This window comes from Peromyscus leucopus, chromosome 8b, assembly GCF_004664715.2.
Source record: "Peromyscus leucopus breed LL Stock chromosome 8b, UCI_PerLeu_2.1, whole genome shotgun sequence".
Classification (NCBI taxonomy): domain Eukaryota; kingdom Metazoa; phylum Chordata; class Mammalia; order Rodentia; family Cricetidae; genus Peromyscus; species Peromyscus leucopus.
This window is the reverse complement of record NC_051086.1, coordinates 43,483,817-43,544,764: the sequence shown is the minus strand read 5'-3', so window position 1 is coordinate 43,544,764 and position 60,948 is coordinate 43,483,817. Positions and strand designations below refer to the sequence as shown.

The 60,948-nt window shown below is 47.1% G+C and overlaps 2 protein-coding genes across 6 annotated transcripts; one reads left to right on the top strand and one right to left on the bottom strand.

Annotated features, from left to right (window-relative positions):
* The first annotated feature begins 2,324 nt into the window (after window positions 1-2,324).
* On the top strand, window positions 2,325-17,006 carry Tmem11 (transmembrane protein 11). Of its 2 annotated transcripts, XM_028857483.1 has the most exons (3): window positions 2,325-2,645; window positions 5,296-5,585; window positions 16,112-17,006. In XM_028857483.1, exons 2-3 carry the CDS (start codon window positions 5,572-5,574, stop codon window positions 16,626-16,628), a joined length of 531 nt encoding a protein of 176 aa, XP_028713316.1. In that variant the 5' UTR covers window positions 2,325-2,645; window positions 5,296-5,571; the 3' UTR covers window positions 16,629-17,006. The 2 variants fall into 2 exon arrangements, with proteins under 2 accessions (XP_028713316.1, XP_028713315.1); XM_028857482.1 differs by lacking the exon at window positions 5,296-5,585.
* A 5,767-nt stretch (window positions 17,007-22,773) lies between these two features.
* Window positions 22,774-52,529, bottom strand: Dhrs7b (dehydrogenase/reductase 7B). Of its 4 annotated transcripts, XM_028857480.2 has the most exons (8): window positions 50,830-50,914; window positions 47,391-47,557; window positions 39,169-39,347; window positions 34,505-34,614; window positions 28,768-28,984; window positions 28,232-28,324; window positions 25,076-25,228; window positions 22,774-23,195 (listed from the first exon to the last, which is right to left on the bottom strand). In XM_028857480.2, exons 3-8 carry the CDS (start codon window positions 39,338-39,340, stop codon window positions 22,990-22,992), a joined length of 951 nt encoding a protein of 316 aa, XP_028713313.1. In that variant the 5' UTR covers window positions 39,341-39,347; window positions 47,391-47,557; window positions 50,830-50,914; the 3' UTR covers window positions 22,774-22,989. The 4 variants fall into 4 exon arrangements, with proteins under 4 accessions (XP_028713313.1, XP_028713310.1, XP_028713312.1 ...); XM_028857477.1 differs by lacking the exons at window positions 47,391-47,557; window positions 50,830-50,914 and adding an exon at window positions 52,426-52,529; XM_028857479.2 differs by lacking the exon at window positions 47,391-47,557 and having other exon boundaries at window positions 50,830-50,915.
* Window positions 52,530-60,948: the final 8,419 nt, after the last annotated feature.

The window sequence follows — 60,948 nt, the reverse complement described above, 5'->3', positions numbered from 1 at the left end:
TGTGGGCATGTCTGTGGGGTATTATCTTAACTAACTAAGATGGGAAGAACTACCCACTACTGGGGGCAAGAGATCCTGGACTATACACAAGCAGAGAAAGAACAGAGAGAAAGAATACTATTCTCTGCTCTGTGGATGTAGTGTGAAAAGTATTCTCAAGCTCCTGCTGCTATGGCTTCCCTGCTGTGATGGACTGTGTCTTAGTTACTGTTCTGTTGTTGTGAAGAGACACCATGTCCAAGGCAACTTAGAAAGCATTTAATTAGGGGCTTGTTTACACTTTCAGAGGGTGAGTCTATGTCCGTCACGGTGGCGAGCATGACAGCTAGCAAGCAGGCATGTGCTGGAGCAGTAGCTGAGATCCTACATGTTGAGATAACAACTACCAGGCAGCGAAAGAGAGAGACAGCGCCTGGCCTGGGCTTTGGAAATCTCAAAGCCTACCCCCAGTGACTCACCTCCTACAATAAGGCCACACCTCCTGATTCTTCCTAAACAGTACAACTGGGAATCAAACATTCAAATATATGAGCCTTTGGGACCATTCTCATTAAAACCACCGCAGACTATATATAACCTGAAGTGTGAGCCAAATAAACCCTCTTCTTCTTTAAGTGGCTTGTGTCAGGGTATTTTTATCACAGCAACGGGAAATAAAACCAAGACAGGGACATGAATCCCCAGGGGGATCCACCACTTCTCAGACTTGGTACTGGGACACTAGAACCTCACAGGCATCCCAGAAAAGGCGGACCCTCCTGGCCAGCTGCCGCCCAGTTTAAATGTGAGCTTAGAAGCCCCTGGTCAATGCATATTTTTTTTTTTTTGGGCTCTTGTTACAGTAGGGCAGAGAAGAGGGTCCAGGCTTCCCTAGGCCGTGAGTATAGAACACCATAGGTACAAAAACACAGAAAAGTGAAGGATGATGGAAAAGGGAGCATGCCCTTGCCCTATTATCAGGGTTCCTCGAGAGGTGAGTTTTCCCACCACTTTAAAATGCTTCTGGGAAAGTGAAAGAATAGTGTAAATAAGGAAGGGAGAAACGGGGGAAAAAAGAAAGAGCAGAGACTTTATCTCCTGGATGCGTCACAGAGGGCCACCTGCTTAGGTTTCTAGGTTCTTGTGTCTAGGACAAATTGTATCAGAGATACATAGTTAACAAGAGAGTCAACTTATTAAAAAATTTACAAAGACATTCAGGAGGTTGGGAGTAGGCTAGTGATCTGGAAAAAAACGCATAAACTCAAGTCCTTAGCCATGATTCTCATGAACCTTTATAGGCCATTTCCTTATCACTTGGCCTTCTCTAGGCCAAGTTTTTCTCCCGAGTGCTGTTTTTTGTGAGTAGCCCAGGCAGGGGAGGGTTTCCAGGCTCTATCAGCTGGCTTTTTTTTTCTTTTTTTGGTTTTTCGAGACAGGGTTTCTCTGTGTAGCTGTGCGCCTTTCCTGGCTCTAACTCTGTAGACCAGGCTGGCCTTGAACTCACAAAGATCCGCCTGCCTCTGCCTCCGGAGTGCTGCGCCACCACCGCCTGGCTCACCTGGCTTTTTCATACCTTTCTTTTTTTCTTTTTCTAACGTGTCTGGGTGCTTTGCCCGTGTTAGTGCACCACATGTGTGCAGTGCTCACGAGGCCAGAAGAGGGCCCCAGAAGTTACTGGAGTAGCTGACTATGGTTGGCCGCCATGTGCCAGGAATTGATCCTGAGTCCCCTCAAGAGCAGACAGTGCCCTTAGCCACTGAACCATCTCTGCAGGCCCTCATACCTCATTCTTCTCTGTCTGTCTGTCTGTCTCTCTCTCTCCACATCCCTAATCTTCGGCCACACTGGCACTGTGCTAGAGCCTGGCACTTGGAGGCAGGGGTGCAGCACTCAATTTGAAAACCAGGAACTTACTCGAAACCACACAGATCCAAGCCAGGTTTGGAAGCACCAAAACTGGCTGGAGGAACAGGCCTTTGGGGTCACGCGCATCTACAGACCCTCGAACATCTCTGAATTCGCCAGCCTGGCAAGTTCTGGTTAGGAGAGGTGGGGGGGGGGGTGGACACTGCGGAAGCCGGGGTAACCTTCAAACTGGGGGCGCACGAGTTCTCGTCTGCGGGTGAGAAGAGAGACATGGGGCGGTTAAGCTGCTCAAGCCCCGTCGTGACGTGTGAGGCAGGGGAAAGGCAGGCCCCCCAGCGGCCGAGGCCACAGCGAAGGGCGAGAGGGCCGAGCGAGGCCAAGGGTTGGGCCTCTCCGGCCGTGAGGGCGGGGTCGCCGCGCGAAGCGCTCTGGGAGTGGTAGGCGCTTTCTTTCCGCTCTCCTTCAGCCACTCGCTCTGGGCGCCCAAGGACGTCCAGGCGGGGGGCGCAGCAATCCGCACACTGCGACTGGGAGACTCTTACCCCAGGCGGAGCCCACCTTTCGCCCTCTTGCGCGCGGCAGTTTGCAGCAGCCTTCCGGCATGCGGCATTGTGGGCGTTGTAGTCCGCTCGCCGCCTCCCTCTTGCGGACCAAGCGGCTCGCCGGACTACGTTTCCCTTCGGCCCGCGCGCGCCCCGAGCCGCGTCGGCGCCAGCCCCCGACGAGCCGAGAGTCTCCAAGATGGCCGCGTGGGGAAGGAGGCGTCTGGGTCCGGGCGGCGGTAGCTCCCGAGAGAGGTGAGTTGGGCTCGCGACTGCGGGAGGCCGCCGACCTTCGAGTCGGCGAGGCCTCTGTGCCACGCGTGGCTCCGGGTCAGGTGCCTGCCGCGCGCGGAGCCCCGTCCGCGGGGCCCTGGTGTGGGAGGAGCGGGCCGGCGCGACGGCCGGGGAGCACGGGGAGCTCGACCAGAAGGGGTGGCGGCCCGGCACTAGGCGGTCCGTGAGCCGGGGCGAGCGCCTGCGAGGGCCGCCAAGCTCTTCCCCGGAGCGGCGTGCGAGCTCCGGGCCGCTGGCTGGAGCACGTGGCTGCCCGGGCCTGGGCGCCCGACGTGGCGTGGATGGATGGGCTCCTGGAAGAGGAGGAGGGCAGAGGTTCGCCGGGCGGTGTGCTTTATAGGGGCGTTTGCTGAGGGCAGCAGCGTGCTGGGCGCGCCTCCAAGGGCCTGTGCTTGGATGCCTTCTGGGCGGGCAATTATCGCCGCTCTTGGAGGGTTCTCTGCAAGCGCTTCTGCCCTGAGTCCTTTAAAGTGACCTTTTCTACTGAATGCGTTTGGGGGGCGCCAGGCGTTTTGTTTCTTCCCATGATTTCCCGAAGGAGAGAGTAGTTGGCATGTTTCATGTTGAACTTGTAGATTTTTCATTCTGGGAAGTGTTTTTAACTAATAGGTTACTAGAAACTGTTTCGGCCACTAGAAGTTTGGGGAGGAGGGTGTATATCGGTGGAACTACTAGATTAAACTGCCTGGTCCGTTTTGTAAAGGCCTCTGCGTTTCACTGTGGATGTCAGTAGAAAAGAAAGTTTGGCTTTTTTTTTTTTCTTTTCTTTTCCAGTGAGTACTGTCAAACATAAAAGTCCTGTCTCAGCTAATCTGCATTGTTCTTTTTTGACGGATGCATCCTATGTTCCTTGCTTTTGCCTACAGAGAGCTTTCCCACCCCACACGATTCTTCTTGCTTGGCAGTAACAGCCTTAGTTTTATTCTTGAGTTCCGTTATGCAAAATAATCTATTCCACATTTACTGTTCCATGGGAAAGCAGTGGCAAAGAGTGGTTTTCCTAACTTTTCACTTAATTTTTTAGATAAGAACATCAGAAGAGGTTATTTTGTTGTTTTCCATGTCCTAAAACCTTAAAGAAGGCTTTCGGGATCTTTAATTTCAGCCCCTTAGTAACAGGAAGGAACCTTCCTAGAAGACAAAGATACTTTTACTACTTGTTTTGTTTGTTTTTAGAGTCAAGGTCTCACTGTGTAGCTCTGGCTGTTCTGGAACTCACTCTGTAGACCAGGCTGGCCTCGAACTCGTCTGCCTCTGCCTCCCAAGTGCTGGGATTAAAGGTGTGTGCCACCACAGCCTACTATACTCTTACCCCTGGATACAGACTGAAAGGGTCAAACTTGGATGCTTCAAGCATGGGCTTTGCTAGCCTACCTAAGAAAATAGATACAGAGAACTATTTTTCCTTTGTCTTGAAACAAATATTAATTAAAAAAATTTGTCAGCCAGCCACCCATAGTAGGAGTCCAGTCCTTGGTTGAGCTTCAACAGCTTTTAAGGGAATTTAAATCAAATACAGACAGATTTCACAGTAAAACTAGATAGTAGTTGACACTCTTCAGAGCAGCTTCTGTTTGGTTCCTCACCTGGCAACTTGACTAATTGAGGTCATCTGCATGGGTCTTGTAGGTGTTCAGGTTGTGACCTTTGGTCAGAAACTGCAGGTTCTGCCCATGCATGAGGTGTTGTGTGTCTCCCAGGAATGGTGCATCAGATTTTATGACTTGAGAGTTGCCATCTGCCCTCCTTCTAGATATGTGTAATGGACTGGAGGCTACCCCTCTGTTTGCGTTTGTGGGAAGGCCCTTGCCAAAGGACTCCTTTAGGATCCCATCTCCTTAAGGCCCTCCCACTCAGCGCAGTGTATGGAAACATAACCCCCCCTGGCTAGCAGGCTGACTTCTGGGCACACCTCCATTCCTGCTCACTGGCCTGACTGGGTGGAGCAGTCCAGAATAATTGTATGCTCAGCACCATAGATTGTGAGGACTGAGTGTATTATTGGCTCTCATGACACAAGTAAGCTGTTTATGGCTCCTAAGTGACTTTGTTCCATGTCACATTTGGACTGACTCAAATTTCAGCTTCATGCGAAGAGTACTTCAGAGTTGCTCACACCTTGCTGCCTGCCCTATGCTGAAACTGAAGGAGATGCTGTGTGGTTTGTGGCAAGGGCTGGAGTGGGATTGCTTTGAACAGACATCCTCTTTGCCAGTGGCTGCATACTCTGGAGCATATGTTGTTTTTAATGCTTTGCTTGATGCTGATTGTCAGCTTAGTTTGCAGTGGTTCTTGCTTTGCCTGCTTCTTGCATCCAGAAACACAGGCTAGTACTAGAGCTAGTATTGTAGCAGTTTAGTAGCTGCTAGCTGCGTGTGACGATTACATTGAAGTTAAAATTAAATACAATGAGAAGTTTAGCTCTTGGATCACAGACCATGTTTCGGGTGCCCAGTACTCACTTTGGGCCATTGGCTAAGCATAGAGAGAGCTTTTCAACATCATTGCAGTAGCCTGGGACAGTGCTGATCTAGATTGAAATTGGAGGGGGAAAGGAGCAAACTGAGAGCTGCTTATGTGTTGATTTTTCTCTCCACTCCATTAAATCCAGGGAAACAACAGTATTTGTAATGAAGAACATCAAACTCTGAGCTGTAACCTGAATTCTTGTCCAAAGTTGAGCATACTGACAGCGAGCACAGCAAACAGATTGCCGTTTGTCCTGCTGGCCTCTTTGAGGCACACTTACCCATCTAGGAAAGCAGAGCAGGGATCTGTATTCTGCCACCTGTGTGCCAGCCTGGACCAGCTCTCAAACAGCCCTGCCTATCCTTTCTTGGGCTACTTGGTGCTACTCTCAGGGCCCCTGAGCATCCCTGAGATCTCCATGATTGTTGGAATGTGAGTATAGCCCTGTACTCTGAATTCCTTTTTTTGATGACCTTGTGAAGATATTTGATCTGTGTCTGGTGATACAGGATGGCCTGGGGTATTCTAGTTTCCTTCCCCTGTCTGTGCAATTGTCAGGCAGCCAGTTATGGGGTTCCTCCACATCCTTTCCTGCCACCTCTTCTTGGAAGACTGTCATACTTGTGAATACAGGGACATGAGATCCCAGTGGCCAGTGTAGGGTTAGTGCCTGCTCCATTTGAACAGCCACGTGGACAGGCTGGTTTACATTTCTGGGGTGATAGACCCCCCCCTTTCTGTTCTGATGCTTCCCTTTTAGAGCTGGGGACTCCAGAGATTTGAGGCATTTAATATTTCAAGAGGTTCTCATGCTGGCTCAGGTATGTGGTAGTTTTCCTCCTCGTCTGGATGAGGTGAGCAGGCCAGGGACGTACACCAAAGTTTCTGGATCTATAGCCACTCTGTGAGGGTGGGGCTTTGCCTGTTGGCTAGTGAGAGACGACAGCACCCTTGGCTGAGCCACATGTTCTGCTCACAGATCTGAATGTGTAAGTCCATTCTGACATGGTCCTGCCTTTGCTATGTATTCTGCTTTCCTCAAGCAGTCTAGGTTCCATTTGCTTTGATTTCTGCGACAGTGGTCCAGTTCTGCAGGTTCTGAATTTCAGTGGACCCCACTGAAAGGTAGGGTTGATAGTGTCCAGGGATGGGGGAAGGCTAAGGCTGCTCTGCCTAGTTTGTGTTGGCCGTGGCTTGCTTCTTGAGTGTGGGAAGGAAGAGCTGTGGGTGGGATGGGAAGTGTGGTTCACGAGCCAGCATACACAGACAGGGAACCTTCTTGTTGCCTCTGTGTTTGGGTCCTGGTGCCGACAGCAACTTTAATGGGCACAGAGTTCCTGGGGAAAGGCAGTAACTACTGACTTCTCCCCACAGTTCTTCAGATGAAGGCTATCCATCTCTGCTGATCATTGGGGTTACCACTAGTTGCCTGTGTCTGTCAGCACTTGAAATGTTATTGTGCCAGAAGGGTTGAGGTTTTTACTTTATCGAGTAGTTAATTTACATTTAAACAGCCACAGATGTTTTGCTGCTGTCCTCTTTGATTTTTGCACCCAGCCAGGTCCTCACACTCCTACAGTGCTTTGAGAGACCAGGGAAACTGGCTCAGGTAGCAAAGTAGTTTGCCCTTGGACTTAACAAATGAAAGTAAATTTGAGGAGGGGCAACAGAAAGGGAGGGTAGGGGAAGTGGGGCAGGTGGAGGGGCAGGAAATAACTCACATAATACATATTTGTAAGAACACAAGATTTGTGGGCGTTTGTTCTTGGGTTTGTTTAGTTGGTTGGTTTGGTTTTTCAAGGCAGGGTTTTTCTGTGTATTCCTGGCCATCCTGGAATTCATTCTGTAGACCAGTCTGGCCACTGGAGTGCTGGGATCAAAGGTGTGCACCACCACCACTGGGCAAGATTTGGTTAGTAGTGTGTTTGAGTGGGTGCCTGCAGTGTCCAGAAGAGACCATTGGATCTCCTGGAGCTAGAATTGCAAATGGTTGTGAGCCACCTCATGTGGGTGTTGGGAACTGGTGTTCTCAGGAAGGGCAGTACTATTGTGGCGATTAAGGGTCTCCTAGCTGTGTGGCCTCATCCTACAGTCCTGCTGAGAAGAGGGTAATTCTATTCCTTGTTTCATTCAAGCAAGTTCTGTACTATTTGCCGGGGAGAGGGTCTCCAGACCCAGAAGAAGGAAATCTCACAGTGTGCTTCCTAGGGCCCAGATTCCCAGGCAGGGTTCGGATGGGAACTCACATCTAAGTTAGCAGCTGTTTGTTTGTTTTCTGCTTGCCCCCCCCCCCTGCGTGCGCTTGTTTGTTGTTGTTATTGTTTTAAAGAAAACAAGTGAGGATGTCTTCGTCAAGGCATCCCTATCTAACTTTGCCTGAATGCAACAGGTTCCTAAGAATGTTTGTACTGAGAGACAAGAAGAGGGAAGCTTGTGACATTTAAGGTATCTGGGGCCTACAAATGTAGTTGTCAGTGGTCAGGTTGCTTTTTTGTTTTGCTTTTTTGGAGACAGGGTCCCTCTAGGTAGACCGGGCTACTTTTTGCTCTATGAGAACATGGTCACTTGTGTAGCTTCTTGTGATAGGAAGTATTATACTCTACCTCCACCCCCACCCCCACCGCCCGGTCCAGGAAACCCACTTCTGGCTAACCAAACATGACTTCCTGGGAATGAAAGAAAGCAGAAAGATCAAACAGTTGACCCTATGTGGCAGACAACAGGGAGACCTAGACTAGGCTGTTTGAAAGGGCACCTGACACTTTGCTCCTATAAGAGGTTGTGTCTGTGGTCTGGTGACTGGAAAGCTTTTCTGCCTCAGCAGTGGGGACACACATGCCAAGTGGAGAGATGGCTCAACATTTATAAGCACCAGCGGCTCTTCCAGAGGACCTGGGTTTAATTCCGAGCATTCATGGTCTCTGTCCTCCTTGGCACTGCACACAGGATGCACAGACATGCATGCAGGCAACACACACACACACACACACACACACACACACACGCATTCCTATATGTGTATTTAAAAAAAAAATCGGTCTTGAAGAAATGGCTCAGTGGTTAAGAGTGAGTAATATGATGGTTATTTATGATGGCACATACCCTTCATCCCAGCATTTGGAAGGAAGACAGAGGCAGGCAGATCTCTAAGTTCTGGGCCAACTGCTGTTACGTAGTGAGACCAGGTCTGAAAACAAAAAGGCAGCTTGATCCCTGGCTCTACTTTACATTTTCAGGCCCCTGATATCTTAATTGTCACAATAGTTTTTCTCTTCCTGTCCCTCATTGCAAACATTCTTGGGAACCTATTTCGTTCAGGCAGAGCTACATAGGGATGCTTTGATGGAAATATCTTCAGGTGTTTAAAAAAAGAAACAAGCACCAGTTGCTAGCCTAGATGTGAGTTTCCACTTGAACCCTGCCTGAGGGTCTGGGGCCTAGGAAGTGGACCATCAGAGTGAGTTCTGGGTCTAGAGAGATACCTTCCCACTCCACCCCCGCGATACAGAATTGTTGTCCTCTCCTCTGCAGGACTATAGGATGAGGCCATTACAATATAGCTAGAAGACCCTTCCTGCTCACAGAAACTGTTGGCCTGGGAGCTTGCTCCTGCAACTTCTCTTTAGGCACAGAACAGGTGCCAGAGTGGGAGGTGAGCCACTTCCTACATGCCTTAGCAGTGGGAGCCCCACTAGTATCTGGTCTCTGTGGTAAGGGGTACATACAGATTGTTGAATTTGGAGGTTTTTTGTTTTTGTTTTTTGAGACAGGGTTTCTCTGTGTAACAGCCCTGACTGTCCTGGAACTCACTCTGTAGACCAGGCTGGCCTTGAACTCACAGTCACAGAGATCCACCTGCCTCTGTCTCCCAAGTGCTGGGATTAAAAGTGAGTGCCCCCACCACCGACTTTGTTTTTGTTTTGAGACAGGGTAACCAGTATAAATAACCAGGCTTGCATTGAACTTGTGTAGCAAAGCATAACATGTAGGCTTCTGATCTTTGCAAGCACTCTCTCCACCAACCACAGTCCCAGCTTTATTTTATTCTCCTGGGAAAGGAGTCTTGCTGTACATCCCAGGCTGGCTTGGAACTCATAGTCTTTTGTTTGTTTGTTTGTTTAGTTTTGAGGCAGGGTTTTCCGGTTGCCTCTGCCTCCTGAGTGCTGGGATTAAAGTCATCGGCCACCACCGCCTGGCTCAGTCTTGCATTAGCCTTCTAGGTAATTGGTGCTACAATTATGTCCCACTGTGCCCAGTTGAGATTTTTCTTTTTCTTTTTCTTTTCTTTTCTTTTTATGAGACAGGATTTCTCGTTGAAATAGTCCTGGCTATCTTGTCTTGGAACTCACTCTGTAGACCAGGCTGCCTCAAACTCACAGAGACTGACAGAGATCCGCCTGCCCCTGCCTCCCAAAAGTGCTAGGATTAAAGGCGTGCACCACTACCACCCAGCGAGATTTTTCTTTTAAGAAAATTTTTTTTTCTCTTATAAAAGAAGCATAGGGCTGGGGAGGGAGCTCGGGTGGGTGAGAGTGCTTGTGCTGCAGGCATGAAGACCTGCGTCCAGACCCTCAGCACTCACCTGAAAGGAGGCTGGGCACGGCTCTGGGCCTGTTAGCCAGCCAGCCGAATGTTAGCAATGGGTCTGGGGTCTCAGGGAAATGACCATATAATGCAAACAAAAAGTTTACTTCTGCAGAAGGCTGTCCAGCTGCCTATGGAGCCAGCTATAGAGGCAAGCACACCCAGCAGAGCTTCGCATTCTTATGGCATCTGCTAATATAAACGTGGCACTGTTGCTAAGGGAAGTACAGTTTTTGAGACTAGGAGGTACAATTTTGAGCGCATACTTTGATCTTAGTCGAATGTTGGGTTATGGGCCTGTCCTGAGACCATAGCTCAAGAACTAGGAAGGCAGGCCCCAGTGGATGGGGAAGAACAAAACTGAAGGAACCCTGGACAAAGGAGATGCTGGTTTCAGCTGATGTTGAAACTTTGTTTCCTTTACTCCTTTGACAGAAAAGATTGCACATTTTACTGACAGTCCCACAAGTGCCCTGTCTCAAGGCAGTAAGGTGGTCAGGAATACAGGAAAACACCTGACATCCTGCTCTGGCACTTCGTACACATGCTTGTTTTGAAATTCTATTTTAAAATTTCTTTTACATTTATTTGTGTGCAGTCATGCCACAGTGTGCATGTGGAGGTCAGAAGACAACTTGTTGGGAGTTGGTTCTCTTTCCTCAAACATGGAGGTCCTGGGGACCAGACTCATCTTTAGGCATCTTGGAAAAAAAAACAAAAAGCAAACCTTGATCCATGGAGCCATCTCACAGACTTCTTGTTTTGTTTTTATTTTATATATTTATTTATCATCCCCCCCAGCTGAGGACCCCAACCCCGTTTTTATTTGTTTGTTTTGTTGTTTTTCCCAGACAGGGAAACCTAGCTGTTGTGGAACTCACTCTGTAGACCAGGCTGGCCTGGGACTCATCTGACTCTGCCTCTCAAGTGCTGGGATTAAAGGGGTGTGTCACCACCTCCTGGCTTCTTGTTTTGTTTTTAAAAGAGAAAGTCTTAGTGAACATAACATGTAAAGGTCAACTATTAGATGTCACAGGAAGAAAGTGGCTGTTCATCTTTGGTACACAGAGCCTTTGATACATGTAACATAGTTCTCCTGGGTTTTTAAAAATTATATTAAATATGTACTTTTAAGGATTACAGTAAATATCATTGGTACATGATGCCTCTTAAAAGCATAATGCTTTTAAGAAAGAAGCCCATCACAAAGCCCCATGTAGTGTGTGGCTCTGTTTATCTGGAATAATCAGAACTGGCAAATCCACAGAGTCAAGAAGCAGATTGGTAGCTGCTAACAACTGAGAAGGATCAAGGGAAAGAAAAGTGTCCTAAGGGGTACAGAGTGTCTAGGGTGATGAAAGTGTCCTAAGATTGTGGCATTGATGCTGTGCCACCTAAAATTCAGAGCTGTATGGTCTGTGCATTCTCCCTTGATAAGGCTTTTTCCCTTGTGTTGTGTGCAACATGGTCTCATAGTCTAGACTCATTTTCTGTGTAGCAGAGCTGTCCTTTAAACTCATGATTGATCCTTCTACCGCTGTCTTCCATGTGCAGGAATCGTGGGAATGCATCACCATATTTAACATGATAAAATGTTATTAAAAGGTGAGCACGGTGCCTGGGCTACAGGCGTGTACCACCAAACGATAGCAGGCTGACAGTAGTTTTTGCTAGACTGATAATTTAACCATTGATTTGTATTTTTTCAAAATAATTTATTTGTATTTTAGGTACACTGGTGTTTTCCCTGCATGCATGTTTGTGTGCTGGATTCCCCAAAACTGGAGTTACAGTTGTGAGCTGCCATGTGGGTACTGAGAATTGAACCCAGGTCCCCTGGAAGAGCAGGCAGTGCTCTCAACCACTGAACCATCTCTCCAGCCCCCTAGTGACTACGATTTAAAAGAAACAGGGCTAGTAAGGCTCATTGGGTAAGGACCTGAGTTCAACCTGGGACTCCGTTGGTGAGAGGAAAAAGCCAACTCCAACTTATAGTCCCCTGATCTTCACATGTACTCTGGCATGTATATGTTCTTTTAAGTTGAAGGGGGGGGGGGAGGCGGTGGTGGCGCACGCCTTTGATCCCAGCACTCCAGAGGCAGAGCCAGGCGGATCTCTATGAGTTCGAGGCCAGCCTGGTTTACAGAGCAAGATCCAGGATAGGCACCAAAATGACAAAGAGAAACCCTGCCTCAGGGGAAAAAAAAAGGCTGGACAGCTGGTTTGGTTGTTAAGAGCACTGGCTGCTCTTCCAGAGAACCCTGGTTCTATTCTCAGCACCCATATTGCAGCTCACAATTGTCTGTAACTTCAAGATTTGACACCTTCACACAGATACACATATACATGCATGCAAAACACCAATGCACATAAAATAAAATTTTTTTTGAAGGAATTGAAAATGGGGCAGGGCATAGAGAGATGGCTCAGCGGCTAAAAAGTATAAAAAGTATTTGCCTGGTGAGAGATCTTTCCCTTGAACTCACATAGGGTAGGAAAGAGCTGACGTCTGCAAATTGTCCTGTGACTTCCATGCATGCACACATACAAACAAGTATTGGCCAGGCTTGATGGTGTATACCTTTAATCCCAGCACTCAGTGCTCTGTAGACCAGGCTGGCCTCGAACTCAGAGGTAGGTGGATCTCCAAGTTCAAGGCCAGCCTGGTCTATATAGCAAGTTCCAGAACAATTAGGGTTATGGAGTGAGACCTTGTCTCAAAAAGAAGAAAAACAAAAATGTTAAGGGGGAAAAATTTTTTTTTAAAAAGAAAACATCATTTAAGTGAAATGGCCAAGCTACCAAAGGACAAATAATGTGATTCTATGAATGTGTAATTACCTAGAATAGTTGAATTCAATATGTTGAAAATAGAATAGGGGGGACAAGGGGGTGTTCAGTGGGTTTGACTTTGGATTTACACCTTACGGAGATAGTTGTATAGTGGTGTAACTATTTTAACAAGGTGCTAAATTTTGTTATGTATATTTTATCACAGATAATAATAAAACTTGTGCTTCAGCCAAGCAGGCCTGGTGGCCCACATCTTTAATCCCAGGACTCAGGAGGCAGAGGCAGCCCAGCACCCAGGACTCGGGAGGCAGAGGCAGGCCAATCCCTGTGAGTTCAAGACTAGCCAGGGATACCATGTTTGCAAAAAAAAAAAAAAAAACTTGTACTTACCACTTAACTTTGTAAATGAAAAGCTACCCTTGCCTTACCCCACACAGTTCCCTCTGGCAGAGACCATCTTGCTTATGAAGCCTCATTTCCTTACTCTTCCTAGTTGACAATGGAAGACAGGCTTGAATGGCAGACCTTATTAGTTCTGTACCTAAGTGAAGCATGAGAGGATCTGCTGCTTGCATCACCATTACAGGATGCCAAGCCATCCACTGCCTAGGTAGTGGGCAGCCCACTTTAGTTCTTTCTCGATTAACAGGCAGGTTCTGCTCTCACCAGCTCTTGAAAGGGTGTTTTTAGACTTTGGGAAGATTGACATTTGAGATTTGGCCTTGGGTATGGGTGAGAGGGATTGCAGAGCCCTCTGCACAGCTTGCCAGACATTCTCAGGGCGTCTGTATCCCAGAGAGGGCAAGGTATGGACTTACAGCTGCCTTTTGGCTGCAATGGCAGCATTGCCAAGTCACTCTGGCTGACTATCTCCCTCCTTACCCAAAGCTGGTTAACCTGGGTTGCCACCTGTTCCACCGAAGGCTCAGGATAGAGTGACCCCTCACCCAGTGTTAGCTAAGTGCATAGAGAGGTTGGACCAAGTGTGGGATCACAGGTCATTTAGTGAGGGGGGCTCCCTTTCCTTCCCTGGGCCACTCAGTTCCCTCTATTGATTTATCTAATGATAAATAGCCCTATTCTCAGGCGTCTTTGTCTCCTGGATATGCAGGTGCTTTTATGAAAAACAGGTAGATAACTAAAATAACACCCTCCTGGGGTTGGGTAGATGGTTCTGTGCATAAAATGCTTACTCTGCTTGCAGGAGGGGCACCTGAATGAAATGTGTCAGCCTGTAACCCCAGTGCTCGGGGAGGGAAGAGACAAGTGGATCCCTGGAGCTCTCACTGGCCTGCCAGTCTAGCCAGTTGGCAAACTCCAGGGTCAGTGAGAGACCCTGCTTTAAAAAAAAAAAAAAAGTGGAGCTGGTGGTGGTGCATGCCTTTAATCCTAGCACTTAAGGCAGAAGCTGGCTGATCTCTGAGTTCCAGGACTACACAGAGATACCTTATCTCAACAAAAACAAACCACACCTGCTATGGCATGCAGGACTCCTTCCTTCCTTTTTTTTTTTTTTTTTTTTTTTTGAGACAGGGTTTCTCTATGTAGCTTTGCGCCTTTCCTGGAACTCACTCTGTAGACCAGGCTGGCCTCGAACTCACAGAGATCCACCTGCTCTGCCTCCCGAGTGCTGGGATTAAAGGCGTGTGCCACCACTGCCGGCTGACTCCCTCCTTCCTACCAGTGCATAACAAAGTAGGGTGCTGGCATCTTGTGTGATCCCATGCACTTCAACGTCGGGGACTTGAGCTTCATGGATGTTTGGTTTGAGTGTTACCATTTTCTTTCTGGAAATACACTTTTCTAAAGACTCTAGCATCCCAAAGGAGACTCGGTATAATTTTCTTAACTGGCTGTCGCCGTAGAGTTGATGTGTCTGGTACCCATGGGTGTGTAGGTACTGCCTACCTGTGAACTTGAGAGACTCCTTGTGTGGTATCCTGCTTCCTCTGTTGTTGGCTTGCTTTGCTTGTTTCATGCTGTATAGTTGGGCCAAGTCCAGAGTGGGTGGGAAGGGCTTTGGTGAGCACATCTACAGGACCAGCTCGGGGTATATGAGGGTTGGGTGGGCACACCTATGTTATGTCTATAGCTGCTGCAAGCTGTGATGTTCATGAAACTGCCTGCAGTGAGGACCTGTGAGAGCCATGACCCACTGACTCAGAGCTCTTCCCTGCCTCTGTCTGCTTCATGTCACCCCATATTATGGAGTACTGGCCTCCCATTTCCAGACATGTCTGTAATCATGAACATGCCTATTCATCTGTCTTGACAAATAGAGGTAGACTCAGCATGGCCTGGGTAGATTGGCGTGCAGGAGGTGCTGGGGACTGGCCAGGCAGAAATCAGAAGTGTCATCTGCCTAGTGATGAATTTTTAAGACAAGCAGTCTGTCGGAGGTGCTGGACGTGCCTTACTGAGATAAACTGTTTGCTCTGTGTTCAAGATGGCCACAGCATTGTAAGGGCGCTGCAATCCCAACTTGAACCTACATTTGCCTTGAGTGTCCCACAGGGGAGAGGGCTTGCCTTACACACAGTCTCTGCATAGGTAGGTGCCCTGTGTCCACTTTGGAAGTGGGCAGGACTGTGATGATTTGGAAGTAGCTCTGCCTAGAGTCTCAGTTTCACAGATGGACGTGTAAATTGGCACTTTGGCTTTTTGTGTCTCAGGTCTTTGAGCTGGGATGACCCCTTCCTCAAGCTCTTACTTATTGGCTAAAGTGTCTGAAAATAAGTGTGCCCTGTTGTGAACAAACTGCAGGTGTCCTGCTCACCTTCCTCCCTTTGGAATGAACTCTAGATGGGGAAATTCCACAGAAGACCTTAATGGGGGGGGGGGATCTTCAGCTTCCTGGGAGGTTGCAGCAGCCTGAAACATGGCATGCCAGTGGACAGGCTGCTTTGGCCATGCCCCATGCTGTGGCTTCTTCTTATTTTTGTGGTGTTAGGGGTGAGCCCAGGGGCCCTGTGCAGGCTAGGCAAGCTCTGCCTCTGAGCCGTCTCTGTTCCCCATGCTGAGGCTTCTAGTCCCACCCCAGGGAATAGTATTCTCCCTGGTGCACAGCTGACTTGGGGCATGTGATTTAATTAAGCCTCACCTGAGCCCAGTTTAATTACACTCACTGTTTTGGGGTAAAGCATTTGCATTGCCTGAATCCAAGCTCCAAGCCAGTGCCTTTTTATTAAGGGGTGCTGGTCTGAGTATGGGGTGTTCTTCCCCTCCTCCACCCCCATGCCTTGTATTGGGAGTACAGTCTGATTTTGGGGGAGTGGCTCTGGCTGTCTGGGACTCACTGTGTTGACCAGACTGGCCTGAGCTCACAGACCTGAGATCTGCCTGCCTCTGCCTCCTAAGTATTGGGGTCAAAAGTGTGGGCCACCATGCTGGGCCACCTTTGTGGCCTTTTTGTTTCACCATTTCTTTCGGGGGGGGGATTGTTGTCTTGTGTGTTGGGTTCTGAAGCAAATGAACCTGAAAGTGGGCTATCCTTGAGGGTGAGGCAAACACTTGTCCAAACCCCACACATCCAGATGAGCCAGGCTGTTCAACCTAACCTTGTCTTTTTCCCTCCACTAAAGGGTTAGCCTGTCAGCCACAGACTGCTACATAGTGCATGAGATCTACAGTGGGGAGAACGCCCAGGACCAGTTTGAGTATGAGCTGGAGCAGGCGCTGGAAGCCCAGTACAAGTACATTGTGATAGAGCCCACCCGAATTGGCGATGAGACAGCACGCTGGATCACTGTGGGCAACTGCCTGCACAAGACGGCCGTGTTGGCTGGCACTGCCTGCCTCTTCACCCCATTGGCACTGCCCCTGGATTACTCCCACTACGTCTCCCTGCCCGCTGGTGTGCTGAGCCTGGCCTGCTGTACCCTCTATGGGATCTCCTGGCAGTTTGACCCATGCTGCAAGTACCAGGTGGAGTATGATGCCTATAAACTGTCGCGCCTGCCTCTGCACACGCTCACCTCCTCCACACCAGTGGTGCTGGTTCGGAAGGACGACCTGCACAGAAAGAGATTGCACAACACAATAGCACTGGCTGCCCTGGTGTACTGTGTAAAGAAGGTTTATGAGCTCTACGCCGTATGACTGCAGGAGAGTGGGACATGAGCAGAACCACAGGGCCCACAGGACTCAGATCCCTACAGCAACACCTTGGGTTTTCTCCATGAGGCAACAGCACCTGGGAAAGTGTTTGGTTTAATACTTGTTATTTTTCAACAAAAATAACAGATCATGGGTATGCCAGGGGTTTATTCAGCTCATTACACTAAGATGTCTATTTCCATAACCCAGGTGTGGGTCCCAGGCTGTGGAAGTCTGACTGGGCAATGGAATATGGATGGAGCCAACGCTACTTACTGAGGGGTGTGAACTTGCTGTGGGGATGTCTTAAGTATATTGTTTAACTATACCATTCAGAAGCCAACCGGAAGCTATTGACCATTAAAATTATGAGAATTTCAACTTGTTCTCTCTGTCTATGCCTGTGTCTGCAGCTGCTGCTGTTTGTGGGCCAGGCAAGTGCTGCAGACACACCCTGCTGCAGCAGAGTGGCACTAGAGCTGACATCCTGCCAAAAGAATGCACAACACAATAGGACTAGCTACCCTAGCTTCTGGACTGCTAGTCTAGCCTCGTCATGGCCCTGTTGGCTGTTATGTGCCAGACACAGTAGGATAAGGTGGCTTTGGTCTCCCTTTAGTTCACCTGAGGACATCAAACCCAGAAGCCCTTCTCCAAAGACTGACTCAGGACAGCGGAGAAACAAGTCTCTGCTGTTCCTGTGTAGCCCCGAGCTCAACCCAGTGCCCCAGGCTGTGGGAGGTGCCTCCGCCTTGCGAAAGTGAGTCTTACTTTTCTGAGACAGTCTTTCTTGCTGTCCTAGAACTTGCTGTGTAGAGCAGCTGGGCTTGGAACTCAGAGATCCTTTGTCTGCCTCCTGAGTGCTGGGATTAAAGGCATGTGCCACTGTGCCCAGCTTTGTGTCTTCGTCCCCCCTCCCCCAAGGCTTTGAATAAGTGGAAGATGATCCCCTGCACAAAGGCTGGGTCATTGTACTCCTGAGGTCTTCAGTAGATGGCCAAGCTAGCTTCTCCAGCATCAGGAAGGGGTCCTAACCTGGATGTAAGGGAAGCAAGGTTTTAGAGAACTCCCAGGGGCTATTGGGACATTTGTGATAGAAGAGATCCAGAGTTTGGGCAAGATTTTAAAAACCCCATAAAAGTCTAAGAAACTTTGACTTAATTCTAAGTACTGTAAAAATACTAATGGCTGAGTTTGATTGCTCAGTGGTAAGATGATGTTAGCTATGCAAACAGTATTGTTATGTGGCAGTGTGGTGGGGTCAAGGGATGAACAAGCAATCCCAGATGAACAGGTCTCTGCAGGGTGAATTAGTACCTATGAGAGCCCTCGAGTGGCTGAAGGCTGGCTGTGAGCCTGATGGGCAAGCACGGCATGGGAGGGGTTTTTGTAACAGGCAGTCACCTGGTCTGGCTGCGTTCTTTCTACACATCAGATTACATGGGGGGGGGGCACTATGGGCTGGGGACCTCATTTCAGCTGAGCAGATGCCCTTGCCCAAAATAGAAACCAGGTACAAACAGCTCCTTCCTATTTCCCAAGTTGCACTGAACAAAGTGACTCTTGTTGAGTGGACTAACCCAGATTCTGAAATGCCATCTTGGTTTGGTCCCTAGCCAGCAGGGTAGGGGTGTGGGTATGCTGGGCTCCTGAGAGGGACAGCCTGTGAACCTCACATTCTGTTGATAGCCACAATGCTCTCACAATAGCTCTCTCAGTTGAGAAGAAAGCAAGCCACATGGCCTGGACTCTCCTGTTGGAAACCCATCTGATAGGGTTGTGTGTGGCCCTTTTAAGGCATAGGTCATGAAATGAATTTAACAAACCAATCTAGTCTTAACTGCCCACCTACTTATCCACTTTGAGGAGTAAAGAGCTCTATGAAGGGGCAGTTAACAGGAAACACGGACCAGCAGATCCTAAGGAAGCTCCTTCCACGTGTGGCTCACCCCAGCTCACCTCGTAACATCTGGTTCAGTGACTGTGCCCTTGAGCACGTGGGGCATGAACTTTTACCCTGTCACTTACCCTGTAGGGTGGGCTGCATCTGGATCAAGAAGCACTAGTGGCCAGACACCACAAGGTTTAAAGAGCAAGACGGAGACTGAACTTGGACCACCTAGCTACCCGAAGGAATTTTAGGATGGGGGAGCACCCCTACAGACAACAGAAAGTCAGGACAGCTGCGGCACTACAACCTCAGTGGCAGCTGCCCACATTCAGGCCCTGGGCTGAAACTGTCAGAATAGAGTCCATTCAAGAGAGCAGGAGTTGGAGGCTGGGGCTGGGCCTTCCAAGCATGGAGTTTCTGAGCAGGTAGAAGAGGGCGCTCAGGTTGGCTAGACTAGCTATGCATTACAGAACCAACTGTGCTGGTGGTTCTCTTGTCCTCAGCCCTAGGGCTAAGTCATCACCTGGCATGGGGAGCAAAGGGCGTGGCTACAGTGTCCATGAATATGCAGGTTACTTGAATCCCTGGTGCCCTCGCTTGTGAGGCTTAGTGGCTCCAAGCTGCCTACCACAGTATCTCCCAAACCAGCCTCCTCAGCAGTTTGAAGTTCTGTACTGTGATGACTGAGTATGCTGCTGTAACACAAATTCTAATAGATCTTTTAATAAAAACCTGGATCCGGATATTGGGGTAAATGCTGAAAGATCCAAGACAAAGGAACAAGCCACTGCCACATCTCACCTCGATAACTCCCCAGTCTTCTGTTTGAAATCCTGAGTCCTCACCCAAAAAGGCTCCTAATAAAATTTGCCTGAAGATCAGAGAGACAAAAGGAACAAGCCATTGCCACATCTTACTCTAGGACTCTTCAGCCTGAAAAGCCTTTAGTTCCTGCTCCTCACACCTTATATACCCAGCCATATCACTTCCTTCTAAGTGCTGGGATTAAAGGCCTAGGTGCTTCCCAAACAAAGGCATGAGATCTCAAGTGCTGGGATTAATTTAAAGGCATGTGATTCCCAAGTATTGGGATTAAAGGTGTGTGCCACCACTGCCTGGCTCTGTTTCTCTGTTTTATCAATCTCATGTAATCCAGGGTGGCTTTGAACTCAGAGATCCAGACAGATCTCTGCCTCCCAAGTGCTAGGATTAAAGGTGTATGTCACCACTGCCTGGCCTCTATGTTTAATCTAGTAGCTTGTTCTGTTCTCTGATTTTCAAGCACATTTTATTAGGGTACACAATATATCACCACATGCTGCTGCTATGGCTTAACACTATTTAATGAAGAGGAAAGAATGGTAGTTAGATGTGACCCTTCTCAAAGTGCCAGCCAACAAGTGTCAGAGAAAGTGTTCCCATGTCCGAGGAGAGGAGTGTCCTTGCTGCTGTTCACTAGGAAGGTGCTGGGTGCTTTGTAGAGTGATAGCACCTGGGACTAGGCTGCAGCCCCAGTACAGTTGCTGGCACTCATTCCTCCCCAGCACTAGGAGGTGCTCCTTTTTCCTTCCTAGCAGGAGGGCAGATGACATCTGTGGACGGTAGAAGGCCACCCACGACCTGTACCCACATTTCACCTACAGTTCTTGGGCCATTCAGGACAAGAAGTGAGCCAGGGTAAATAAGCCACAGGTCTGATCACCCACTCACCTTCCTTCTCCCAGGTAATTTGAAAGCCTCCCAACACTGACCCTAGGCTATCCATAGCCATTTTTAATCACCTATCAGGGTCAAGAGAGAAGCATAAGGCAGGCACTGGGGAGGTGGCTCAGTGGTTAAGGGTACTGGCTGCTCTTCAGAGCATCCAGATTCCATTCTCAGCAACCACAATGGCAGCTTAAAACCTGGCAGTAACTCCAGTCCCAGAAAATATGTACTCACTGGCCTCCACGGGCAGCAAGCATTGCATATGGAACGTAGACATACATGCAGACAAAACACCCGTACGGCTCAACAGTAAGAGAAGGAAATCAAACACAAATAGGAAAGGGGAAAGGTATTTGCAAATTATGACTCTAAAGACTCCACCAGAAAAATAGAACTGAGAAGCATCCTCATTATGAGAGGTTAATGACCTCTACAAAAAGAAAACATTCAAGAAACTGGTCGGGCGGTGGTGGTGCACACCTTTAATCCCAGCACTCGGGAGGCAGAGGCAGGTGGATCTCTTGAGTTGGAGGCCAGCCTGGTCTACAAGGTGAGTTCCAGAACTGTTACACACACAGTCTGTCTTGGAAAAACCAAAAAGAAAAACTGAAGACACTAGAAGATGAAAAGACCTCCATTCTTATGAGCTGGAAGAATTAATATTATGAAAATGGCTGTTTGGGGTTGCGGATGTAGCTCAGTTTATAAGTGACTGCCTAGCATGCATGAGGCCCTAAGTCAGATCTTCACCACTGTATAAATTGGCATGGAGACACATGCGTGGAAATCCAGCACTTGAGAGGGAGGGACAGGATCAGGAGTTGAAGGTCATCCTTGGCCATAGAGTATGAGGCCAGACTGAGACAGATACAGTCTGGGAGAGAAGGAAGGAAACTGGCTACCATACCAAATGGTATCTACAGATTCAATGCAATTGCACCAAAATTCAAAAGCATTCCTAAAAATATTCAAAGCTAGAAAAACCAACCTTGGAATCACAAATACCCCAGCTAACCAAAGTAATCTTAAGCAAAAAGAATAAATATGGGAAGTTAGCACCATAAATGACTTCATGTTATATTACAGAGTCATAGAAACAAAAAGAGCATGGTATTGATTGGCACTGAACACAGAGATTAATGGCACAAAATAAAAGACACAGATAAAAACTCACACTGCTAGAGCCACCTTTTTTTTTTTTTTTTTTTTTTTTTTTTTTTTTTTTAAACAAAGATGCCAAAAATGCTTACAAATGGTGCTGTGTGGCCTGGGCGTCCCCATGGTCAAGAAGGAAACTAGATATTTACCTCACCCTGCACAAGTCAATTCCAAATAGAGCAATGTAAGATGTGAAACTTAAACTGTTAAGAAAAAGAAGGGGGAAATCAGGAAAGGAAAATAAAACAGCAAATGCACTGGCTGTTGGTAGTACACACTTGTAATCCCAGCACTCAGGAGACAGGCAGGTAGGTCTCTGAGTTCAAAGCCAACCTGGTCTACAGAGTGAGTTCTACACAGTGAAACCTTGTCTTGAAAAACCAAGAAAAAAGAAAATAGCAAATGTTGGCCTGGATGTAGACAAAAGGGAACCCTTATACACTGCCAATAAGAATCTAAACTACTGACTGTGACCTCTAGAGAAATCAGTGTGGAAGTTTCTCATAACACTATACATTGATCTGCCACCCCTTGATGTTCACCCAAAGGATGGAAGTCAGACCGTCCGAGACACTAGTTCATCAGCATGCACTGCAGTGCTGTTCACAACAGCTAAGCTATGCAACCAGCTTAGGTGTCCACCATCAGACATGAAACAGGTAAGGAAAACGTCACATACACTGGGCTTTCTTCAGCCATAAAGAATGAAGTTTGGTACATTTGTAGAAAATGAATGCAACAGGAGACAATACTGTGAATTAACCAGTCTCAGAAGACAAGTATCATATCGCATGTTTTCTCTTGTTTGTGGTTCCTAAATTTCATAGTCACTTAAAATGATACATATTAAAATAGAAGCAAAGGGGATGGAATGGAAGGAGGCTGATGGGTGAGAATGGGGGTGAGAAAAGAGCAGACAGGGAGAAGGGTGTGTGTGCTTAACGCACAACATAGATCTGTTAAATAATTTTAAAAGGCAGTTCAGCAGGCCCAGAACTAAATGAAAAGGACGGCTTTATATGGGAGATTTACTTTGATTTGAGGAAATTTCCAATGGTACTCCTATGGTTTCAGCTGTCAGTTTCTGTAACAGGAAAAATTTCTTCCTAAACTTGGAAAATGAAGTTGACCTGCTCAGTGAACCCATCATGCCTTTTTAATAAGTCAGAGGTCGCCGGACGGTGGTGGTGCACGCCTTTAATCCCAGCACTCTGGAGGCAGAAGCAGGCTGACCTCTGACTTCAAGGCCAGCTAGGACTACACAGAGAAACACTGTCTCAAAAAAAGACTTGGGGCTGGTGCTATCAGGACACCTAGTCCCCAAACCTCCACTTCCAGAGACTGGCAGGTCTAGGACTCAGAGGATGTGGTTCTACTGAGAACTCTGACCACTGTTCGTTCAGTTGTTTATTTTACACCTTTAGAGTCCCAGCCCAACTCCATATTTTACTTCTTAAGGGCTAACCCACCCCAAGGAAACAGAAGCGCTCTGTCCACCTTAAACAGGATATGCCCTCAGCCATGGATCCCTTGCAGAGCAATCCCAGCCCCGAAAGGTGTGGTACTCAGTCTGACCAGGCCGATCCAGGCCAGCAGCGCTGACCGATATCAGGAGTTCTTGGATTTTCGTTCTTTGCTGGCCCTAGAGGCCATGATTCTGAAGAAAATCCCAGGAGCCAGAGTTCTGAGATAGACAGCCATGAATGGCAGTAAGTCGGTCAAGATCACATCCTTTTTCTTCTTCCCTACAGCAGCAAGGACATCCTGGGCCACCTCTGCGGGGCTTCTGCCCTGGGCTGTGTTCTTGTCTAGAGCTACAGGAAAGAAAAGAAAAAGAACATGAGGATAAGTGAGCAGTCATGAGGCCAGCTTCCCAGAGCTCCTTCCGGAAGTAGATGGTTACACTGAGAAAATGAGGAACTGTTTTATGGTTCAAAGCAGGTAAATGGGGATAAAGAGATACAGACAGGATGACAGACTGGGGATACCAGTTAGAGTGTGGAACCAACTAACGAGTGAGTGTGCCTGCTCATCTGTCTGTGACAGATGTCCAAAGCCAGCACAGGTAGGTCTCAGAGTGGACCCCACCCCACATCTCAAGATTGCCAGGGCTGGAGAGATGGCTCAGAGGTTAAGAGCACTGGTTGCTCTTCCAGAGGTCCTGAGTTCAATTTCCAACAACCACATGGTGGCTCACAGCCATCTGTAATAGGATCTGATTCCCTCTTCTGGCATGCATGAAGACAAAACACACATACATAAAAATACATAAATAAGCCAGGCAGTGGTGGCCATGCCTTTAATCCCAGCACTCAGGAGGCAGAGGCAGGCCAGCCTGGTCTACAGAGCAAGTTCCAGGACAGGCTCCAAAGCCACAAAGAGAAACCCTGTCTCAAAAACAAAAACAAACAAACAAACAAAAAAACCCACATTAAATAAATAAATCTTAGAGAGGTTGTCAGGCTTGGTGGCAGGTGTCACCCATGAGCCATTTCACTGGCCTGAGAGTCTTCTTGGCCTTAGATATTTACATATGGGCAACAACCAGTGACTAGGTCATGGTTCCCAAGGCTGTCAGCAGAAGATGGTAGAGACCATCTTAACCCCATCCATGTGCACTCTGTGCACTGAGCTGGGAGTAAACAGCTGTCCCAGTTCCCAGTGGCATGCAAAAGCTGGACGAGGAGCAGCTGGGACAGTTTAGGAGGGTGTAGGGTAACAGCATCTGATGTTCCCTCTCTGCTGGTGACTCATCCATCTTGCTAACAGCAGAACCAGACGCAGACTCAGAAGAGACCATTAGCACACACACCACTCAGAAGCCGAGCTCCCATGGGGATCTGTCCTCACTGTGTTGACCACAGGAGAATGGGAAATTGAGAACCGTTTGAACTGAATTTTCTAGAATAAACAGTTTGGCAGTGGTCTGGCTCCTACCACTGTGGCTTTCTGTGAAGAGACTTGGTGTGGCAAGGCAGCTACCCGGTCAGATGGGTGCAAGACCTGCAGGACCTGAGCAGCAGCAGCAGCAGCAGCAGCAGCACAGAACACAACGCATCCTGGGGGCAGGGCTTAGTGTTAGACAGCAGGTCTGCTCCAAGCTGAGGCAGGTAGGGCTGGCTCTGATAGTCCCAGCACTCATGGACCAGCCGACCCAAGATGGGTGTTCCTATACCTATAAGCAGGAGTCAGGCCGCTCAGCCCACGGGCAGCACCTGCATGTCAGCTCAGCGCTGCTTCGGGCTGAGTAGGTTGGAGGCCGATACTGCTGCACCCCATCTAGCCTCACCTGAACACTCTCCCTGAAACCAGCCATTTCTCCAACACCCTGGGCAGGAACCAGTCATACCAAGTGCCCCCTTCCACTGACCCTGCCCCTACCCCCACATCCCCATTAGCCCTGAGTTCAATTTACTTAGTCCTAATTATAATATTCCTTGGGCCTTGGGATCTGCAGATAAGTTAGTGGGAAGTTTGGTGAGGGATTTTCTGTCCCAGTTCTCTACCTATGGGGGATCTTGTTCTAAAAGCTGAATTTGTGATAAGGCCAAAGGGGTGTCAGTGGGGAAATGCCATGTACACAGCAGTCCACATCTGCAACCAACACTCAGGCTCAGGAATCGCTTAGGCAGCAGAGTGCTGCATTACAGTCAATCTGTAGCTTTTAGTGATGAAGGAGAGAAACCCGACCTACCTCCGTATCTGGAGCCATCGGCAGTGACAGCATTTACAGAGAGGTTGGTATAGATATAGCCAGGGCTTATCACAGTCACTTCAATGTTATCCTGCTTCATCTCAGCACGCAAACAGTCAAAGAATGCCTGGGTTGCATGCTTGGAGGCCGAATCTGTACGTGTAGACAAAGGCAGAAAGGGTGCTGGTGTGGGTGGGTTCACCATTTAAGATTAGAGCACTAGAGCAGTGTCGTGTCGTGGTTCTGACAAGTGCACTTTGTCCTTGTTCTTAGAAGATACTGAGGTCATAGGAATAAAGCAATGCCGTGCCTTCAGCGTCCTCAAATGGTTGAGAAAAGAAATGATATACATGGTGTGTGTGTGTATATGTGAGTGCACATACACACACATACACACACACACACACACACACACACCCCTATACATACATTCAGCCCTGCCAAGTGAGTCTGTCTAGTTCTGTCAGGGGAAGGGGTCCCCCAATGACAGAACTGGACCCCACAGGAGTCTTCACAAGTTGTCTCTAGTCCTTGTCCCCGTTGAACATGGCCTCAGAGAGCCTCCCTCATGCAAGGCTGTGCAGATTCAAACTCTGACTGCTTCCATAAGGAGGAAGCTAAGCCTGTTCTGCCTATGAGACAGGCCCCTGTGTTCCCCAGCAGCAGCTCCTCAGTCATGATCAGGGGCATGGAGACCCTGCTGAGGCCCCTGGGGAACAAGCCAGCGCCTCCACAGTAAACCCGTCCCCTCTAGTTTGGAGTCCTAATGTTTTATTTAGTACTTGTCAAAAGGGACTCCCATCACTAAACATACAGGAAGGCAAAGCAAGGGGGCCAGGGCAGGCACCCGGAAGCAGCAGGGCTAGTGAGGAGATGCTGGCCTGGATGAGTGGCAGCCCAAGGGATGAGGAGAGCAGCCATTCTGGGACTTGGGAGCAGAAGTCCATACTGACAGCTGGGTCACTCCAGAAGCCCCAGGCCATGGGCTCTCAGCTGTGCACAGCAAGTCCACGATGCTGTCAGTGAAAGCTGGCCCCTCCTCGGGGCACACACAGTGCCACTCCCCAATGTGTGTGCTGTGCTGTGAGGCGGCTCAGTGTCTAACAGCACGAGGGGATAGGCCATTTCTCCCACTCCACTGCTAAGAAGGCTGCTCACCATGGGTTAACTCCACCTCCCTAGGAAGCTGGCCAGACTCAGTCGGGCTAACCATCTAGTATCCAGACCACCGTGCAAGCCTGCTGCAGTCAGTGGGCCATTAAAGAACAAAGCCGGCAGGAATAAGTCAAGTGCAATGTGGCACGCAGTAATTCATGACGTACTCTGTAAAGCCTCTACTCCAGTTTAACCTCTATTAGCACTGTGGCTTAGTTGCTTCATCAATCCTGATGACGGCGTTTTGGTTTTGTTTTTCTGCAGAATCATCTGAGCAGCCTTAGGTAACTGTCCAGTGCTGTCAGGATTAAAACAAGGATGAGACCGGAGAGAGATGCCCATGGAGCATCAGGCTGCACTACTGTTGAGTGACAAAGCACAGCTCACTGCACCTTTGAGCCAGCGCTGGGAGGCGTGCAGATGGCTGCGGTGGCGGTGGAAAGCTTAGGGTCTGAAGTTAAGTGAAGGTCCCAGGGCACACGTGGAGAGCCAAAGGGCAGAAATGAGGTCCAGGCCTGGGGGAAAGGAACTGCTTCTGTGAAATGGTCAGCTGCCCTTTACTGACCTGAGTGGTGTCACCGTCCCTCCATGTGGAACAGCCCAGCTCCTCCTTGGCTGGGCTGACCAGATTGCACTGGTCCTTGGAGGCAGATGGGCAAAGGCTTCCAAGTCAGCGCTTCCGTTTCAGAGAAAAAGATAACTAAGGAGTTTGTGATACTCCCTTTCAAATCTTTTTTTTTTTTTCCTCCCCGAGACAGGGTGTCTCTGTGTAGCCTTGGCTGTCCTGTAGACCAGGCTGGCCTCGAACTCACAGAGATCCGCCTGCCTCTGCCTCCCGAGTGCTGGGATTGAAGGTGCCACCATTGCTGGCATATCTTTCAAATCTTTTTAACCCCCTCCGCGGACTAGAAGCTACACTCTGTGTGTCTGTTTGCATGTGTTAACAGGAGGCCAGACAAACAAAGGACATCTGAGATCGTAGCCGCTCTCTTAGGTAGAAGTGGGCAAGTGAATAGAAGCCAACTGGGTATTTTTAAGGTTTGGGTGTACCTGATGTTTCTACTTCTTCAGGCTTATCTTAATCTACAGATATCAATATTCAAGGATATTCTGTCACAGATCACTACTAAAGGTCAAAGTTTGAAGTGAGGATAGGGGATTCTCCAGTGCCTATGAAGATGGCTGCCAGGCAGTGGTGCCGCATGCCTTTAATCCCAGCACTTAGGAGGCAGAGCCAGGCGGATCTCTGTGAGTTGGAGGCCAGCCTGGTCTACAGAGTGAGATCCAGGACAGGCACCAAAACTACACAGAGAAACCCTGTCTCGAAAAAAAAACTAAAAAAAGATGAAGAAAATGGCTAAGTTAATTATGTCATAGCCATTTACTGAATTATATCTAATTAAAAGAACCTATATGCTTATCTAGTGGACTGAACAAGTCAGAAACACTATGTAAAATGTGATCCCATTTTGGATGTTTGATTATATGTAGGAAAAAAACCGGAGCCATATGCCCTGAAGTGCTGAAAGGATTTCAGTCCAGGGCCACTGCAGGTCCTTCCTCATAACAGCCTTCTACACTGAGCTGTCTCCATTTGCAAGTAAAGATGAGCACATAGAGAGAGGAACACCTGCCCAAGGTCACCTAGAGGATAGGGAATAAGCTAGGATTTAAACTAAAGTACATGATTGCTTAAAACATTCTGATCATTGCTGGGCATGGTAGTGAACACCTTTAGCCCTAACACTTGGGAGGCAGAGGCAGGCAGATCTCTGAGTTCAAGGATAGCCTGATCTACATAGTGAGTTCCAAGATATCCAAGGCTAAGTAGAAAGACTATGTCTCATAAAACAAAACAAAAACCCAGAAAGACTATTCTGATGAAGTTACTAATGTATCTGTAGGGTATTTCTAGAGTATATGAATCTAGCTAGTGACACATCATTTTTTATAGTCAGAAAAAAAATAAAATGCTCTGGAAAAGGAAGGTAAAGTACTTACATGCTGATCGAAAAGGAATGCTGATCTTGCCCTGGATGCTGCTGATGGCGACGATGTGGCCTCGCTTCCTCTTGACCATGGAGGGTAGGAGCGCTGAAGGGACAGGGTGGAAAATTAGACAGCGTCTCCTAGTCACTGTACCTGGTGATGCTGGAGGAGATACTACAGTTTTCCATAGAGAACCGCAGGAGAGAGAGAGAGAGAACAGAACACACAAACAGCACAGCCCTTGTCCTACTGGGAGCTTGACCTCTGAGCTGAAGTCTGTGTCTACACATCAAAATATTGCCTTCGGTGGGATGCATGGAGCAGAAACGCAAAAACTGCATCAGTGAGACCAACACTGATGTGAGGGTGCAAAACAGATACAATGCAGATATAAACCCAGAAGAAGCAAAACACCCAGACTCTAATGACCACACCCACTGCAAGGGGCAAAATGGACAGGAACAGACAGTGTCTCACTAAAAAGAAACCAAGATTAACTGGCATGCTAATGTCTGTGCTCATACCTCCTACCCTAAGATGCCACCTACCTTTCGTTAGAGCAACAGGGCCAAAATAGTTGATCTCCATCACCCTCCTGTCCACGTCCACTATGGTATCACTGATGGCACCACGGTAGCTGACCCCAGCGTTATTGATGAGGATGTCCACATAGCCAAAGCACTGTAGGATCTCAGCTGCTCCTGCGGCAACAGCACCAGGATCTGCGAGGTCGAAGGTCACTGTGTAAGGTTTGTGTGTCTGTCCCTGGCCAAATGAAAAAAAGACAAAATGCACCTCATGAGTGACCTCCACGTTCCTACTTTTCAGAGTTTGGGACTGACCCACTCAGCACAAATGCAATAGGTTGTGGCAACCCTCTTCCAAAGATGCAGCCTGTGAAGTTCCTGTCTGTGGTGTTCACATCTGTCTGGGCGAATTTCTCCTAGATTGAAGCTGACTGCTATACCCCACAAGATGTGACCACAGGCCCTTCTTACTTTCATCAGCCAAACTGCTGACCCACAGGTCAGGATCATGTATGGTGTGAACACACTTGTATGGTGTGTATATTACCACATGAGTTATTAACAATAGCTGCCTTGATTCCACTCAACAGTCATCCAGGCACAGGTGCCGTCCACCCCAGGTGGTTACTTCTACTCATCTGTTTACGAAATGTTGTTCATGCATTCCCGGCAGGCCTGGCACTGGGACACAGCAGAAGGGAGGCCAGGCACGGCTCCTGACCCGGACAGGAGAGGAGGAATTAACCTCCATAATCATAAAAACTGCTGCAAAGTACCAGGTGCTCGAGGAACGGGCCCAGCAGGGTTCTGCGGCACGGCTCAGTGAGAGGAGGGAGGCAGAGGGGACGGCAGGATGGGAGGCTCTGGGACCCCATCTCCATCTGGAAACGAAACCCTGTGGAGTGACTTGCAGTTCCTGGTTACCTGAACGTATCGTCCAAGGGAGTGCTCTGCTGGCAAACCGCAGCTGCCACCAAAACCTGGCAGGCAGCAGTGCAAAGGGCGGACCACACTTCTGGTGTAACCGGGGGGACCCAGGGTGGGCGAGAAGGAACTTAGTGGCCACATATTGCTGACCTACTGCTCGTGCCTGAGGTGGGCATGGAGGGAGGCTGTTGAAACAGCCACCACTGAATACAGCTGCCAGCGGACTGCTTTGGAACATCAAAATTAATCTCTAAAAAGAATCCCCAGGAGGATGAGATACTAGATTTAATAACAAAGACATTAAAACAACTATCTCTACAATGCTGAAAGGATGAAGGAAGGCAATGGCAACAACAGGAAATAGATGAATAAAAAAAAGTGAGTATTTCAATAAAAGGGAATATTACAAAAAGAAATTCTAGCCAGGCGGATGGTAGCGTACATCTTTGATCCCAGCACTCGGGAGGCAGAATCAGGTAGATCTCTGAGTTGGAGACCAGCCTGGTCTACACAGAGTGAGTCCCAGGACAGCCAGGGCAACACAGAGAAACCCTGTCTTGAAAAACAAAACAACAAAAAGCAAACAAACTCAAATCCTAGAGCTTGAGTACAGTAGGTGACGCGGTGGTAAAGACACCAGAGTTTAAAAGCAGGTGAAGAAAGAGAAGAAATCTGTGAACCCAAAACATAATCATTTAAATTAACAAATCTAAAAAAGAAAAGGAAAAGCAAAGATAGAGCCTAAGAAAAATGTCAAGCAAGCCAACATAGGAAATGTGGAGTCTGAGTATTTAAATATGAAACGCCCAACCAAAGATAAGAATCAGCGCCATCTAAGAGGTTCCACACCAACTAGATGACCTGGTGACCCACAGTGCAACAAATTATAATCCAATGGTGTCTTGAGAACAGAAGCAACTCCTCACATAAAGGCCCTCCATAAGAATACCAGCCCATGTTTCACCAGAAGCCTTGAGGGCTAAAGAAGCAGGTTGATATATTCAAAGTTGTAAGAAAACATCAGCATATAGCCTAACAGCTCTTCAAGGTGAAGGAGAGATGAAGGCATTCCCAGGTCTATTAGATCTGTCCTGCAGGAATGTTCAAGGGAGTTGGTCCCTTAGGGCTGAAATGATAAGTCAGCCACCGAGAAAGGCTCAAATATAGTTGAGTAGACTGGAGAGTAGAGTGCTTGAAGCCCTGGGTTCAATCGCCAACAACATGTACACTGGCTGTACTGGTACCTGCTCAGTGAGACCTGACTGAAAAACAAAACAAGCGAGATTAAAAAAGAAAGAAAGGTCTCTAGCCACGTAATGCACGGAGAATTCTAACACCTAGTGTTACTAGAATTTGGATGTATAACTGTCTTGTGCTTTCTACACAATTAAAACAAGTGAATTTTAAAAGATCATCAATCCATTACTAGGCAAACTACAGAAGGATGTAATATGTGACATAAATGGCAGGAAACAGAGACATGGACAGGACCAGTTGTGTGTGCTCCTGAAGTTAGCAGGCAAAAATGTTAGTGTCACAACTTTAGGATGTCAAGTGTAATCTCCAACGAGGAACCTGCCTGACTCCATTTTGAAGACGGGCCATTATGCTGTACTGTTAAAAATAAGTTTGAGTTGAGTGGTGGTGGCCACACCTTTAACCCCGGCACTGAGGAGGTAGAGCCAGGCGGATCTCTTGAGTTCAAGGCTAGCCTGGTCTACAGAAAGAGTCCCAGGACAGCCAGGGCTACACAGAGAAACCCTGCCTGCCCTGCCCCCCAAAAAAACAGAAAAAGGAAAAAATTTAATAATTAATTTTACACAGTGAAACCCTGTCTCAAAAAAACAAACAAAAGTTTCAATTTACTCTAAGAGCTGAGTTGCTGTTTTGAAGGCTGTCTTCCGGAGCCTGTCTTGCCCCAACCCATGACCTTGACTCGTTTTTTGTTTTGTTTTGTTTTTTTTGAGAACACTTTGACCCTCCTTAATCCTCTCTAATCACATAGCGACCACATGGTGTTTCCTGAGATCTTCCTGTACTTAGTCCCCCACTGTCTCTCTTCTGTAAACCTGTTTTGCAACTACCAGTGAGTTTACTCCTTAAAAGGGGCCTAAGAAATGGACTCAGGCTGTTCTCTTTAACCCCACTTAGAGGCAGTCACTGGACAGCTCTTAGGTGCGCCTCAATAAAATCAAGCTTGCTTCAAACTTGGCTCAAAATTGTGGTAGTGGTCTTATTCTCACCCAATGGGATTAGCACCCTGACCACAAAGGAAATAGGCATGTAAGGAAATGAGATGGGAATCAATATTCTACCATCAAAAAAGAAAATCAGAGCCAGGCGGAGGCGGACCACGCCTTTAATCCCAGTGCTCGGGAGGCAGAGCCAGGTGGATCTCTGTGAGTTTGAAGCCAGCCTGGGCTACAGAGCGAGATCCAGGACAAACTCCAAAGCTACAGAGAAACCCTGTCTCGAACAACCAAAAAAACAAACTGTCAGTTTTCCAACAAAGATGATTAAAGAGAAACGAGGGGTTAAAATTAAAAGCTAGGAAGCATATAGACAATGGAATAGCAAATAGCAAAAGGTCCTTCCCGGTCAGAAAATACTTTAAATGTAATAGAGTGCCCCACGGTGTTGGCCCAGCCTTTAATGTTGTATTTTAAAAGTGGTGGGAATGGGCTGGAGAGATGGCTCAGAGGTTAAGAGCATTGACTCTTCTTAGGACTGAGTATGAAGGACTCTTCTTCCTAGTTCAATTCCCAGCAACCACATGGTGGCTCACAACCATTTATAATGAGATCTGGCGCCCTCTTCTGGAATGCAGGCATACATGCAGACAGAACATGTACATATAATAATAAATTAAAAAAAAAAAAAGTGGCGAGGAGTCACACCATACAACAGGCCCACATGGGAGGTTTATTGAGGGGAGGGGAGAGAAAGGGACAGAGAAGGGGCAGAGACTGGTCCCTGGGGACTAGAGCGCAGGAAGAGAAAGAGACAGGAGGTGTACAAGGTCCGCCTTTTATAAGGAAACATAGTGAATGCACACAGCAGTGCTCTTAGTGACTACAGCTCAGGACATATCCTGTCAGGATCCTAAGGGCAGGCCACGACAGATGCCTCAATGCTAACATTTAATCCCAGCACTCAGGAGGCAGAGGCAAGTAGATCTGTGAGTTTTCGGCCAGCCTGGTCTACCAAGTGAGTTCCAGAACAGCCAAGGCTACACAGAGAAACCCTGTCTCAAAAAACTAAAACAAAACAAAAAAAGTAATGAGAATAAACTCTCTAATCAAAAGATAGAGGCTGACAAAATGTATTTTTTAAATACATAATTTGTTTTTATGCTCACTGGCATTTTGCCTGAGTTTATGTCTGTGTGAGGATGTCAGAAGCCTTGTAAGCTGTCATTTGGGTCCTGGGAATTGAACCTGGGTCCTCTGGAAGAGCAGCCAGTGCTCTTAACCATCTTTCCAACCCCCAATAAAATGAATTTTTTAAAAACAATCCAACTATATGTTACATATGAAAGGCTCACTTGAGATCTAGACATAAAGATGCCTCATGCAAACAGCAACCAAGAGGGAGATACAGTAACTACACTACCATTAGATAAAATAGACTTTAAATGTCAAAGAAACAGTACAAGGATGTTATATATTAGAAGTTTATTATAAGAAAATATAAAATCATAAACATTTATGTAATAACATATTCTATCAGGCTTAGTGGTACTTTAATCCCAGCATTTTGGAGACAGAAGTAGGCAGATCTCTGTGAGTTCAAAGCCATCCTGTCCTACAGAGTGAGTTCCAGGACAGCTAGGGCTACAAAGAGAGACCCTGTCTCAAAAAGCAAAAAAAAAAATTAATTAATTAATTAATTAAATTAAAAAGAGAGAAAGAGAAAATTACAGAATGAAATTGGACCTTTTCCTAATACTATATATAAAGTTAACTCAAACAGGGCTGAAGATATGAAAATTAGTAATATAAATGTTGTAAGACAATTTTTTAAAGAGTTATTTATTTATTTGTTTATTATGTATTGTGTTCTGCCTGCATGTATGCTGTCACTCAAGAAGAGGGCACCAGATCTCATTACAGATGGCTGTGAGCCACCATGTGGTTGCTGGGAATTGAACTCAGGACCTCTGGAAGAGCAACCAGTGTTCTTAACCTCTGATCCATCTCTCCAGCTAGTAAGACTTTGTTTTGTTTTTCTTTTTTGTTTTTTCGAGACAGAGTTTCTCTGTGTAGCTTTGGAGCCTGTCCTGGAACTCACTCTGTAGCCCAGTGTGGCCTCGAACTCACAGAGATCCGCCTGCCTCCCAAGTGCTGGGATTAAAGGCGTGCACCACCACCACCACCACCACCACCACCACCACCACCACCATCACCACCACCACCACCACCTGGCTTGTTTTGTTTTTCAAGACAGGGTTTCTCTGTATAGCCTTGGCTATCCTGGAACTCACTCTGTAGACCAGGCTTGAACTCACAGAGATCCGCCTGCCTCTGCCTCCCCAGCACTGGAATTAAAATGTGCGCCACCACAGCCCAGCTGGTAAGACAATTAAAAAAAAAATCTCCTGCCAACACCAGATGAGTATGAAGACTTCCCTAGCTGTTAGCCTAGGCAGTGGTGGCTGTGGCTGATGGCCGTGTTAATGTGGATGGTTCTCAAACTGCTTGGAGCCTGCTGCCTTCCAGTAGAGTGTGATCACATGGATGGATGGATGCCTTGTAGCTCAGCAGTCCTAGAGTAGGCTACTGTGGCCTAGGACAGTTCTTCCGTCCCCACAGAACCCTTGCTGTAGGCTCACCTGGGAGGTAGAGGAACCAGCAAGTTCCCTGGTGAGCTCTTCAAGCGCTTCCACATTTCGACCACAGAGCACCAGCTTGGCCCCCGCAGCATGGAAGACTCTGGCACATTCTAAGGGACAAGAAAAGAACTCTGACAGCTATAATTATCCAGTGCCATTTTTCTTCCAAGCAGATCAGTTCAAAGTCACCAGCCCTGCACAGTGCCTGCTTCTCACATCCTTCCACGTATATGTAGACCGGTGTGGAGCTGGGAGGTAAGGTCAGTGCAGGGTTCCCATCCAGAGGTATGAATGACACACATTTATGAGGCAGAGAAAGGCCAGGAAGGTGGACAGGTCTGTGATACAATGCTCAGAACTTTCCACGGTGTTCTCATGTGGTCCTGAGCAACCCTGTGGGCATCAACTTACTTGTTATTGATGAAGCCCAGCGAGCCAAGCAGAGTCCAAGACCACCAAGCAGAGAACCTGTTCAGTAAACTCAAGCCACTTCCACAAGTGGTGCGAGCTCGCGTGTGCCTGTGGTCCCTGGAGGCTGCGGTCCAGCGCCAACACTGCTCCCAGACCACTAATGCAGCTAGCAGACACACATGCACAGTTCTTTGGAAAATCAAAGCGGAAAGGCCTGGGGGCCCTTCGGGGTCCTGACCCTGGAGGGTAGGTGCAGAGGAAATGCTGGAGGCAGGGACTAGGCCATGGAAGGTGGATGCTGAGCCTAAGGCCTTTCTGGACCAGAGAAGAGGTTCAGGCAGCAAAATTAAGTAGGGGAAATAGGGGAATGCCTCTTCCTCCTTGTTTACTCCCCCAAACATGCCCTAGCTAACTCTCAGTACCCCAACATCTGCATTTTTGGACAGAGTGGAGCCCAATGTTCTGGAGAATGGACTTGAGCTAGGTCTATGCACAACTCTAGCTTTCTAATGCTTATAGGTTCTGTGATATCTGCCTACGTTACAATCTGTTTCTCCCTTTTCCCTCTGTAAGATATAAATAATAATACCTTATCCAGAGGAGACTGAGGTTGAATGAGGTAAAGTAGGTAATTACATCATAGGTAAAGCATTATGAAGTATTCTTAATACCTGTTTCTAATACTTTTAACCTTTCTGTTGTTTGGAGACAAGGCCTCATGTAGCCTAGTCTGGCCTTCAAACTCACCGAGAAGCTGAGGATGGCCTTGAACTCTTGATCCTCTTGCTTCTACCATCCAAGTGTTAGGATACAGGCACGCACCACCTTGCCTGGCCAATGCTTTAATGTTTCCAAACTGCCCCTCAAGTGTCCTACAAACTAAGCAGCTGGCAGCAGCGTGAACTTGTCTTGTGAGTGCTCGTACAGCTGTCTTCTCAGGACACATGGGTCCCTCACTGACCGCAGGTCTCTGAACCAATCATAGAGGCTCAGGCAGTCTAGAGGTTTCTTAGGCACTATGGCTAAGAAGGATGGGACAAGCCTGCCTTGCAGGGCAATTCAACCTCTGAAAGCCATCCCCAAAGTGTTGGCAAGGAACAGGGCTATCATTTGCTTATCTGAGAAGGGGCGGGCGGGGTCAAAGGTCTACTGTACACTGTGCACAGAGGGGCAACAACCCTTCCCTCACACAAGAGCTGGGTAAGAGGGCAGAAGAAATTCATGTCCTTCACAAAAAAGAGAGGTGCTCTGCCAACTGAGCGGCTGCTCATGGGACGGGGCGGTACTTCTGTGCCCTGTGGCTGTTCCTTCAGCCTCCAGCACAGCATTCCCCAGCAGATCAGGCTAGCAGCCCTCACCCTTCTGGAAGGAGGTGCTAAGCAGACTGCACAGCAGCGTCCTGTCATTTCTGAAGGAAGCCAGCAACTTTGTTCACAGGCTCGTCCTGATGGAAGGCTAGCTCCTGAGGCCAGACCTACTCACCTGGCTTACTACAGCATCCTACAGGTCGGAAAGCTTGGGCCCTGCGGGTTTCCTCACCCTGTCTTGTCCTGTCCTAACCAAGAGATGGACATTTTAGGAAGTGATGCATAGGAATGAGAGTGAGGAGTCATACTGGTGTCTAGACAGCTTCTAGAAAATGATCTTCTAGATTTTATGTGAGCTTTGCATCCTAGAGATGCCTAAAAGGGAGGGAATTAAATTTGATGTTGTGACAGAGGTGAGAACAGCCTGGAAGGACTCCACTTGGCTTCCTGGAAAAGCTGATATAGGAGGCAGGAGGGCCGAGGGAGAGGCCAGCGGTCATCTACGGCTGCAGACAAGTCCCCAGCACTGCTGGCATGCCTGGGCTCCAAAACAGGACAGCTGTGCATAGCCGTGCTTCAGGCTGGCAGCAGTCGGCATCCAGAACACCCAAATCCTTCTGGACATTTAGTGTTCTACAAGGACAAGGCTCATGTAGCTTAAATGCACAAAACAGAAGACAAACTTTGAGAACCAGTCTATCTGAAAACGCATTCTATAATGCTGACCCTCGCTCGGGGCAGCGGCCACAGTAGGCAGGACCATATGGATGTTCCTCCTAGAAGATGCTAGAGGACAGCAGCGTTTCCCGGCAGCACCAGGGGAGTCTCTTAGGGACAGGCCTAAGGCTCTGTCCCACTGTACGTGGATGGACTCCTGCCTCTAAGGCCTTACATGGGCAGAATGTAAGCCCACTGACGGGGGCACAGAAGAGTACACTATGCTCAGGAGCAATTTCTTCAATCACATTTTCTGTTCCCTTCAGTCTGGTACTGGGAGAGAAAGCGCAGACAACAGACAATGTCCTACACATCCACATGTCCAGCGCAGACAACAAGTCCTACACATCCACATGTCCAGCGCAGACAACAGACAATGTCCTACACATCCACATGTCCAGCTTAGACAAAATGTCTACAACCACATGTCCAGCTTAGACAACAATGTCCTACACATCCACATGTCCAGCGCAGATAACAATGTCCTACACATCCACATGTCCAGCGCAGACAACAGACAATGTCCTACACATCCACATGTCCAGCACAGATAACAATGTCCTACACATCCACATGTCCAGCACAGATAACAATGTCCTACACATCCACATGTCCAGCACAGGTAACAATGTCCTACACATCCACATGTCCAGCGCAGACAACAGACAATGTCCTACACATCCACATGTCCAGCACAGGTAACAATGTCCTACACATCCACATGTCCAGGCCCGCACTGCACCACTCCAATCCCACTAGCTGTCACTCTTCGAGGACTTTAAAATTTGTTCTTCTCGAGCTAGGCATGGGAATCTCAGCAGCAGGGAAGCAGAGGCCACAGGACCATCACAAGTTCAAGGCCAACCTAGTCTATATAAGCAGGTTCTTAGCCAGTTAGGGCTTCACAGTAAGACCCTGTCTCAAAAAACAGAAAAGTAAAAATAAACTCAAATTGCTGCTCTTCAGTGAGATCCAATAAGCAGCTGCTGACTGCCCTATTTGTAGCAGCTAAGTGAGGTCAGAGGCCTGACCAATGCATAGGCCTAGCACTGCTGTACTTCAGCACTCAGGAGGCAGAGGCAGGCAGATCTCTGTGAGTTCGAGGCCAGCCTGGTCTATTAAGTGAATTCCAGGACAGCCAGAGCTACACAGAGAAACCCTGTCTGACAGGGTGGGGAGGGGGGCGGGAATCCAAAGATCTAAAAGGCAAACCCAGGGTCACCTCAGAGACCTCGCCTACCAGCCATAGCATCGGGTATACAAGTGAGCCCAAGGGCCTTCCCCAGCTCCCCTGGCACACACACTGCAGGCCTGTCTGCTCCCTTGTGTTCCTCTAACACCCCCCTTCCACACCTTTCCCACCCTTCTGCTCCCACCTGTGGATGAATCTGGACTATCCCTGGGACTCACACATTCTCTGAGGGCTCCTCGCTTCCCCAGCGGCGCCTTTAGGATTGAGCTCTGGAGTCAGACCTGGGTTTGGCTCCTGGCTCTGCAGCAAGTCCTAGTCATGGCGTCTGGACTCTCGGCTGTGAGGGCACAGCGAGAGCACTGCTAACTGTCCCTCCCTACCACGCTTGTTGGGAACATGCTGCTGAGGCGGGAGATGCAGCCCGACCCCAGGGCTCCTCAACCTTCCTGCCTCGAATGGCAATGGGGCCCCAGGGAGCTGCTATTGGGGAGCAGAGGCTGAGAAGCAGGGCAGGTGCCCTACGTGGCAGGTCTGTCGTAAGCCTCTGCCTAGGCTGCTGGAGTCAGTGTAGACAGAGCTCCAGGGAAGGAAAGGGCTGAGCTTCATGGAGCACACTTTCCCCAAGACTCAGAGGTATCCCTGAAGGGCGAGGGCACTGAGCTGGAAGGCCTGGGTGTGGAAAGCAGGGGACTCATGGACCTGACCTCTAATCCTGCTGAGTCCCTGATGGGGAAAAGGGGAAATCGTGGAAGGCAGCGCCAAGCCCTAAACCCAGAAAACGGTGAACACACCCATGCACCTAATTCTCCGTATCTGAAAACCCCTCTCTCAATACGTAGCAAGGCTGAGGAAGGGCACTGCTTCCCAGCAGCAGCCTCGATACTCACTCTCATCCTCCACACTGAGGCTCAGCCTTTCTGGCTGCTCACACGCCCTTCTTTCCAACTGGACCATGGGCAGCGGGTCCCTCCCACATGTCCTGTGAGGCCCATGAAGCCTGCTGATTCCACTCCTGGCATCACAGACCCATGACTTACCTCTGCCGAGCCCCGAGGTGGCACCTGTAACCACCACCACAGCATTCCTCAGGTAAGCCCTGGAGCGGATCCGCTGTAGCACCCGGAAGAGGCTGAAAATCCCCAGGCAGCCAAAGAGCAGGGGCAGGATGGTTGTCTGGGTGACCAAGTCCATGGCCCTCTCCTTCAGCATACTCTTCCTGGAAGAACCAAGCCAAGTCGATCAGGGACAAAGCAGGAGAACCGGGGATTGGTCAAAGCTACGCAGACCCACTCCAGCCTTTCCATGTAATAACTAGGAAGGGAGGAGACTGGGGCTCAACCCGCCTGGGTTGAGGACTTGGGGAAATTTTTTCTCACTACAATCTCAGCTCCTTGTACCAGGTAAGACTCGGTGCGGAATGACCCTGCCTTGTCCAAAATGGCCCAGGAGCTGGTCATTTCCCAGATAATGGGAAGATGGGCGGGTAGGGACCCTGCTCAGGGAAGGACAGCAGAGCTTAGCCTCTGGGACATGACCCAGAGCTTTGCTAGGCTTATTAACTGGAGCCCACTCTGCACACCCTCTCATGGGGCCCCCAAGACCACAACCAGCAGAGTCTCAGCCCCCTTTCAAACCCACAATGTGGAAGTGAACCACAGCCACACTGAAGGTCACAAGGGCAGAGTATCGAGAATTACTCAGAGGCTCCAGGAACTCACAGACTCCAGAAGTGGGGTGTGGCAACAGCAGCGCAGAGCCCTGAAGAACCAGCAGGGGGGGGGGGGGGGGGGGGGAGGAAATCCAATCCCACTGGCGCTTCCAGCTTAGGCCTTTGTCCTCCTCAACAGGCCTGATGAACTTTCTTTGTGCATGGCTCGGGGGCCACATTCATGGGATGCAGCTGCCAGCAGCAGAAGCAGCCTCATGCTGAGCCACCTCAGACCTCAGAAACTCTCTTCACAGCAAACAGATTCTAAGAGAGACCTTGGAAACACTCGTTCTTTCCAAATGCAAGAGACTTACTGAGTAGGGTTCAATGAAGTTTAATATTTGTGCCTGCATAGATTAGTTTAATTAAATGAACAGAACATATTTTGTCACACGCACACAAAAAAGTTTGCATCCCACCAGGCAGTGGTGGCGCACGCCTTTAATCCCAGCACTCGGGAGGCAGAGGCAGGTGGATCTCTGTGAGTTTGAGGACAGCCTGGTCTACAAAGCAAGTTCCAGGACAGGCTCCAAAACTACAGAGAAACCCTGTCTCGAAAAAAAATTTTTAAAAAAAATCTGCATCCCATGTCTACGTGTGTTTATCCGGACTTCCTTCAATGATGGACGAATGGGTATAAGCCCAATAAACCCTTTTCCTCCCCAACTTGCTTTGGTCGTGTGTTTCATCACAGTGAAACCCTAAGACACAACCATTTTTCAAATATTTAAATACCCACCAACCTATTCTACACTGCATTGCGCATGACCCCACTGATGAGCCTCCAAGCTGCTTGGGCCTTCCTGGCCTCTCTGAAATAGCTGGATGAAGACAGCCAAGAATATGGGTAATCTCGCTGAAAAGAAGAAGGGAATTTGTCTTGGGCAGTCATATTTCCAGACTAGGAAATAAATCTTCTCTATAAAGCAAGGCCAAAAACAAGCCTGTTCCCTTTCAAAGTAGCTCACCAGAGGGCTTTAGTGCATTTATAAAAACACACACGTTAGCCGGGCGTTGGTGGCGCACGCCTTTAATCCCAGCACTCGGGAGGCAGAGCCAGGCGGATCTCTGTGAGTTCGAGGCCAGCCTGGCTACCAAGTGAGCTCCAGGAAAGGCGCAAAGCTACACAGAGAAACCCTGTCTCGAAAAACCAAAAAAAAAAAAAAACCACACACGTTACATCCAAATGCATATTTACTTCTAGTTCAGGCTTTGGCTAAATTACAGACCAGGAAGGCAAGAGTGACAGAATGGAATTCCAATAGGAGGCAGAAGCAGAGGCAGTGGGATCTCTGTGAGTTTAAGGCCAGCCTGGTCTACATAGTGATACCCTGTCTCAAATAAAAATAGATAGGGTGGAGAGATGGCTCAGTGGTTAAGAGCACTAACTGCTCTTCCAGAGGACCCAGGTTCAATTCCCAGAATCCACATGGCAGCTCACAACTGTCTGAAACTCCAGTTCCTGGGGACCTGACACCCGCACACAGACATACATGTAGGCAAAACACCAATGCACATAAAATAAAAATAAATTAATTAAAATTATAAATAAATAAATAAGCCCCCCCTCCTGGGTGGTGTTGGTGCACACCTTTAATCCCAGCACTCAGGAGGCAGAAGCAGGTGGATCTCTAGGCATTTGAGGTCAGCCTGGTCTACAGAGCTAGTTCCAGGACAGCTAAGGCTATACAAAGAAACCTTGTTTCGAAAAATCAAAAAGAAAAACAAAACAAAAGCCAAAAAGAGGGCAAGGACAGACTTACTTTGCTTTAAGTTTTCCAGATATCAACTGGTAGGAAAAAGGGATAGAGTCTTCCCAGGGCTATTTGACTGGAGCAGGAAACAGGGTGAGAAGGCTTCCTCAAGAGAAAGCACAGTGTGCTCTGTGCTCACAGACCACCCAGGAGGGAGGCTGGGCCGCCTACCACGCAGTCTGCACACCGGTCACAGCCACTCCTAACCACCAGTAAGCAAGGCCGGCCTTGCACTAATGAGCCATACAAACTGGCGTAAGTGACAGAGCCGAGGGGCTCACAGGCTAAGGCGGTCTGCTTGTACGTTAGTAAATTCTCAACCTACAGTGAGCGTGCCTGGGTACCCCTTTAAGATGTTCCTCAGGCCAGGTGGCCAGAGCTACGAGCTCTCTCATTCAGCAGCTCTCTTTGGCAATGGCTTCTAGAACAGCCACTTAGATATAAAGCTGTGTCACCCTGATGATAGTGCTCCTTTCAATTACTTTGGTCAAAGTTCACCATTTAAAGTCAATGGGATCTGTTCCTCAGGCTCCTTTATTCACTCAAGCAATGTTTTAAAAACCAAATCATCAGTAAAAACGGGCCATTGTAATCTAATCAGAAACTACGCACAGAAATTAAACATGTAAATCTGAAAATCACAGAACAGGACCTAAGAACGCTCCAGAGCTTAGAGAGGAATCGGTCCAGGTCAGTAAGAAGGGAACCATGCAATAATATCATGCCATGTTACAAGCAAACTGGGCCAAAGGGCAGACAGGATTCCAAACGGAAGACAAGAATTTATCTAAAGAAATTTGAAATTCTTATCTATTTTCCGAAAGTCTGAGAGGGGCAGGTATAATGGTGCAGACCTGTAATTCTGGCACTCAAGGCAAAAGGGGAAGGATTAACCACAAATTTAAGTAACAGACAAGACAGGACTTCAGTCTGAGAAGAGGAAGTGGGAGGGAGAGACACCCAGACAGCCTGCCCATTCCTCAGCCCCAACTCTGGTTAACCATTAGCAATTAGAGCCCACCTGCTCTGCCTCAGCATCTGAAGCCAGCCAGCCACCGCTCTCCGGTCCCAGCTCCCAGTCACCTTTGTCGTTGAAGACACCGAGACTTTGGCCTGAATCCCAAGTCGCCTACTAGGTCAGGGAGTCAGTAGAGTGTCTGGCCTCACACCCAGTCTCCTCCCACCTCTGTTTCCTTCTACAGTTCTTTTCTGTTTATAAAATACACCATGTTGTTGGTTTTTTTCTTTTCTTAGTGTTCTTTGTTTTGTTTTGTTTTGTTTTTTGAGACAGGTTTCTCTGTGAAACAGCCCTGGCTGTCCTGGAACTCCTTGTTTTGTTTTGTTTTGTTTTGTTTTGTTTTGTTTTGTTTTGTTTTGTGAGACAGGTTTCTCTGTGTAACAGCTCTGGCTGTCCTGGAACTCAATCTGTAGACCAGGCCTGCCTCTGCTTCCCCAGTGAGGGGATTAAAGGCATGCACCACCACCACCACCACCACCACCACCACCACCACCACCACCACCACCACCACCACCACCACGCCGGCTTCTTTTCTCAGTATTGTAGTATTTTTCTTTCTTTCTTTTAATTTATTTAACTCTATTTTATGTGCATTGGTGTGAGAGTGTTAGATTCTCTAGAACAGACAGTTGTGAGCCGCCATGTGGGTGCTGGGAATTGAACCCGGGTCCTCTGGAAGAGCAGCCAGTGCTCTTAACCGCTGAGCCATCTCTCCAGCCCTGTAGTATTTTTCTTTTCTCTCTGTATCCTAGAGTCCTGGATGCCCCAGAGTCTCTGTGACTGAACCTCCTGAAAGAAAAGACTGCTCCGTTATTTTCATGCACATCTTAAACTCTCTCTTCTTCATCTCCTTTTAAACAAAACTCCTCCGTCTCCATCCCACCTTTTCTCTTTTCACCGACCATTCCTCTTGTGTATGTCCCTTCCTCTACATGGCAACCTGTTACTGATCTCACTGTGATTTATTTCTTCTTATCTTTTTCCACTCATAACCACAACTCACACACGAGGACACATAGTACTGGTATTGGTGTCTCTTTACTCTCCAAAATGCTAAAGGAAAGAATGACTGTTCTATAGGCAACTGGCACTCCATTTTCATGATGAGTTTACTGCTAGACTACCACTGAGGAGAGAGCCTGGTGCCTTGCATAAGTAAAAAAAAAAAAAAAAAAAAAAAAAAAAAAAAAAAAAAAAAAAACACATTAACTCAGCCTCCACAACAGACCTTCCTAAACCCTGCAAATACCCCCAGTAAGGTAGAAAGGCGAGTTGAAATAAAGAACTGCACTTAAGGAGTGAAACCAGCCTGAGAGAAAGAAGGCAGTATACCCAGAAAGGTAAAGCCATCTTTGGTGATTTTTATAAGAATGGCTCCCATCGTCTCATAGATTTGAGTACCTATTAAGAGGGGTGGCCTTGTTGGAAGAACTGTGTCACTGGGGGGTGCTGTGGAATAATCTTTTGTACACTGTAAAGATGTGTCTTTGTCAAGGCACCTTCTGATTGGTTTAATAAAGAGCTGAATGGCCAATAGGTAGGCAGGACGAGGTTAGGCGGGACTTCTGGGCAGAGAGAGAAGGGGAGATGTGAATTAGGCACAAGAGAGACACCATAGACATGGAAAAGAAACAGGAGGTGTGAGATAGAAGAGAGGTAAAAAGCCATGAGACGAAACATAGATAAATAAAAAAATGGGTTAATTTAAGTTGTAAGAGCTAGTGGGACAAGCCTAAGCTATAGGCCAAGTTTTGGTAATTAATAATAAGTCTCTGTGTCATGATTTGGGGGCTGGCAGTCCAAGAAAGCCTGATACAGGGGTGTGGGCTTTGAAGTTTCAAAAAAACAAAAACATTCCAAGCCCAGAGTCTCTCTCTTCCTGCTGCCTGTGGATCCGATGTTTAACTCTCCGCTGCTTTGCCATGATGGCAATGGACTAAAAGTGTAAGCAAGCCCCGGTTAGATGCTTTCCTTTATAAGAGTTGCCATAGTCATGGTGTCTCTTCACAGCCTTAGAACACTGTCTAAGACACTATCTAAGTCCGTTGACATCACACATGGAGCTATAGGATTTGGAGTTAGCCTTGATGAATTTCCATGTTTTGGCCCAGAATTTCCTCACTATGCTCCTATTCCTCCTTTTTGGAATGGTAACATATATTCTGTGCCATTATATGTTGAAAGTATGTAATTTGCTTTTTGATTTTACAGGGGGTTACAATTAAGAGATTGCTTTTGAGGGGCTGGAGAGATGGCTTAGCTGTTAAGAACACTCAATGACTGCTCTTCCAGAAGTCCTGAGCTCAATTCCCAGCAACCACATGGTGGCTCACAACCATCTATAGTGGGATCTGATGCCCTCTTCTGGCATAAAGGCATACATGCAGATAGAGTATGTATACATATATATTTTAAAGAGATTACCTTGAGTCTCAGAAGAGATTTTAGACTTTTAAATAGTATTGAGACAGTGAAAGTCTATGAGAACTTTTCTTTTTTTTTTTTTTTTTTTTTTTTTGGTTTTCCGAGACAGGGTTTCTCTGTGTTGTTTTGGCACCTGTCCTTGATCTTGCTCTGTAGACCAGGCTGGTCTCGAACTCACAGAGATCCTCCTGGCTCTGCCTCCCGAGTGCTGGGATTAGAGGTGTGCGCCACTACCACCTAGCTCTATGAGGACTTTGTAAGTTAGACTAAGTGCATTTTATATTATAGCTACAAGCCTATGGCCCAGGGGTTAGAATGTTGTAGTCTGAATGAGAATGACCCCTATAGGTCCATATATTTGAATGCTTGGTCTCCAGTTGGTGGAACTGTTGGGGAAGGATTAGGAGGAGTGGTCTTCTTGGAGGAGATGTGTCACTGGAGGTGGGCATTCAGGTTTCAAGAGCCAAAGCTATTCTCAGATCTCTCTGCTTCCTGTGTGTGGATCAGAATGTCAGTTCTCAGCTCCAGCTCCAACACCATGCCTGCCTGCTGCCATGCTTCCCGCCATCATCATGGCGTCACAGACTCACCCTCTGAAACTGCAAGCCCCCGATAAGCTCTTTCTTCTACTAGTTATTCATGGCATCTTAGCGCAGAGACATAAAAGTAACTAAGACACCACCCTAATATACCCAGCAAAACTTTATCATAAATGAAAGGGGAGGAAAAAACTCTCCATGACAAAAGCAGGCTAAAGGAACTTATGATCACAACCAGCCTTACAGAAGATCCTGGAAGGAAAACATCAGAAGGAAGAGAAAGACAATTATATCCAAGAGACTACAGAGAAGAAATTACCAAGAAAGCATCAAAGGCAGCAGGATGACAGGACCCAGCATACACCTTTCAAGAATGACTAAATGTCAACTGTCGATTAGAAACACAGTCCTTCCTCTTGCCGCCTCTAAGGAACACACCTCGTCAGAGAACAGACAGTATCTCAGGGTGAAAGATGGAGCTCTAGGTGCTTTCCTGTTGCTACAATAAACACCACGACCATATGAAACTGAGGAAAAGGAAAGGTTTATTTCAGCTTACACGTGCAGGTAACAGCCCATCCATCACTGAAGGAATCAGCAGGAAACTCAAGGCAGGACCCAGAGCAGAAACCATGCAGGCAGGCTGCTTACTGAATCCCTCTAAGTCTCTCTTGGATACTTGTTCAGCAAGCTTTCTCATACACCCCAGGCCCACCCGGTGCTACCTACAGTGACGGTGCCACTCACAGTGGGGTGGGGGTGGGGGGTTCTACATCAATCACCAATCATGACCACGCCCTCCAGGCATGCCCTCAGGCCAACCTGACCAAAGCAACTCTTCAATTGAGATCCCCCCTCCCAGATGACTAGGTTGTATCAAGCGGACATCTGACGCTAAGGAGAACAGATGGAAAGAGGTCTTCCAAGCAAATGCAACCCAAATCCAAGCGGGTGTCACTATTTTAGTATCTGACAAAACAGACTAGAAATTATATCCAGTCAGAAGATAGAAAACACAGTTGCTTCATACTGCTCAAGGGAGCAATGTCAAGAGGAAATTATATTATTGTAAACTATATATTATATTATAAATATACAAACTGACTGATTAATCTCAATACACTAACCAGTGACTTCAAAACCTCCACTCTCTCAGCCCAGCACTCAGGAGCCAGAGGCGGGTGGATCTCTGAGTTCGAGGCCAGCCTGGTCTACAAAGCAAGTTCCAGGACATCCAGGGCTACACAGAGAAACCCTGTCTCAAACCATGCCACCACCCCCACCAAAAAAAAAAAAGAAAAAAGAAAAAGAAAGCATCTTCAACAAACGGTGCTGGGAAAGCTGTATGTCTACATTTAGACAAGTCAAACTTCATCTTCATCTCTTACCTTGCACAAAGATCAATTCCAAATGGATCAGAGACCTCAGTTTAAAGCTGGGTGTACACTTAAAGATAGAAGCATACACAGGACTTCCTTATTTGGATTCTAGACACTCAGGCAATAAGTCCAACAAGGAGCAAGTGAGACCTAATAAAATGAAAAATCCGCTACTCTACAAAGGAAATTGCTAATTGTGTGAAGAGGCAGCCCACAGAATGGGAGAAAATCTTTGCCATTTATCCATCTGACAGAAGATTAGTGTCTAGATATACAAAGAGCTTAAAACCTAAACATCGGATCCCCTGGAGTGACAGTTACAGGCAGTTGTGACCTCCCAATGAAGGTGCTAAGAACTGAACTCTTATGCACTGAGCCCCTCTCCAGCCCCACCCCCAGAAAGTATAACCTTTTTAAAAAGGAATAAAGGCACTTACTCTTTCCTAGCTCATGTCTGATAAGCAGCATCCAGCAAGACATCTCCTGTCCCCACGCCAGTGACAGTGCTTAAGATCAGGGGTGGGGGAACACCTTCAGGCCAGCAGGACTTTGCTGGGACAAGCTACAGTGCTGTATTTGGGGCTGTCAGCCTAGGGCACCACATCTGAAGGAATGCAGATCGGCATCAGTAACAAAATAGGAAGCAAGGCTAGAGCATACTTCATGCCAGTCCTGCAAAGAGCAGGTACACTGAGCATCTCTGGTCTCCAGTAGGCACATGCCCCCAGCAACCCAGTGCCAGGCCCTGCAATTCAGCCACTGGGAGGCAGCCATCAAGCAGTGATCACAAGGCAGTGCCATGAGGAGGCCAAGTGCCATGTCGTGGCAGAGCGCCATAAGGAGGCTGACCATTTATTACAAAGTCTCAGCTGTTCACCTTTAATCCAGGACAGACAATGCCTACCTACACACTTGGACATAGGCGAAAACTGGGATTTCAAGGTCGTTGTGTGGCATTTCCTAGAAATTACAATACTCCCTCTAAATAAAGCATTCCCCACAGGAAGGAATGGGAGACTCGGGAGCATTAGGAAGAAAACGTCACACACAGAGAACAGAAACTTGGATGACTCTCAAAGGCCACTACTCAGCAGTATAAAAACAAACAGCTGCTGGAGGCGAGACTCTGACCAGCCAAACTGTGGAAAGAAAGATGTTCCAAGTGTCCAGCTGCCTGCAGGCTCCTCGGAGAGCTCCGGGCTGCAGTTTCAGAAGTCGTCCCCCATGTGAGGGTGGGCCTAAAGAAGCCATGTGTAAAACCACGGGGGTGGGCTGGCAAAGACAGACTGCAGGACTGCTCAGAGTCGCACCAACCAGAGCGTCTGACCCAGAGCCTGAAGGCCAGTTACCTTTAAAATAATGACACAAGCCAGGCAGTGGTGGTGCACACCTTTGATCCCAGAACTCAGGAAGCAGAGCAGGAGGATCTCTGTGAATTCCAGGACAGCCTGCTCTACAGAGTGAGTTCCAGGACCCAGGACAGTCAAGAGTATAATACAGAGACTCATCTCCAAAAAAACCAAAAACAACAATAACAACAAAGAAGCAACAAGACAGACAGACATTTTAATTAGGAGTTAAGTCAGAGATCAAGACAGGAATTGAGCTTAGACATCAGTTTCAGAAATGGATATAAAACAAAGCAATTCAAGGTATCTGATGGGTATCTGTCCCAGATGGAGCTGCTGCAGCAGACATTCATTCAATACTCATCAAGAACTACTGCCTGGTGCAGACACTGGTGCTGCCAGGTGTCAGAATGAAACAAACTGTCCTCACAGAAATGTCATAGCAGTGGGAGACATGAACAAAGGTAAACAACATGTATTATTTATACAGGTAACACGCTGAGCTGCTAAGGGCAAAAGTAAAGCCAACAGAGGAATAGGAAGTGATATCTGCTTAAAAACCTAAAGTGTCTGTAATTCCAGAGTTCCTGAAACAAAGCTGTGACTACAAAGTTGTCTGATCGACTGTTAGAACGTCAGTGATGTGAAGAGGTTGGAACGTTGCAAGACCAGAGCCCAAATTATCTTGGGCCATCTCTGGCCTCCTGACTCGTCATTTATCCTCCAACTCTGTATGGGACCAAACCTCTTTGTGAACATGAGATAAATGCTTTGGAATGTACAGACTCCGCTTCCACCAACCAAAAGGCTACAGATGTGCAGATATCATCTGTGGCTTGGAATTGAGATTTTCCCACTTTTCTATAACCGACTACCAGATGTTTCCACCAATGTGTTTGCAAATCGACTGGAATTATGGTTTCCTTTGTTGTGACTGTAACTCACACAGCTATTAGCACGTGGAATCGTATTTGGCTCCAGAGTAAACTCTCTCTTATTCCCACTGTGTTTCGGGCATTGACAGCTGATAGATCAAAATTGGATTCCATACTTTTTCCAGTTCTATTCTGTCCATTCGAAACATGAGGCTCTTCATATTTCTTCTTTCAGTTAACTAAGGATGAGAAACCAGAGCCATATCGAGATTTAACACAACTATGAACAACAGAGGAAGGACAGCACCAGGCAGGAAGGAGATATAGGAAGGGAAAGGAATTTCCCAGAAACCTGGTTGCTCCATAATCAGACTGTCAAATAAGGAGGAAAAAAGAAAGGAACTAAGCTAGTCTCCCCTTAGATAAGCACATGATGTGTTATTAGCACAGGCTAATTTTTGTTTCACTGCTCTTACCAAATCCCTAGTCAACCTGTAACTCAGAAAAAAAAACTGAGCAAAGATCCTTTCCAGTATAGCAAGTAGTTTTTCAGAGCCTGTTCTCTATAACAAAAACAAGTTCCCACCTACTAATCAATGTACTAGAATAAATGAGGCCCAAACAGACTCTAAATGTTGGGAAGGGAAAAAAAACTAAACAAGCGAGGAGGGGTTACCCAGCTCATGAAATGCAAAACTTCCAAGTCTGAAAGTTTGTGAAACTTTCAAGACTCAACAATGCCTGTCCTGAAAGCTCTGAGTCAACAACTGCTGGGAACAGAGGTCCCAGAGCAAATGATGGATGATGGAGGGGAGACTGCTCAGTGGCGTAGTGGCCGGCAGGGTGAACAGAAGCCAAATGATGGATCTCCCATTCTTCGATGGGCCTTTCAATGACAAAGCTGCCTTTGCATAGTTCATGTTCCTGTAAGTAATCCCTCACCTAGTCTCCTGTAAATCACCCTAATCTCACTGGTTTACCACCCCTGACTTGGGTGGGATCACTCTTCTAGTCTGTCATTGCTCTCTACATGGAATGAATAGGCATTTTTGTATCTCCAGAAAAAGTACCTCCACCAGGGCCTGGCCTCCAGTCTTGGACTTGTGATCTCCTAACTCAGAGTAACTGGAACTTTAGGCATTCGCAAGTGCCTGGCACTGGGTGTGAGGAGGAATCTGGCCTCCACACTAAGCCGGGGCACAGCTCTGTGATACACACTTTTAACAACTTTCAATATAGTTTCATTTACAGTGACCAACTCAGAGACCATCTTCTTCCCTGAATGGGCACAGGCTTTGCATAGAGGCACGTGTCTAAGAGCCTGCCTCCCTCACTAATGTGCTGCAGCTTAGCTTCTGTGACTTCTGAAACGTAGCGATGCCACTGACTTTACTCTGTATTGATGAAGACCCTGGGTATCTATCTACAACAGCCGCTATGATGGGCGCCCCAGTAAGCTTCCCTCCCCTCTCTTTTAAGATAAGTAGATCCTGATAGCTAATTCAAACTGTATCACTAAGGGATCCCCTTTCCACCTGCTGCTTCTCTAATGTCTCCTCCTCCCCAACAGAGTTAAAAGACAGAAAAGCCCTTACAGGCAATTCCACTAACAGTAGCATGGATATGTACATTTGAGGCACAAAGATACTCACCTAGAATCTCTAGGTTACAAACTTCTAGGAGGGCTTGCTGTTCCAAGGGCTTGCTATGGTGTGCTAGGGTCCATTATGGAGAGTGGGACCAAGGGCTTCCAGGCTGTGGTGTCTGGGAAGCTCTGAGGACAGAGGGCCAAGTCCATGAAGTTTGTGGATATTCACAGTGGTGACCCACCCTGTTAACTACTATATTTACATCGCCTGTACCATGTGTTGCTCAGACAGGGTGTGCTGGACATCGAAGAAAAAGATCATGCTGCCCTGGGACCCAAGTGGTAGTTCCGCCATAAGAAGCCTTTGCCTGACCATGAGAGCATCCTGGAACACTAAAGATGAGATCCTGCCGACTCCACCCAACCCCATCTCAGAACAAGAGTGGGAAGCCAGGTGGTGCACACAGCACTTGGGAGGCAGAGAAAGATGGACCTCTGTGAGTTCGAGGCTAGCCTGGTCTACGACACGAGTTCCAGGACAGCCAGAGTTACACAGTGAAACCCTGTCTCAAAAAACAAACAAACAAAAGAGCCGGGCAATGGTGGCACAGGACTTTAATCCCAGCGCTCCAGAGCCAGAGCCAGGCAGATCTCTGTGAGTTTGAGGCCAGCCTGGTCTACAGAGCGAGATCCAGGACAGGCAACAAAACTACACAGAGAAACCCTGACTTGAAAAAAACAAAAACAAAAAACAAACAAAAAAGAGTGGAAAGCCAGAGCCATCTGCCATGCCCCAGCCAGTGCCTATAGGGTCTTGAAAGCACCATCTAGAGGCTGGCTGTTGTCCTATAAAGGCATTTAATAAAGTATTGAACACAGACAAAAATAACAAAATTAACCACCTGAGAGACAGTGCAAGGTCGTGTTCGTGTGGAAAGGAATATGTATCAACTCTCAAATCACTATACTGAAGGCTTATGAACTGAAGAGAATGTTATGTGTACCGTGTGTTGAGTACCTACTACGTGCAGCCACTAGCTAACCCTTGAAAGTAAAATCTCATTTACACTTCACGACTGCCGTCTTCCTAAAGTGTTAACCGAAGAAACGGTCGCTGAATGTTTAAGACATCTGCCCAAAGTTGCAACCGCTAAGCGGCAGAGCTAGGGCTGAAAGAGTGTGTAATCTAAGAAAGCCATTCCCATGGATGTTCCAGAGTCAGTATCTTGCCCGCCCTTCCGAAAACCCAGATCTACTTTGCTAGTGCTAACCATGCCCGGGATGAGGTGCCACGGGTCCGGGCGCTCCAGCCCTGGTCACGCATCCACACACGCCGCAGGAGCTGTGCGCACGCGACATAGCGCGATCCAGGCTCAGGTGCCCTTCGCAGACCCCGACTCGCACACACGCAGACCCAGCGACCTCCCCGATGAGCACGCCGGGCCAGCATTCCAGTCACGGCGCCAGAACCCAGCTTCCTTCAAAGTGGGGCGCCGCAGGGAGCCGGAAGCCATCAGGGCCCACGGCCTCCTGGCAGCGAGCTCCGCCTCGCCCGGATTAGGAGTCACTAGAATCAGATGCACCGCACCTCAGCTCTAGACTGGACACTGCTCTCCTCATTCTCCCTCACCAAAGAAGCTCCTACATCCCTAGTCTTTACCTAGAGGATGGAGAGACCATGGTCAATCGGCTTCATCCTCCCGCCTCGGAATTGACGTAATGCAGCAGGCTCGGTCCAATCACAACGCTTGGAGAGCACATGCGCTTTGGAGATGCGCCGCCCGCCCGGCGTACGGTTTCACCTTTGAGTGAAACCATCCTGCTTAAGTCCTTTCCCTAAAGTCTTCCGGAGGGAAATTCCGAGTAGTGGCTTGGGTTCCGTTGGCTTTCGGAAAACAATTTACACTGCAAAGCTGGGTGTCATGGCATATACCTGTTATCCCAGCACTTTGGAGGTAGAGAGAGGAAGTTCAGGAATTCAAGGTCACCTTCGGGCTAGGCTGCATGACACTTTTCTCAAAAAGCAAAAGTAAAAAAAAATGCTACAGCTGTATTATAAAGATCGATGTGATGTTGGTACAAAGATGAAGGGGGGCGGTTAACAGTTTTTTGTTTGTTTTTTTAAAGAAAACCCTACACATAAGTAGTCACTTTTCCTTCTAACAGGTAGCCACGGTTAATACAACTAAGAACCTACTATTCTACCAATAGTGCTGGGTCGGCCAACTGGGGACTGGGGGACTGGGGGTGGAACTTTTTTTTTTTTTTTTTTTTTTTCCGTTTTTCAAAACAAGGTTTCTCTGTGTAGCCCTGGCTGTCCACTGTCCATGGAACTCACTCTGTAGACCAAGCTGACCTGGAACTCAGAGATCCACTTTCTGCCTCCCAAGTACTGGGATTAAAGGCGGCCACCATCAACCGGCTTGTTTGGTGGGGTCGGGGAGGGTGGTTGGAAACTTTCTTTTTAGACAGGGTCTTACTACGCGTGTAGCCCAGGCTGTCCTGATCCTCCTTGAACCTCCTACCTCAACCTAATTGCAGGGTCACAAGATTTACCCCATTACATGTAGCAAGAACAGTGACTTTGACTCTTTTGCCTCATGCAAAAGAATTCTAAACAAATGCTGACCTAAATGTAAAGTATACAGCTCTTCAAAAACAAACAAAAAAGCACAACTCTAATAGCAAAGTAACTTGGCCATAGAAAGGAAAAATAGTTCATGGCAGAACACAAATACCAACTCTAAAGGAAAAGGCTGATAAAAGTATCATAGCAGGAGTCTGAAGAGGCAGGCAAATCTCTGTAAGTTTGAGACTAGTGTGGTCTACATAGCTCATTTCAGAACAGCCAGGGCTACAGACCTACACCCTGTCTCAAAATATAATAATAACAACAACAATAACAATAACAATAATACACAATTGGGGCAGGAGAGATGGCTTAGCAGTTAAGAGCACAGGCTGCTCTTCTAGAGGACCTGAGTTCAATTCCCAGCCCCCGCATGGTGGCTCATAACTGAACATCTGGAATTTCAGATGATCTGACACCTTCACACAGATATACATGCAGGCAAACAAGTACACATGAAATAAAAATTAATTAAAAATAATAAAATACACAATTAAGAGAGTTAAATGCAATAAGATTTTTAATATATATCTAGAAATTAATTTTATTTAGAAAGATCCAAAACTTCCAAATAAATTTATTTTATTTTCATTGTTGTATATTCATTATAGAAGGGCTAGAGATACATAAAGATATTTTCATACAAGTTCATAACATGTTGTGGGTCGAGGCTCTGAATCAACTCAAGCAGGCACAAGAGGTTTTTGCAAAGCAAGAGTTAATACAGGGCAGCACAAAACAAAACAAAACAAAAAACTGATCAATCAGGGCCACAAAACAGACTCAGAAGCTGAACTATAACCCAGAATGCCAGCTAAAGCAAATATTTAAACACACACACACACACAACACACACACACACACACACACACACACACAATCATGAACATCAGTGCTACAGTTACAATTTCTCACCAGTCAGAATTCAAAGATTAGAGGCTATCCCTATGTGTTCCATCATTGTCACTGGATGTACAATGCAAGCTTTTCAGACCAACTAATCAGGCTCAGTTGTTCTTTTTGTTGTTAGGAACAGCCATCATATTTCTAGAGAACTAACGATGTACAACAGGCTGTTTCTATTGTTTAAGGAGGAGTGGGTCAGTTATTGGAAAGTCCCTGGCTCCCCCAGAGCTTGGGAACTTGAACTATTTTTCCTTGCAAGTAAAATGGAGTCTGAAGTCAAAAAGGCAGTGCTTATGGTAAAATGCTTTTCCCTGTTCCCAGCAAATGTATGTTGGTCATATTCCCCTCCATTCTCTCTGTCTTCCCCTTTCTTATCTCCCCATCACACTGTGTATGTCTTTCCACAGCTATCATTCCTTGTTAATCAATTATGTCTAAATTAAAATCCTTACAAGTATCCACGAAATCTGGAAATACAGTGGAATGTTTATTTTGTTATTGTTTGTTTTATTGCTTCTATTTTGAGAGACAGGATCTTCCAAGCTGCCCAGGCTGGACTCAATGAGCTCCAGCCATCCTCCTGCCTCAGTCTTTTGAGTAGTTGGGAATATATATATTATATATAATATTATAACAATATTTATATCACCATGAGCACCTAGAAGAAATTTTGTTTTTAAATATATGTAAGCTACATTTTCAAATATGTTCTGTATCTTTCCTTTTAACATATCCACAGATGTTTATGTGACAGCATGGCTTCTCTTCACAGTTTTGAAAACTCTATACTCCTGTTTGCCAATTCAGAATGATTCTGAATAATCCTGAAAGATTGATCCCATTTACAAAACCTTAGTGAAGCCACATTTCATTCCTTCTTAGAGACTGTTCTAGAAGCAAGACAATAAATTCCAATGTACTTTGCAGCCCATTTGAATTGGATTTATCACATGCAAGTATAAGAACTTGAACTTCCCAGCCAGGATATTACACAAATAGACCCCACTGATTAGGAGAGCATCGTGACCTCCTGTAGAAACAGGAAAGGGGACGTTGGACTAAATACATTTTTCCTATTTCTCCCATTGTGTATGAATCACACCCTGAACACCACCAGACGACTGAAAGGTAGGGAAAAGATAGACCAGCTAGGACCTCAGGCCCCAAGGAATACCATGGTGGCTTCATGTATCCCAGATGAGATACTGGAGTAAGAGGCCACCTAGAGAGGCCAACAAGCACAAAGTCCCAGGAAAAAAATGTTCTCTCTGGCAAAGGACCAGGAAAGCAGCAGCTTAGAAAGGAAAACTTTCAGGCAATGACAGTTCAACTCTTTCCAAAACCATGGGAAAAAAAAAAACCAACCCAGCCCTCCTCCATGCTTGCTCACAAGAAAGCCTAGAGTGCCACCCATGCCACTGCCTCCTCTTTGGCTGGTACAGTCTCAGGGAAGGACATGTGGCAGGCTGGGACTTCATTCCTGTGGACTGTAAGGAGATGCCTGTCCAGTGGTGTCAGTGGGCCAGTGGGGGAACCTGGGCTCCCACCCCTCCCCCTTCTCTCAGTGTGATATCAGCAGAAGCCAAGTAGAGAGTCAGGACTTCTGTCACTCTTACTGGCAACAAGACCACTTCCCGCATATGGAAAGAGGCCGTGCAGGAAGCAATAACTAGATACTCTTTCTCCTCCCAGCCAAGAGGGGGCAGGGGAGGCTTATTGGGAGCTTGAACTTCTATTTGTACAAAATAGTAACAAAGAGTTCCTCTAGGTGTCAGAGACGTGGAACATACAGACTTCCACTCCTATCTGCCAATAATAGCAAAAAGGCATAAAATTCTCCTGCTGAAGAAACAAAGCCAGCTTAAATGCAAAATGGAAATAGGATTTAGAATTTTATGGTCAGGTTTCTGTCAAAAAAAACCACTCCCTTTAGGCCAGAGATATAGCACAATGTTAGAGTAGTTGTAAGCATGTGCAATGCCCTGAGTTTTATCCGTATCACGAGAAAGAAAATTAAAAAGCATACATTTTTATCAGGAAACTGAACCCTTTTCAATTTTTTGTGTGTATGGTTGTCTCACCTGTCTGTATGTCTATGCACCACTTATGTGCCAGGTGCCCAGGGTCTCCAGAAGAAGGCATCAGATCTCCTGAGACTGGAGTTACAGATGAGTGTGAGCTTCCTTGTGGGTACTGGGAATTGAAACTGGGTCCTCCGGAAGAGCAGCCAATGCTCTTAACTACTGAGCCATCTATTTAGAACCCCCAAGAAACGGAACTTTTTTTTGAGACAAGATTTCTCTGTGTAGCTTTGGAGCCTTTCCTGGAACTCACCTGTAGCCCAGGCTGGCATCAAACTCACAGAGATCCACCTGCCTCTGCCTTCCGAGTGCTGGGATTAAAGGTGTGTACCACCACTGCCCGGTGAAACAGAACTTTTTTAGATGTACCTAAGACAATACAGAGAGGGAAGGTTATGGCACTAAATGCTTAAAAGAGAAGTCTTGTGGGATAATCCTTTTGTTCAGTGTGAAGATGTGTCTCTGCCAAGACACCATATGATTGGTTTAATAAAGAGCAGAACAGCCAATAGCTAGGTGAGACAGGATAGGTGGGACTTCCAGGAAGAGATAGGAAGATGGGAAGCAGAGAGGCGAGATTTGCCAGTCAGACACTGAGGAAGCAGGACACATAGTACTGAGGAGAGGTAATGAGCCACGTGCAAATTGTAAATTAATATGAATGGGTTAATTTAAGTTTTAAGAGCTAGGTGGTAACAAGCCTAAGCTAAGGCCAAGCTTTCATAATTAATAATAAGCCTCTGTGTCATTATTTGGGAGCTGGTGGCCCAAAGAAAGACCAACTGCAAAGTCTCAAATCTAATGATATCACACAAATAAAAAAAAAAAAAAACACCAACAACACACTGACAACAGCTCTAAAGTTCAGAACAAACTACACAGAAATTGTCTCAAAAAAAAAAAAAAAAAAAAAAAAAAAAAAAACAGAAAAAATAAAGACAAAGATTGGTGAAATTCTCCAGCTGTGATAGTTGACATCTAACATCTCAAGCCTCATTGGGAGGCTAAAGAGAAAAGGTTGCTATGAATTCGAAGCCAGTCTGAGCTTGAGAGTGAGTTCTCAGTCATCCTGGGCTACAGAGTGAACCTGTCTCAAAAACAAGCAAATTCATGAAATTTAAAACAGAAAAAAAAATGGGATTGGACTAACCCAGACTCCCTTCCTACAAAAATCTAGTAATAATGGATATTTCTCCTTATCAGCTATAATCACAAACCCCTGGCTCCTGCAGGATTTTGAAAGAGAGGTACTTTGTACTTTGAAAGGCTAGACAATCAAACCCAGTCAAAACAACCTGGAAGGTCCCCTTTTGTCAGAGCCAATTTGGTGGCATAAGGAGTTACCCTGCAGACCAAGCCTGGAGATATGTACCTCCAATTGCTACCTGGATTCCCTAATGGCCTCAGCTTATATTGCCACATGCAGACCCTCAGATAACCATACTTTACACCTCCCACACAAGCTACCCAATTCGAAAGACTTCTATCTTATTTGTGGGCAACAGGCTTTTTAAATATTGCTTTCTTTTTGGAAAGGCACTTCCTCTCTGGGATATGTAACAGCAAATTATTTCTGTGATAAAAGTCCTGAGGAGGGGCTGGAGAGATGGCTCTTGTTGCTCTTGCAAGAGGACCTGGGTTCAGTTCCCAGCTCCATATGGTGGTTCACAACCACCCATAACTCTAGTTCCAGGGCATCTGACTCCCTCTTCTGAGCTACACTGGGCACACATACACATGAAATAAAATAAAATAAAACTACAAAGAAAAAGAAAGTGCCAGGACTATAAAAGAGACTGCAGAAGGACTAGCAAAATAGAAAGCCTCACACTTACCACCTGACAGGGGGAAATTTACTTATATCTCCAGAGGGAATGATGTTTTGTGTTAATACATAGAGAAAAGTACAATGAAATGTCAAAAATTGTCCTCTACAGAGATAATGCAATTAAAAAACTTGGTAGGGGCTGGAGAGATGGCTCAGTGGTTAAGAGCATTGGCTGTTCTTCCAGAGGACCCGGTTCAGTTCCTAGTACCTACATGGCAGCTCACAACTGTCTGTCTCTCCAGTTCAGGGTATCTGACACCTTCACACCAATGCACGTAAAATAAAGTTAAAAAAAAGAAAAAGAAAAACTTGGTACTAGTCTTTCAACCCCAGACTGGAAAAATGGAGTAATGTTAGTACTCCTTCCCTGGAGCCTCTCCTCTCCCTTCCTCTCCCCTTTGCTTTTGGACCTCTTCTTCTCAATAAGCTTATACAGAGTCTACTTACAGATGGTCTCTCAACAACAGCTGCCACTGGGAACAACAAAGAAATGAGACTCGGGCGATCATGGAGAGAGAAACATCTGCTTGGCCGTGGACCAGCAGGCTAGGAAGTTTCATGGATGCTCTCTCTGTACCGGCATATATATCTATCTGTATGTGGCATTTGTGTGTGAGATCTGATAGAATGGATGTGTGTGTGTGTGTGTGTGTGTGTGTGTGTATGTGTGTGTGTGTTTGTGTGTTCTTTAATAGACAAGCTTACAGGATACAGTCTGGGTAGTCCAACAATGTCCCTGTGCTGATGGAAAAGCCAGGAATCTGGTAGTTCAGTCCAGGGTGTCTCAGCAATCTCAACTGAAGTCCTGGGAGATTCCCAGAGAGCTGCTGGCTTCAGCTTATGCTGGAATCCTAAAGAAGCTGAACTTAGAACCCGCCACAGCAACAGGATAGATGAACTTGCCAGCAAGAGTGGAGGTGAGCAGGCAGAAAAGCAAAGCTTCCTCTTCCATGTCCTGTCTGGATGGCCATCAGAAGGGGTGGCCCTCATTTAGGGTGAGTCTTCCTGCTTCAAATGACTGATTAAGGAAGGTCCCTCACAAGAGTGCCTAGCAGCTTGGGTCCCAGTTAATTTCAGATGTAGTCAAGTTGACAACCAAGATTAGTCATCACACTCTCCAGTGAGGCCCAGGAGATATAACCGCTTTAGGGACAGAATAAGAGAGATTATTTCTGCCCTATTTAGCTCTGTGCTCCTATTCATCATGAAGCAGTGTTTTACAGGACTATATTCTGAGCCAAGCTGCTACCATCTTCGGGAGTTCACCTGGGCCTGCTTGAAAATAATCATCCATCCAAAGTTGGGACTGTTGACTGTTGATGCTCCCTCATAAAAGGAGGGGGTGGGAAAGGTCACAGAACCCTCATCTGAGTATCCAGCCACCTTCCCAATAAGTTGTATGCAATTCTGCCTTTGGGGCTTGGGAGGAGTACTGAGAGCCGCTGGTAGCGAAAATCCATAAGAGTATACAGCAGTGACAACTAGTGTTCAGAAAGAAGGTCAACCTATCAGAACTAAGGGTTCTGCTACAGGAAGCCATCATGTAAGGCGTTATGGAATTACTGCCTTTTGAATGAACTGGCTGTCTCTTGTCGTAAACTTCTTGTGCAATAACAGCTATGATTCTCCCCATTTACCGTGCATCTCCATGTTAGTGTACATGTACTCTCACGATTGCATCTCAGTCTTGGGCACAATTCTCCCTATACATCTGGGGTAATTGGACAACTGCCCCAGCTGTGTTTACCTTTCATTAACATACATCTGGCCAGAGCCATTCTCTGGACAAAAGTATTTCAGATAAGATACCCTTGTTCCAAAGATAAGTGCAGATAAACATTAGCTCATCTCACTTACAGATAAGAAAAAATAACCACTAGCAATTAAAACCTCAACTCCTTACCTTCACCCCTGGTTATTTATAATTTAAGAGATTTACTGCTCACATTCCAGGGATGATGTTTTAGCCATTTGCTAGTTACTGAGTTAAGGCAGTTACTTCCCACTGACCCAAGGAGATTGCTTACAAGGCCAGACAAGCGGTATGTGCCAAACTTCTTTCTTGTGCAAATTAAGTTTTTATTCCTCCCTCAGCCAGGTGCTATTCCTAGATTTTCTCCTCAGCAATTACTCTGAGTGAAAGTGCTTTTACTAACCAAATACTACATGCTCTGACATAGGTCGCTTAGTCATCTAGCATATGTCCCCTCCCTATCAGAAAGCAGCTGCAGCCTGGATGAGTGGGAAAAGTGGCGCCAAAGACAGTTGACTTTCTTGTGACTTACTGACCCCTAACATTCTACCTAGCCATTTCTAGATTATAGTTTGAGCACATAAATTCCCTAATTGATCTTAGCATTTAGTTGACCCTACTGGAGAACTCCCCTTTAGTCACTCCCCTTTGGGATTGTAATTGGAAGTTGACAATTAATTGGTTTATGAGTGGATCCTTATCACCTCTTTCTGCGACTCTGAAAACTTCAAGCCTTGCATTACTTTGCCAAAGAATTACTGTGTGGGTATACATACTGGTTCTCTGAGAGCACTGGGAGAATTGGTGGAGAAGAATACAGATGAGGACAGAGCTGGAAAGAACTAGATAGACATGAGAGAACAGCAGAAGGGACCGAGAGCAGGAGGGACTGAGAGGAGCTAAGTAAGACAACAGGAAAGAAACTGCAGATAGAATTGCCATAGAAGAATAAAGTGAATGGACTAAAGAACTCAGGTGCTTAGATT

Bases quoted from the DNA above. Each gene is read 5' to 3' on its own strand.
- Tmem11 (XM_028857482.1), top strand. From the start codon at position 2,590: ATGGCCGCGTGGGGAAGGAGGCGTCTGGGTCCGGGCGGCGGTAGCTCC. The intron at 2,646-16,111 runs GTGAGTTGGGCT...CCTCCACTAAAG, and splicing joins GGCGGTAGCTCCCGAGAGAG to GGTTAGCCTGTCAGCCACAG.
- Dhrs7b (XM_028857477.1), bottom strand. From the start codon at position 52,445: ATGGTCTCTCCATCCTCTAG. The intron at 28,985-34,504 runs GTGAGCCTACAG...TCATTTGGCCAG, and splicing joins CTGGTTCCTCTACCTCCCAG to GGACAGACACACAAACCTTA. The intron at 23,196-25,075 runs GTAGGTCGGGTT...TCTTTCCTGTAG, and splicing joins CGATGGCTCCAGATACGGAG to CTCTAGACAAGAACACAGCC.